The sequence below is a fragment of the Pteronotus mesoamericanus genome, unplaced genomic scaffold (genome assembly GCF_021234165.1).
Source record: "Pteronotus mesoamericanus isolate MK-2021 breed Mesoamerican mustached bat unplaced genomic scaffold, CSHL_Meso_final contig_65, whole genome shotgun sequence".
Taxonomy (NCBI): domain Eukaryota; kingdom Metazoa; phylum Chordata; class Mammalia; order Chiroptera; family Mormoopidae; genus Pteronotus; species Pteronotus mesoamericanus.
In genome coordinates, this window is record NW_026555228.1 from 12,877,115 (window position 1) to 12,949,203 (window position 72,089).

The 72,089-nt window shown below is 38.3% G+C and overlaps 1 protein-coding gene, 1 non-coding gene and 1 pseudogene across 5 annotated transcripts; 1 reads left to right on the forward strand and 2 right to left on the reverse strand.

The window, feature by feature from the left end:
- Positions 1–1,472: 1,472 nt before the first annotated feature.
- On the reverse strand, positions 1,473–1,578 carry LOC129077006 (U6 spliceosomal RNA). The gene has a single exon (XR_008529771.1). It is a non-coding gene; the product is annotated as a U6 spliceosomal RNA (small nuclear RNA).
- A 14,312-nt stretch (positions 1,579–15,890) lies between these two features.
- ZFX (zinc finger protein X-linked) lies at positions 15,891–57,132 on the forward strand. 4 transcript variants are annotated; one of them, XM_054581162.1, is made up of 8 exons: positions 15,891–15,919; positions 32,488–32,576; positions 35,493–36,062; positions 49,162–49,311; positions 49,530–49,673; positions 50,021–50,173; positions 50,710–50,850; positions 51,688–57,132. In XM_054581162.1, the coding sequence occupies exons 2-8, from the start codon at positions 32,516–32,518 to the stop codon at positions 52,869–52,871; spliced, it is 2,403 nt and encodes an 800-aa protein (XP_054437137.1). In that variant the 5' UTR covers positions 15,891–15,919; positions 32,488–32,515; the 3' UTR covers positions 52,872–57,132. The 4 variants fall into 4 exon arrangements, with proteins under 4 accessions (XP_054437137.1, XP_054437135.1, XP_054437138.1 ...); XM_054581160.1 differs by lacking the exon at positions 15,891–15,919 and adding an exon at positions 16,244–16,436; XM_054581163.1 differs by lacking the exons at positions 15,891–15,919; positions 50,710–50,850 and adding an exon at positions 16,244–16,436.
- On the reverse strand, positions 24,455–27,799 carry LOC129076865 (cleavage and polyadenylation specificity factor subunit 5-like; annotated as a pseudogene).
- Positions 57,133–72,089: the final 14,957 nt, after the last annotated feature.

Genomic DNA, 72,089 nt, shown 5'->3' on the forward strand with positions numbered 1-72,089 from the left:
GATTCTGAGTATTTTTTTCTTTTATCAGTATTAATAACATTAAAGTGAACACTTGAAGACATTTAGTTTTTGAGCTGAAATAATAAAAATATAAATGTACTTGTATAATTTTAAAGATTAAATAAATATTTAAAAATAGAAGTGATTGGTTTAAATTAGTGACATCTTTGTTCATCATAAGTGGTTGTCCAGAGCTTGGACTTTGAATTTTTATTTCATATATTTATTAAAAATACAAAGAATTAAACTGTGTATTTAACAGTTAAAAAAACATTTTAAAAGTATAGATGTGCCTTGTTTGGGGAAATAAACATTGTTAGTGAGAAGCAAATAATTTATATGGTAATTTTGCCTAAATCAAATTTCTATTAATTGAAGGCTGTTATAAAACTTATTAGAGAAACTTTTAAACATGAAAAAATTCATTCCCTGGCTGGGTTGCTCAGTGGATTGAGCGTCAGCCTAAGAACCAAAAGGTCACTGGTTGATTCCTGCTCAGGTCACATGCCTGGGTTGTGGGCCAGGTCCCCAGCTGGGGGTATGCGAGAGGCAACCAGTCGATGTTTCTCTCACACATTGATGTTTCTCTCCCTCTCGTTCTCCCTCCTTTCCTCTTTCTTCCTCTCTCTAAAAAAAAAAAATTAACTTAGTCACATCTGCAGAGTTCCTTTTGCCATGTAAAAGGTTCAAGGGATTAGGTCATAGACATCTTTGAGGGGGGCCGTTATTCTGTCTAACACAGCATGTGATGCTTTTTCTTTTTCTTTTTGTGTCTATATTTTGTAATTTTATATAATGTGTATGTATTACTTAGAATGTATAAAAGTAGAAAAATCTTATAGTTTAATACCAAGTGACATGAAATATGGTTATTTTAAAACTCTTTTCTGGCTCCATGTGAAGCTTGAGCTTCACATCCAGTTATTTTCTTGGCTTTTATTTATACTAAAAGAAAAATTCAAATTCACAAGTATGTGTTGCCAGAAATGGCAGCCAATGTTCAGTAATTGGGTCAGAGACTTTAGTATATTGGATTGAACGAGGACCCATAAATTGAGAAGTCTTTTTTTCTGTTTTGTGTTGCCCCCAGACACTAAGTGGATGAAACAGCAAACTCAAATTCTGTAAGGAAGAATTTTTCCCCTTAGGAGAGTGGGTCTCACTGAGGCCAGAGCGACCCAAGGGTGTGCTTGGAAAACACGTTAGGCTCTTTCAGTTGTTACAGCGATTGACAAGAATCCCCTGGCAAGGATTTCCTGGCAGTTAATGGACAGGAGCCAAGAATGTCATATGCTCTTCAATGCATGTGACATTCTTACAAGGACAAAATTTCTTACATCTTACATAATTTTCAAATATCCCCCTAGACATTCACATATATGAAAAACCTACCTGTAATTGTCTGAGCCTAAGCCTAACCTCATTTTGCACATAAACTCCAAGTACTTTCTTTTTTTCTAAAATTGATCTTTAAAAATATGGAATGCTTTCACAAATTTGCGTGTCATTCTAGTACAGGGGCCACACTCATCTTCTCTGTATAATTCCAGTGTTAGTATGTTGCTGCTGAAGTGGGCATACCTCAAAGTATTTTTTTTTTTGCACGATTTTAATTTCCTGGAATTTTCCAGGAACAGAACTACTGTATAAATTGAAAGGAGTGTGTGTTATTTTGTTTGGAACTTTACCAAGAATGGTTTCATGGTTTAGAGAATCACACCAGCGACATCAATGCCATTTATGGGCTGTGCTGGATATCTTCCATTTGCCCTTCCAGATTCACTCCACCCCTCTCTACCTTCCTCTGCACCCTGGGAAGGGACTGAATCAACAGGTTTCTTTGCCCTCCAGCGTCTGGGTGGGTTCACTCAGAAAGCATGGGCAGGAGATCTGGAACGTGAAGATACTACTTGAAATGACTGTCAGACAGTAGGCGTTCAGATAGTAGGCGTTTTTTCTGTTTATTTTTTTTTATCCTCATCCGAGGATATGTTTATTGATTTTAGAGAGAGAAGAAGGCGGGGTGGGGGAGAAAGAGAGAGAGAGAGAAAGAGAGAGAGAAACACAGATCAGATGTGAGAGAGAAACATCGACTGGTCACCTCCCATATATGCCCCGATCAGAGATTGAACCTGCAACCTTTTGGTGCTTGGGACGACACTCCAACCAACTGAACAACCTGGCCAGGGCAGTAGGTGTTTTCTGATTTATGGAAATATAAAATTGTATGTGACAACAGTATTCTATTAGAATATGATAATGCTATGTATGTGATTGAGTCTTAGCTAGTCAGAAGGCACAAGTAAACAGTATAAAGAAGTGTTTTAAACTCCTATGGTCTTAATTATAACAAGCTAAAGAAAAATTTGGGCATCCTTAGAACATTTATCATTTTTGGTGCCACTGCTATGAGATTTGTTTTGCTTATATTAGACTAATGTATTAAAGTCCTATGAAAAGATTTTAGTCGAAAGGGTACCAACCATCTTAGGAAATACATAAGGGACAATACTATTAACAATTTTATATAGAATTTTCATGTGAAAAAACAATTCCTTGTGTAAAATTTCCATTAATAATGGGAAAATAGCCCTGGCTGGTGTGGTTCAGTGGATTAGAGCACCAGCCTGCAATCCAGTGCAAAGGGTCACTGGTTCGATTCCCAGTCAGGGCACATGCCCGGGTTGCGGGCCAGGTCCCTAGTAAAGGGCGTGCAAGAGGCAACCACACATTGATATTTCTCTCCCTCTCTTTCTCCTTTCCTTCCCCTCTGTCTAAAAATAAATTAAAAATCTTTAAAAATAATGGGAAAATAAAGATCAATAAATATTGAAAAAAAACTTGCATGATACTTGCTCTTTCCGATTTTTTTCCTTAACCCACATATATGGCTTTCCAGAGAGTTCTCTATGATTGGTTAACAAAAAAACGCAGGCCTGGTTCATGCAGTTTGCTGGCACTGTGTAAAAGTGGATGGCTACATTTTAGCCCCTGACAGACAGTGGTGAAGGAAAATATTCCTGGGGGCAAAACTTTCAGCAGTTCATCTTATTGTCCACTTCATGTAGAAGTAGGGATAGCCTATTTTCTCTCTAGGTATAAAATGGTTGAGAGGTGCAATCTGTCACAGCCCAGAGGGTCTCTGTTCCGTTTTGTAGGCCAAGAATGCGAGGCCTTGGCCCTCTTTACCTAGGCCATCGTCTCTCAAGGCTGTAGTTGCAGGGAGCTGCCTTGAGGGATGAGGTGCCATTTTCCTGGGAGAGAGCTCAGGCCTGTTATAAAAGATGTGATTTCCCCAAGGCCTCGGCTGTGATGCAGACTTGCACTGGGTACACAGTTTGTCCACCTGGGCCCCTCCACATGGGCCCTGTGGGACTTGCGGAACTGGGGGATCCATACAAATGCTGATGATGCTCATACTGCTCACTGTGCTGCTGGCATCCAAGGAATCAAAACAGGTGAACTTGTTAGCTTGTAAGTAAGAGAAAATCCCATACCTTGACAAGTATTTGTTATACACGTTGCAGGTGGTTTTGCAAGCCTTTTGGATGTTATGTGACCCGTACCTGATTTTGCATTGAGGGTAAAACTTGGAATTATTCCTCTGTAGTTTTGGTCCCTTAGGGGAAATTTTTGCCATTTTTATGTTTGAATGATTTATTTTTTTTCTTTATTCATGAAAAACTCCACTGGCAGAGGTATCATTGCACATCTGTTGGGAAAAACAGATAGGTTTTAATGACTCCATGGAACTATTTGAGAAGTGTCATAGTGAACGATACTAAGGACCCAGGGTGAATGGATTGCCAATATAATAAATCAGAAATTCAAATATTCATTGTTAGTTTTTTTCTATTCACATTATAGATGCATAATATTATATGGTTGCTTTCTATTGTTTATAGTTCTAGTTTGCCTCTTTCCTTTCCACAGTAAGTTTTAATCTTCTTAGAGCTGCCTTTATTTCTCTCAGTTCTAAAGAATAAATGTGAGCATTTGATCTGGAAACCCATAGGCCCTCCTAACTGCTGGTGTAAGAAATCCCAGCAACAGAATAAGATGATTTCCTTGTTTCTTTTTTTTTAATTTAATTTTTATTGTATATTTTTTCCATTACCACTTAGTTCCCTTATACTGCCCTCTCTCCAGCAATCAATCACCATATGATTTTCTTGTTTTTTAAAATGTCCTTGAAAACGTTATGTCTAACAAAGGGGTCTTGTAAGACATCCGGAAATCGGAACTTACGGCTTGTTCTGTGAACATAACCTTGGCCTTAAAAAGCCTGTGATCCTTTTTGTTTGTATTACTTAATAATGTCTTTCCTGGGTAATGATGTTTAAATGGATATTTCCATGTACTAAAAGCTATGACTACCTATGAGTGTTAATAGCTAAGTGAGTTGAAAATTTTGTGCACACAAAAACTTATTTGCAAATGTTTATAGCAGCTTTATTCATCAAAAACTGGAACTGACCAGATGTCCTTCAGCAGGTAAATGATAAACGAACTGGTATATACGTACAATGGAATACTAGACAGTGATAAGAAGGAAAGATCTATTGATTGACTCCAACAACATGAATCAATCTTTTTTTAGTGGTAAAATATACCTAACATAAACATGGGTGAATCTTAAATGCATTTTGCCAAATCAAAGAAGCCAGACTCCAAAGATCCAAAAGTATTGTATGATTTTATCCATGTGCCATTTTTAAAAAGGCAGAACTACAGTGATGTGTATTAGTTTCCTACTGCTGCTGTAAAATATTACCACAAACTTGGTGGCTTATAACAACACAAATGTATTCTCTTACCATTCTGGAAGCCAGAAGTCTGAAGTCAGTTTCGCTAGGCTAAAGTCAAGGTGTCGTAGGGCTGGTTCCTTCTGGAGGCTCTAGGGGAAAATTTGTTCCCTTGACTTTTCTAGCTTCTCGGGGCTGCCTTGTAGGCCTTAGTTTGTAACTCCTTCCTCAAATCGCTCCAAACTCTTGCTTCCACTCTCTTGTCTCCTCATATCTCCTTTGACTTTCTTACAGCTCTCTCTTAAGGATCCTTGTGATTACATTTAAGACCCACCTGGATAATCCAGGATAATCTCCCCATCACTTGATCCTTCGCTTAATCACATCTGCAAAGTCTCTTTTGCCACATGATGTAACATTCCTTGGTTGCGGGGATTAAGACATGGATATCTTTGGGGGTCATTATTCAGTCTACCACAGGGCACAGGATGGAAAGCAGATAGTTGCCAGGGAGCTGGGAAAGAGAAGGGTTGAGTTCAGAATGGGTTGTGCAAGTGTGGTGGTGGATACATGTCTCTACAATTGTCAAAACCCATAGGAAGGTACACCACCGAGAATGAAATTTACTGTGTGCCAATTTAAAAAAGTCATCCTGCTTGTCAGTGATACCAACATGGAATGCAGAGTGTGACACGTGAATCTAATTGTGTTAAAAAATGTACGCCATAAATTCGGTGAAGAGGGAAACTTTGCAAAAGGGTTTTCCAGCTCATAGATACAGAGAACAGATCGGTTGCTGGAGGTGGGGGTTGGGGGTGGATGAAATGGGCGAAGGGGGTCAAAGGTCCAAATTTTCAGATATACAATGTCTTAGGGATGTAATGTACAGCATGGTGACTGTCATAAATGATACTGTATTGCATATTTGAAAGTTGCTAAGAGAGTAGATCTTAAAAGTTCTCATCACAAGAAAAAAATTTCTGTAACTGTACGGTGACGAATGTTAACTAGACTTATCGTGGTGCTAATTCTCACAATATATACAACTATCAAACCATTATGTTGTACACCTAAGACTAATATAATGTTACATGTCAATCCTACCTAAATACAAAAAGAGAGTGCTTTGACTAGATAACGTAAGGCTAGTGATAAAAAGAACTGTACATGAATACTGTACTCTAGTTGATAGATACAGAAATATAGATATGCATGTATACGTGGGGTAGTATACTTAGATGTATCGCCTGGCTCTGACTGCTGAGGTGGCCTAGAAGCAGTGATGCCTCAGCAGCAATGAGCACACATGCAGATCTTTGTCTCTAAATACCACTCTGCAATAAATGGAACCAGGGCTTCTTCAAGAAATGGCTGATTCTAAGGCTGGGGCAGGGAAGAGACAAGGAGCCCGCACTTGGCCGCTCCAGACCCCTGCTGTGCCGTTTGTCCTGATTTTAAGGCTCTTGCTATAGTGTGTCTGCTCCCTGCAATAAACTGCATTTGAAAGCTTTGTTCTTGTGGGTCCTGTGAGTCTTCTTCAGCAGCTGAACCTTGTTGAAGCGTCACTGTTAGGGCAGCTTTCTATTCCATTCTTGTAAATGTTGCACAGGCACTAGGGGAAAAAGGCATATTGTTTAGTAAGCAAGATCTATTAGTCATAGTATTAAATGATTCTCCATCCTTCATGTTTTGGTTTTACAAATTTCAATGCCACCTTTTAATGTCAAATTCTACTAATGTATTTTTCATCTTTGATTTCTCTTAATTTGCATCTGTTTTATATACTTCCCCTTCCTTTACCTTAATCTTTTTGTTTTGTTTTGTGCTTCATTTAAAAAATAGGAAATTGAAATTTTAAAATTTACTTAAACATTTTTTAAGTACAGTTGACATAAAATATTATATTAGTTTCAGGTGTACAACATAGTGATTACATACATACCTTACAGAGTGACCACCACGGTAAGTCTAGTAACCATCTGTCCCTGGGCAGAGTTATTACGCTATTATTGATTCTGTTCCCTGTGCTGTACTTTACACCCCCATAACTTATTTTGTAATCAGAAGTTTGTGCTTCTTTATCCCCTTCCCCTCTTCTGTACAAACGCCCATCTTCCCTCCCCCGGCAGCCATCAGTTTGTTCTCTATATGTATCAGTTTGTTTCTGTCTTGTTTGTTCATTTGTTTTACAAATTGCACATGTCAGTGAAATCATATGGTATTTGCTGTGCTCCATCCGATTTTACTTAACTTAATACTCTCTAGGGCCATCCATGTAGTCCAAAATAGCAAGATCGAATTCTTTTTAAATTTTTAAAAATAAATTTATTGATTTTAAAAGAGAGGAAGCAGGGGAGGGGGCAGAGAAGGAGAGAGAGGGAGAGAAAGAAAGACATCAATGTGAGAAACATCAATTTGGTGTACAAGATAACGCTCCAACCAACTGAGCCACGCCGGCCATGGCGAGATAGAGTTCTTAATCCAATTTGTGAATCTTAATTTTTAATAAGGGAGTAGATTTCACTTATATTGATCATGATCACTAATACATTTGTTTCATTATTTATGTCATATTTTTCTATGCTATTTTTAATGTTTCTTCATCATTTTTGTTTTATGAGTTTTAATGTGTTTTTTTCCCTTTTGACTGCTTTTGAAGGCATATATACTCCTTTCGATCCTGCTAAATGTGACCTGTACATTTTTCTTGGGGGAAGTACTGTACATAGTATTTTATTAGCAAGAAAGCTGTGAATGACTGCCAGGGTCATGTCCAAAGGACTCAGGAGCCAACTTAAAGAAGTTCCCATTAGCCATAGTTAGGATAATTTAAGCACCAATAAATATAATTGCAGTGGATTGAAGCTCATGGAATATGTCTGAATCATGAGTTTAAAATACTACCAAACACACTCATTTTTCACCTAAAAAAAACCCCCCAAAAACGAAAAAACAAAACCTGTCCTGGCTGATGTGGCTCAGTAGATTGAGTGCTGACCTGCAAACCAAAGGGTTACAGGTTCGATTCCCAGTCAGGGCACATGCCTGGGTTGCAGGCCAGGTCCCCAATATGGGGCATGTGAGAGGCAACCGCACATTGATGTTTCTCTCCCTCCCTTCACCTCTCCAAAAATAAGTAAATAAAATCTTTTTTTTAAAAAAACCTGATTGAGGTAGCCGACTTCCAAAATGGTGGAGTGAAGAGGTTAGTAGAGACAACTCTCCCCAGTAAAAGGACCATTTAACTGGTGAAAACTATTTTAAAAAACCCAACCATTTAATGTCTCCGGAATTTGCTCCAAGGACATACAGCAAATAGAAATATTTATTCAAGAAAATCTGCTGCTAAACCTTAGTGAGAACAAGGGGGAATCTGTGGCATTTGAGCCGTGAACTGCTTTCCCGCTCCCCAGCTCAGTGTGATTGAAGCTCTACTCTTGGAAGATGCAGCTAAGAAGATGGGGCTCCCTTTCCTCCAAGCTCCCAGCCTTAGACTATGGTTTCACTCCAGGGAGGACAAGCCAGCAGCATCTCTCATCAGCTCTGTGTTGCGGAAGCTGCATCCAGGCAGATGCATGGCAGAGGCCTGGAGCTCCCTCCCTGCGCGGTCTCCACAGTGGGACAAAAATTCTACTACCCGGGTGGCAGGCTGTGGAACTGGGTTCCGAGCACGCCTGCTCCAGCTTGCTCACAGGGCAGGGGTTCCATGCCGGGAACAGCAAGAGAAGACCCCCGGCGATTACCCCGGCCCAGTTCCCCTCTTGTAAAACAGATGTGTCACTCTGAGAGAATCGGGCACCACCCTCCCCTCCCCCAGGTCGGTGTAGTAGTGCAGAGGTCCTCTTAGAACTTAAAACAGCGCCTGTCACACAGTGCATGTTTAATATTTGTTAGCTCGATTGTGAAAGACAGTTTGGCAGAGTGGAAGAATCTGTGGGTACTATCTTTTTTCTCTAAAACGTCTAGCTGTTGCTCCATTTTCTCCCGAAAGCTGATGTTGCAGAGAAGTCTGAAACCAAACTGACTTCGTAGCCTTAGAGCAGAGTGGTTCAGAGCGCTGGTCGGCCCGCCTGGGTTTGTATCCTGCCTCATCACCTTGTACCGGGGGTATGACCTTGGGCAAGTACTGGACCTCCCTGATCCTCACTGTCCTCGTCTGTACCGGCGGCAACTCATAGACCTTCCCCTCGTGGACCTTTTACATTTGTGGGCCCAACCTCTCTTTGCCTGTTTGCTTTTGCTCACTCCACCTTTTTAATTCTGGTGGGATTTCTCATCGTAGTACCTCAGCCCCTGGCCAGTTATCCTCACTCCATTCCCTTGGCTACTGTGATGGCTCCAAGGGCCAGCACGTGGCATGCACACAACTGGAGACCTTTTACGGTGAAACCAGGAGAGAGACTCCGTCTCTTTCTTCTGGGGTTGCTGAGCCAGGATACGGTGAGCCCAGAGCTGCCTGTGACATGTCTGGAGGAGGCTGTCAACGTGGTTCGAGTTCCCGAATCTGGTCAACTTAAAGGCCAGCACCGCCCTTTATGGGAATGCCGTGAGGTCGAAAGGAGAGAATTCCTGTAAAGCATCAAGTGGCGTGCAGAACAAATGACGGTTTGTTTTCTGCTGTCTTGATGATTGCAGGTGTTTTTCTGTTGTAGCTCAAAATTGGTGCCAAATGCGTTTGTGTGTAGATAGGTAATTCTCCCTGAAATGGGGTGAGTTCTTTCCGTCTACACAGAGGCCTCCCTTAGGCTTAGGAAAGCCTTATTCAGGATCTTGCGCCGGGTGTCTGGTGGCCGGGAACATGACGCACCTGTAATTTGCTGTTCATCGTCTGTTCTGTACCAGTTTCTCCCTCCGCCCCCCGAACACCGAGTTTCTGGGGGCACGGACGTGGGTGACACAGGATCAGTGCCAGGAGCTGCTGACGCCTTGAAGCTCTCTCAGCCGTCCCGGGCCACATCATGCCCACGGGCGGGCTCTCAGCCCCCGGCCGCCGCAGGGCCCAGCCCCTGCCCTGCGTGGAGGGTTTCCGCGGAAATGGGTTTCTGCCTCGTCCCGGTCCCACTGTCTGTCCAGCAGCCGCGCGGGCAGCTGCTTGCGCTGCAGCATTTCTCAGGGACAGACTTCACGCAAAGTCAGCGTGAGGAGCCAAGTCAGCCCTCTGCAGGGTTCCCGAAGGCCCTGGTCCTCAGCGTCGCCCTGGCGCTCGTTAGACATGCAGGCCCTCGGGCCCCATCCTGCCCCAGAGGCAGCATGTTCCCAGCATCCCCTTGACAGTGGGAGCCGCTCGGGGTCAGTTTCAACCCTTTAGTCATCATGCATTTTTGCGGGGAGGGGCTACTCACGAAATCATTCATTGCAGCGAAAACCTTCCCAAACTCCTCACCAGACCAGATCATGCAATGCTCTGACACCTTACTACTGACTTCATTTTCACGTGAGTTTTCCCTCAATATAACGTTATGGCCCCGAAGTGGGGGCTCCCTTGCCAGGGCACCCAGGGGTCACGTGCACTATTCACACTTTATGGAAACCTTAATTTTACTCAGATTCCTGCTGTGTTTTGGCTGGCCTCACCTTTTTGAGAATTATGAAACTTTCCACATTTCTGCCAGCTGCTTCTTCCTGTTTTGCTCTCAGTTTGGGTTGTTTCTGTTTGCTTGATGTCTGTATGCAAAAACAAGTAAAAAACATTTGTGGTTCATGTAAACACAGAGCACAATTAAAATTTATTCCATATGAGATTCTCTGACGAGGAATTCTTATGTCCTGTAATTGGTGAGAATGTTTTCGCTTTAAACTATAATGTTTAATTATTACTCCTTTGAGCATATTTATGTGACTATTTTGGGGTGAAAAGTTATTATAATAATGAAAATAATTACAATAATAATAAGTCATTACAAAGGAGTCTTTATTAAAAATGTGGTCGAATTTTCGAGAGCTGCTTTAATAAATGTTAAGCAAAAGGTCATTCTGTAAGATAGTTATGTTCTTGGCAAAAATTAAAAAGTATGAGCACATCAAGAATTGGCTAAGGAATGGGAGTTGGGAATTCTCTTCTACTGGAGGGAATGTATATTAGTAGAGTCATTTTGGACAGTATTATTTAAAACGTGACCTATCCAGCGATTTTATTTCTTTATACTTCAAGAGAAACTCTTACAAATGTGGACAAAGAGGCATTTACCAGGATGTACTAATATTTCTTTTTTTAAAATGATTGTATTTTATTTTTAGAAGGAGGAGAAAGGATGGAGAAAGAAGGATAGAAAGAAACATCAATGTGTGGTTGCCTCTCACGTGCCCTGTACTGAGGACCTGGCCTGCAACCCAGGAATGTGCCCTGACTGGGAATTGAACTAGCAACCTTTCAGTTTTCAGGCTGGCACTCAATCCACTGAGCCACACCAGCTAGGGCTGTTTTTTATTTAAAACATTTTTTTATTTATTGATTTGAGGTGCGGAGGGAAGAGAGAGAGAGAGAGAGAGAGAGAAGCATCGATTTGTGCGTTCACTAGTTGATTCTTGTATGTGCCCTGACTAGGGGAACCTTGGCATATCGAATGACACTCTAACCAACTGAGCTATCCAGCTAGGCCTGCTGTTTGTTTTTTTTAACTTGCTATGGAAAATTTCAAATATACAACCAGGGGGAAAGTGGGGTGGGGGAATAAATGGTGATGGAAGGAGACTTGACTTGGGGTGGTGAGCACACAATACAAAATGCCGATGATGTATTGTAGAATTGTACGCCTGAAACCTGTATAATTTTATTAGCCAATGTCACCCCAATAGAGTCAATGAAAAGGTAAAAAAAAAAAAGGAACTTTCAAATATACACACACAGAGAATACATCAATCTCTTGCGTGCCCATCATGCAGCTTCAACAATTGTCTGCTCATGGCCAGTCTTGTTCCATTTATATTCCCCACCCACTGCACCCTCAACCCTTCTTCTGTCTTCACTCTCCCTTATTATTTTGAAGACTATATCTGAGTCTTGTCCCTGCCCCACTGTCTCTCTAGCAGCAGTGCTGGCAGGTGTTTGTGCTACAGAATTTTGTCATTTATCTGTATCATTTTATCTGCATATCATTTTATCTGTAAATAGTTTGATAATGCATCTCTAAAAGATAAGGACTCTCTTTAAGATATAATCACACTATGATTACACCTGAACCAATTATCAATAATTGGTTTATATGGGCATGTATCTTGTCAGTGTTGACAATCTCATCAGTGTTCACATTTCTTCAATTGTCTCATCTTTTTTTTTTAACACTTATTTGAATCAAGATTGAGATTAAGTTCATATACAGCAATTGATTGTCTTTTAAGTCTTTTTTCATCTATTGGTTTCCCCTCCAATCTTTTTCTTTTATTTGTTGAAGAAAGCAGGTCCCAGAGTTTCTCACTATTTTGATTTAGTTGATTGCATCCCTGTGGTTTCATTGATATGCTTCTTTGTCCCCTGTATTTCCTGTAAATTGGCAGTTAGAGCTAGAGGGTTGATCAGGTTCAGATTTGATGTCTTTGGCTAGGGGTATTGTGTACTTCCATCTTGAAGCATATGTCTGGTTGTCACTCTGCTTAGCAGCCATTGATGTTCATTGCCTAGGTCCATTGATTCATTAGGGATTGCAAAATGGTGATATTCTAACTCTATCAACCCTTCATATATTAGTTGAGTACTTCTATTAAATGAAAAATCCCTTCATCAACTATGTGTTTAGCCAGAGGAACAGTTCATACAGGATAAGTGCCTGGGCAGTCCCTTTACTAGTTTTCAAAATAATAAGTTGGTTCTCTAGCATTCTCCAAAGGTGATCATTTAAAAAAAATCAAGATATAATTCCCATGTCATAAAATTCACCCTTCTGAAGTATGCACTTGACTAGTTTCTAGTATATTCACAAAGCGGTGCAACCATCACCACTAGTTCATCATTTAAAAAAAATCCCATTATAAACTCACCAACCTACTTGATGTATTTCAATCCATAGCAATTATTCTTTTGACATTCAAATTTTTAAATCTTTAGCCAGCTGGCACCTTTTAAAATTGGCTCCTGAGACATTTTGACACACTCCTAGTAAGCTTTCTGTTATGAGGAGATATTCCTGGTTCATCTTGTACCTTTCGGCTCCAGCACAGGAATCAATCATTTCTTCCGGAACTGTGGTTCCTCTAGTGGAAAATTGTACATAGAGGCAACGATTTGGACACCCAGTGTGCTCATTATTACTGGTCATTGTTTCTAGGCATCACATATTGCTTTTTTACATCTTCAGTGGAGCTAGTTTGTTTGCTGTGTCCTGTGATTTATAATCCATGAAGTGGAATTTGGCTGTTGGTGATTTTCAGGAATTAAACAATGTCTTATTCAACTAATGACTCATGAGCAAAATACTGTTTGAAAATCACCTCATTGTCAGTCATTGTTTATTTTAAAATCATTTCCCTTGGGACTCATATTAAAAATTCTTACTTGGCATTAATTATGGCCAGCTGAATTCCAACATGATGCAACTTGCTCATGTTAAGATAAGTACATAGGAGATGGCTGAAGTATCAAGTATCAGATAAACGGTTAATTTTTATAGGGTGTGCTTAGTTCAGTAAAACTAGAGCATTTGTAGGGGAAAGTATTTTTTAACCTTTGGGATAAAAAACAATTATCACAGCATTTTTCAAGAAGGTCTGTATTTTCTCATAAACCAATAATTTATTGCCTCCTATTTGGATTTCCAGTAGTCAGTGATGTGGAGTGAAAATCAACAGCATTTTTTTCCTTCTTCTCCCCCCCCCCCTTTTTTTTAACAGCTTTTCTGACTAATCTTCCTCTGGAAAAATGATTGAAAGGTCTTGTATTATTTCTGGCTCAAGGACCTATAAACATGTCAGGGATTTTTAGTTAAGTTATTAAAACACTGTCAAAACCTTGAGTGGATGCTTTTAACTATCCGATATACATTAACAGCTCTGAAGGAACAAATAAATTTTAGCACATTACTAAAATCTCCTTGATTGCTTTGAAACCATCTATTTTGTATCCACAGCATATTGCTTTGAAATGTTCTGCTCTCAATCTCCCTAAATCAAATTTCCCTTTATTGTGGTTATTTGAGAAAATGAAAGCACTTAAGAATGTTTTTATTCTGCCACAGGCAACCTCCTTATTCCGAGTTCCCCAAGGGCAAGCGCCACATCTTTCCATTCCCTGTGCTCAGAATTCTATAGGTCTTTAATACCAAAACAATGAACAAAGTAACAATGCAAGACAGGTTGTAGAAGGTCGTGTAAGTGCAAGGTGTCAGGTTAGTCACCCAGTACTTCATTATCAAATGCTTTCAGTGGTCTTAGGTGTCCTCAAGGTCCTATTGTGAATATTTTCATTCACTGCATTTTATATTTTATCGTAACATTGATTTCTAATCTCTGCTGTTCACACTTCCTTTGCGCTTTCATTTATCACAAGTACTTTGCATTAAGGGTATTTCTAGTAAAATGATTTTTATTGTACACTGCTCTTTATAGCCTGTCATAAATGGATTTGAAGAAGTTACTTTCCATTTTTTGAAAACTCAAAAAAAGGTATAGTGGACGTCATCTGTATGATGATCTATAGAGTGATTTTTGTTGGACTTCAATAAAAGTTTATCTAATGTAATTAACAGAAATAGGCTTTCCTTTCCTTGTTTCCTATCAAAGTTAACAGTCTTTATGCATGAAAAGTAATGGCAAAGCGCTCTTTAAAAGTATCAAAAGTACTTCTGGTCTTTTAAGTTGAGGAAATCTTTTTTTTATTTGTGTTCCTTGACACTCTTAAGTGCTTTATTACTGGTGGACTTATTAGTATTTGGTGGTAATTGTGGAAGAACTAACAAGAATGCTGACATTAGGTTTTTGTGTTCATGGATTATGAGATCCCCTTCTTGACATACCATACCATTAAAGAGGCTCTTTTTAAGTACTTAAATGTTTGTAATCAATTTTTTGAAATTATATTAGTGTGAGTATACAAGTTATTTCTCATTTTTTCTCAGTTTTGTTTACCTTTCTGTGAGTAAAGTCTATATCATAGCCCGATGGGGTTTTCTACAAATGATGAAGATATTGTCATTTATCATTTTTGAAAGGAAATTTAATCGCTTGAAGAAAATATCAAAGCTGAAGCCTTGAGGAAAACTACCATCCAGTACATTGTCAGAGATTTCTTATTGTACCTTTGGTTTGTAAGATGTCTGTGGGAAAGGACAGCTTGCATTTGAGAGTTTCAAAAAGTCATGACAGGAGCTAAAATATATGGCTTCTGTATTTAAAGACATTTCACATCAGTATGCTATTTGTTTTAAAACTTTTATGTTCTGTACTGTTTAAAATGTTTTTATCTAACATTTAGTGAACTGAAGAATAAAGCACTCCTTCCTGATTAAAGAAAGACCACACTATTTACCATTTTAACTGGTAACTTTTAAACGTACTTTGAGTCCCAAGTTCAGTATTGAAAGAGCCTAAAAATGTAAACTAATGAAAACGCAAAATACACATTTTGGGGTTGATAAATGCTTTGTTTAATCAAATACATATTTTCCTTTCTCTCCAGTCTTTTTAAACTTTAAGAGGCGTAAGTAGTTTGTAAAAAAACAGCCATATCCACTTCTGCTACTTCTCTGTACTTATGAGAATGTGAAAAATCGATAATTTATGAAACAGTTACACAAGATTTTCATTTCATAGGCTCCCAAATTCTGAAACAGTTACATGGAAGATATACGTTAAAAATTACTGTTCATTGCAATGTGCGAAACTAGTTTCAAAATGTAACCCTTTTCCTCATTTTTTCCCGCCCCCGCAAACTAATAAAATCAGGCTTTCTGGCCGAATGCTTATTTAAAAAAAATAAATAAATAAACGGTTTGGTAGTTGCTCTAGGATCACCCTTCTCCCCCTCCTCTTGCCCACGTACCCACTTAGACTGGCAAGCCTATTTTCATTTTATTTCAAAGATTTTTTTTTTTTTTTAAAGCGAAAGCAGGGGACGGCGGGGGTTGCTAAATTTATCTTCTTCTCCAGCCACGGGGATGAAGAAAACACATTTACTGCAGGCGGGGGTCTGAGGGCCTGCAAACAACTTGAGCAGGCGCCTCGGCCAGGACGGGCGCGGACAGGCGGTAGGTCTCCGGGGAGGGCCCCGGGGGCGGCCGCGGCCCAACGGGAGATGGTGGGGGGCGACCAGGCCGGGTCGGGCCCGGCGCGGGCTTTACGGCCGAGGCGGTGGCAGCCGCGCGTGTGTAGCGGCGGCGGCGACGGGCGGGAGCGCGGAGGTGGAAAGAAGGGGGGCGCTGTCACGGTGACTCCGGCCGCCGGGGACCCCGCCACAGTGAGGCCACTGGGTTCCCCGGTCGCGGGGCTTAAGCGGCGCCGACCCGGGGCTCCAGGGGGACCCACCGGGCGGAGGAGGGGGCCTATCTACCCTTCCGCATTTTCCTGGGTCTCTCTCCCGGGCGGTGACGTGACGTGCTGACGGCGGGCCCGTGCCGGGGAGCTGGGCCGCTTTTTGTCAGCTCCGAGCTCGGCCCCTCCTCCCTCCCTCCGCCCGCCCCACCAGCCGGAGCCCGGCCCAGTGCTCCAGAGAAAGGCCGGCCTGCAGCACCCGCCACCGTCGCCGCCCGCCCGCACGCCCGTCCGGTGAGTTCCGGGTGTCGCCGCGGCCGCGGGGCCTAGCGCGCGTGCAGCGGCCTGGTCCCGGCCTGGTCGGCGGCCCGCGAGGCGCCCTTCCGCGCTAGGCCAGGCGGCGTGGCGCGTGGCGCCGAGCAGGCCCCGAGGAGGCCGCAGTTAGGCCCGGGGAGGAGCCCGGCTGCCCCGAGCGGCGGCGGAGGCGCGCTCAGTGAACGGGCGGGGGTTGGGGGAGGGTCGCCCGGTGGCCCGGGAGGCGATTGAAGGGCCTCGGGTCGACGCCGCGGCCGGCCCAGGGCACTGCGCGGGGGCGAGGCCTGGCCAGGTGGCTAAGGCTGCAGGCGTGAGGTGAAGGCCGCAGGCCGACCGGGCAGATTTTCGCTATGTAAATATCGGCGAGGGGGGGAGGGACGGGGGACAAGATGGCGACGGTTCGGCGCCTGCTGCAGGGGACGATTGAAGGGGTTGCCGGGAGGGGGAGACGCCATCTTGAAGGCGGTGTCGGAAGAGAAAATTCCGCTACAGCCCGTGAGGGGGGGTCGGAGAGCGGACTGCGGCGGCGGCGGCGGCGGCGGCGGCGGCGGCTCCGGTGACGGGCCCCGGAGGCTCGGCACGGCAGCGTGTGCGCGCGGAGGGGGCGTGCTCGCTCCCCACGGCGGCCATTGCCCTTGCCGCCATGATGGGCTCCAGGCGCTCGGCGGCAGCGCCACCTTCCTGCCCTGCCTCTCTCAGCCCCGTGATGGGCTGTTGCTTCCGCTGCATCTTAACTGAGCTGCGGCGGGCGGCCATCATCGCCCGCCGGGCGCTTAGCCATCTCGTTCCTTAGCGCCCGCCCTCAGCCCCGCGCCTTTACCTCGCTGTTTTAGCCACCCGAGGGCGGTCGGGGCGGATGGCAGCCCAAACATCTGGGCTCACCACGGCAAGTGGCACCCCAAGACATTTTATTATCAGTCAAGCAGAATCATACGTGGCTGTTAGGGTGCCCTCGATGCGGTTGTTTTCCACCAATCATTGCCTTCTCCAGTGTCTAAAGCAATAGAAATACAATTTGATAGGAAAGAAGTTCTCACCACCCATTTATCCAATAGGGAAAAAATGCAAATTGCACAGCACAAGAACGAAGGAATAACATTTTGAAGGAGTCGTTTGAGCCCATTTATTTGGAAGCAACTTTCTTGAAAAGCTGCTTTTAAGCTATTAGTGATTCGTTGGTAGTATTTACTTTTTTTGAAGTAAGGAAAGGACAAAGTTATTTCCTTACTGAAGGACAACATAATGTGATGCAGTGTTGTGTTTTTTCCCATGGTATTTAGGATTCTTTATTTGATTTGAAAAACTCTAAGGTTTAATCCCATCCTTAAAGTACTTTTGATTGCATACTGTACAACTCCTGTAAACTCGCAACCCAGTGTTAGCGGTGCATTGTTATGCGTGCAAAGAACGATTAAAACGGTTCTTGTAATGCAGTGTGGCTGCAAGAAGTTCGTTGTTTAGTGGTAGGCGAGATGAAGTGCTGCGAGAAAGGTACAACAAATTACTGAGGTTTCAGAGGAAGGCAAGGTTTCCTTTTGGAGCATCAGGAAAGTGTGTTCCTGACATTTCGAGGTCTGAAGGATGAGTAGGACTTTGTTGGGCAGTGGTGGAGGTGGGGAAAGGGCATTTCAAGGGTGAAGGTTCTTTGGAAAACAGTAAGCATTTACAGTTTGGCTGGAGGAGATGGTATAGGTAGGGGAGGGGTTGGAAATCTGGCCAGAAAAGGTAGATGGTGGAAGAGCTTGCCAGGTTGAAAGGCTTATACTCGATGGGGGAGCCCAGGGAGCCCTCAATTAGCAAGGTCAGGAGACATCTAAGCTGGAATTTATATTTGCTTAGTAGTTCTCTTAGACTGGGAAAAGTTTCAAAGTTGAGAAATAATGAGAGTAATAAGCTGATTAGTGTTTTCACTACTGGAATGATGATGAAGAATGTTCAGAAGTTAGTCAATTTTGCTACTCTTTCAGTGATCCGTATCTACTAACTAGATAGCTGCTCCTTTTTTCTATCCGATCTTCCCATTCCAAATAACCTTTTTTCATTATTATAATTTCTCTAGTAAACAAATAGGGAGGGGTTTCTAACTTTTCATTTACCAGGTGAAAAATAGAGAACTAGTGCTGTGGATTCCTTTACCGAAATGAGGAATGAACTTGTAAGCATTCCCCATGGTAATTTTTTTGAGAAGTAGGTTAGAAGAGCCAGTTACTAAAAAGGCAGCAGCTTTCAGATGGTGCTTTGCAACTTCTGTTCTTCCCCTTGTTGAGAGTAACCAACTTTTTGTTTGAGAGAATAACTAAGGCTGTTTGCTAAGCAAAGCCGTTTCATGTTCTGATTAATATCTGACTTATAGATGCACATGTGGGGAGTATGTGTCCTATAACTTTATGATATAAAACATAAGTATTCACAGTCCATTCCTAGATTGTGATGGGTCACAGCACTGACGCTCCAGGAGAGGACAGGAGGGAACTGGAGATTCTCATGGCTGTCATAAAGGACCATGGTTTAGAGACGTTTAAGAAACAGTGCATTGTAGGAGGCCCACTGGAAGCCATTGCTAAGGCAGACTGGGTTGTGGAGGTGGTAAGAATAAACACACACTTAGAAGAACCAGTTGCTTTCTATCTTGACAGCTGGGAAGGACATAGAAAGGCTCAAAGAAGAGAGAATTGTATTGATGCACACACAGTATAGCATTAGTAGGTGTTTTATTAGTACAGCAAGAGTGGATGTTCAAGATAAAGACTGTTAAATTCAAGTTGTATAACGAAGAAGACAGGGAAGTGCATAGTTTAGAAGGATTTCTGTCCCAAAGAGTTACATATAAAATGTTCTTTGCGTGAAAGGGTGGGCCTTGATCTGGAAAACTGACTGGAGGAAAGCCTTTTTTCCCTATCATCTTGCGTAAATGAGGTGTTAGTTTTTAAGTTAGATGGATGTTTCAGATAAGTGCAGGTTTCCTTTTTAAAAAACATGCTCACAATACAGTAAAACAAATTTTTTTTCACATTGCTTTTTGTAAATGTTTTCTTTCTAACCCCATCTATATTTGTATTGTCACTGATGGCCTTGTTTTGATTATCTGTGTATGCGCGCACTGGCGATTCCAGACTTTTTCCTCTTAAACTCCTCAACCCACCCTTGAAACCCTCAGCCTTGGCAGAGATTACCTACCTAATCTTTTACTTAAGTCTGAAGCATAGATGATCATCTGATCTAAGCATTTGCGTTTTCTTCCTTCCACGTCATGCTCTTCCTCTGTCTCTGCCTCGGCTTTCCTCCCTCCTATTTTTCGCTGCAGGAAGAATTGGCCTCCTTCAGGCCCAGCTGCTCTGCCTGTGTACCCCACCCGTCCCAGAGGACGGAGCTCAGTCAGTGAATCTGCCGATTGCATCATTGCCCTCGATCTCCCTCCGCTGGTGCCTTTCTCTCCCCTCAGCAACATTCCTAGGTTTGCACATTGTGCCGAAAACCTCACCTGTCTTTTTTCTTTAACCAGTACTTTTATTTCTTTTCATCCTACTTATTCCGAAATTGAGTAACTGTTTCACAGCATGTCACCGGGTGTGTCATATAAAAGTGTTCTCTGGTTCAGAAACTCTGTGCCTTCTCTGTCTTCTATCATGAGATTTCCCTCAGGGTCAGCCCTCCATCCTTTTTTCTCACATCTTCTCCCCTGGTTTCGGTGTTTCATAGTCCTCTCTTTTAGTTTCTCCTTTAGCATTTTCAGCCGCCTACTGGCCATCTTCACCCAGGTGTCTGTCTCCACGTGGCCGAAACCAAATTTATCTGACACATAGTAAGTAGATGCCCAATACTAATTGGAAAAATTGTTTTTAACCCACAGCCCCTAAAACACCAGCTGCTTCTAGCTTTCTTTCTCTTAATGGCATCTTATTTTCACAGGCTCATTCTTTCTTCTCTGTCTTATATAGCAATGTAGACAGCTTTAACTTAGCATTTAATCTGTTATATTTTAACTGTGATTATATTTTTGTCATCTTTTCTAAACTCTGAATGTAGAAACAGTTTTATTCTTGTCTCGAAGCAGTGCCTGGCACGTGGTCGTTATCTCTGAAAACAATTATTTCAGTTATTGGGTGCAGAGAGTTTTATGTAGTTGAATAGTTTTTAACTACTCAACCATCTAGTCAGTGTGTCCTTTGACCAAGGGTATATATACCACATGAGTTGAGTAACTCACACCCCACTTCTACCGCTTATCTGTTTGGGGTTAATATAGCCAGTGTATTCTTATTCCTGTGAAATTATTTTTCCAAACAATATTTTATAAAATCTAGGTATCTTATATTTATTCAAAGGGAGGTCCAGTTTAAATTATGAAATATTTCAGAATTACAAGTATCAAGTTACAAATATTTCAAAGAAACATCACCCAGATTTAACAGATCTTAATATTTTATTATATATTTGTTTCATAACATTTTTGTTTTTTTAAAGAAAGAAAATCTCATAAATCCATTTAAAGATTGCCCCTCATTCCATTTTTGTCTTGTTTTTGCCTGAAGTAACTACTGTCTCAATATGTATGTACGAAGTTTTCAAACTTCTTGGTCTCGGGACCGACCCCTTTGCAGTTTTAAGACTGAGATCCCCAAAGAATTTTTGTTTTTGTGGGTTCTACCTATAGATATTTATATTAGAAATTAAATCCAAGACATTTAAAAGTATTTATAAATTCATAAAAAATCATAAGCCCACTGTACGTAACATAAATAACTTATTTTAAAATAACTACTTTTCAAAAAAAATAAGTGAAAAGAGTAGTGTTGTTTTACATTTGCATTTCATGTTTTCCAGTCTGTTGGGTTGGTAGTTATATGGTATCTCATGGATGGTTTCATTTGCGTTTCTTAGATTACGTGAGGTTGAGCTTTTCCCCTTGGTCCATTTTTCTGTTGGATTGTTGCCTTTTTCTCATTGGCTTATGGATATTTTTATCTTCTGAATACTAATGATTTATAATTATATGCACTGAAAATAATCATTTCCTACCTTTGGCTCGTCTTTTAGCTTTGTTTATGGAATATATGTTGTGTGTGTAGGACTTCTCAGTGTGAAGGTAGTCAGTTTTCTCAGTTTTTTTTCATTTATGGCTTTTTTTTCCCCTCTTACACCAAGGTTGTAACAATACTGTGCTTTTTCATATTTAGGTCACTAATTCATTTGGAACTTTTTTTTCTCTATTGTGTGATGTAGGGATCTAATTTTATCTTTTTAATGTGGATTTGCCAAATAGTTCTGCGTTTATCTCCTCTGATTTAAAATGCAACGCCTGAGGTTTATCATATTCTCACATATACATATCTATTTCTAGTTTCTCTTTCCTGGTTTCATTGGCTGACTGTACATACTATACTACTCTGATTTAGTAATGATAACTTTGTAATTAAATCCTAATATATGTTCTAGTTTTAAAAACTCCTTTGTTTATTTTTGGGTCAGTTTGTGAATTTTTATGCAAAATATTGGATTTTTATTGTATTTGCATCAAATTTATAGAATAAATATGTAGATACAGATAGATATATGCTAAGTAGTGGAGCTGGGATTTGAATCTGGGCATACTCTTCTGCTTTTCAGAAAACCTCTTGCACAACTTTTGTTTAATTTTTGCTAGATACTGTGTAATTTTTGTTGTCATGAATAGGATTTTCCTTTGTTACTATTTCTATTTAGTTATCGCTGATGTATAGGGAACAATGTGGATTTACATGTATTGACATTAACCTTGCTGAACTCTCATATTACTGTATTTCATAGATTCTGAGATGTACTTTCCCCCCTTACATTTTAACATCTCTGAAATAAAATAGATCTTGAGTTGATGGTGTCCTATAATCAGTATTGTTCAGGCAGCAGTCATGATATAGTTATCATTGCCTGCACATGCACAAACTTGGTCAAGACTTGTCATTTTGTTATCACTTAAAGTGAGTATGTGCATTGTTCTGTTATTTCATGCCAAACAATAGAACCGAAGGGAGAAGAAATGGCGAAGTGGGTGTTTGACTGGAAAGAAAATCCCGAAGATGATGATGGAGCATTTTGAGAAATGCTGCATCACCAACACTCTTGGCAGAGGGCAGTATTGTTAGGAAAGACTCGATAGCTTTGAGTGGGAAGTAATCCATGGTAGGACCCTGAACGTGAAGTTTTAGGCGTGCCCTACCAATTTCTTTTGCTCCTATTTTCCTTTCTATATATGTACAAGATGTGAAAAATATGTCTAATTAAGTCTAAAAGAATCATCTCTACCTGTAAAATGAAAATTTTAGATGAAGTATGGCATTGCTTTAATTGACAGTTGTTTTCCCTTAGTTTTATCTAAAATAAGGATGCAGCTTACAATTGATGATATCTTTAGAATCAGTGAAATGTGGGAGTAATAATACTTTGTAATTCTGTATTTTCTAAGTAGTGGTGTGTGAATAATAAAGCTTTATTTTCCATTCCTTTTGCCTCCTGTTTTTTTTTTTTTTAAATTGCATTGACTAACATGTAGCACAGTGTTGAATAAAAGCATCGATAACAGGCACCCTTGTTTAGGTATTTTAATGATGTGCTTATAATATTTTGTCATTAAGTATGATATTGTAGTGGGAGTTTTTTGGGGGGAAGTAGATGTCATTTATTAGATTACAGTCTCTTCTGCTTATTTTAGAGTTTTTGTTGTGAACAGGAGTTGATTTTTCAATGCATTTGCTGATTTATTGGTCTAATGAACTGCATAATAGATTCTCTTTTTAAAAACTTTTTAGAAAAAATTAAAATTACAGTTGACATTCAATATTGTATTAGTTTCAGTCTACCATCTTGACTGGAAGCCTCACACTTTGTATTTTAAATTGTCTTTGGATTCCCTGGATATTCGCATTCCTTTGTTATTGCCATGTACTTTTCCTTTTTCATGTAGGCTTTGTATTGTTTTGATAACAAACAAGGTTATGCTAACTTCATAAGATGAGCTGGGGAGTATTCTTTTTGAAAGAAGTTGTATTTAATAGAGATAATCTGTGTCTTGAAAGTTAGAATTCATCTGTGAAACTGCCTGGTGTCTTTTTTGTGAGTTGGTTTTTGATTTATTTTCTTTCACGGTGGTAAGTCTTTTTGGCTTTTACTGATTTTTTTTTTTTGTTATATATATAGAAAATGAATATTTTTGAAAAATATGTTTTCAAATATATTGGTATAAGATAGGTTTCTGTAATGACTTTAAAATATCTAATTTGATTAATTTGTTCCTTTTTTCCTGATCAGGACTGCCAGTAACTTGGGCTATATTATTAAGACTTTTCAAGTAGTTCTATCACCCCTGTCTGTTTCTTTTCATTTGGTAATATTTCTTTCCTCCTACTTTGCATTTATTCTGACATTTAAAAAATTTAAGTTGGAGGTTTACCTTATTAATATTTAATCTCTACTCTTATGTATTATGTGCCTTTTAAAGCTATAAATTTCCCCTGAACTATAACTGGATGTGGTGATTTTGATACAAATTGATTTTTATTTAGCCCTAAATATATTGTGATTTTTTTCATAATTTTCTTTTGCATATTGAATTTTTTAGAATTTTGCTTTAAAATTTATGGTATATTTTTTGTTACCTCTGTGAAATTTATTTCTCATTTTATTGCATTATAGTTGGGGAACATTGCAATGCAAAAGTGAATTGTATTTCTCTATACTAACAACAGTTTAAAAATAAAGTTCATTTTTATTTTTTAGAAGTTTGCTTTCTTTAATCTACAGCAATGTATGAGTGGAAACAAAAGCAAATTAAACATTATGCATTTGTTTACATCACTCTCATTCTTTGTATCAACTTTACTAGCCAAACAATAGAAAGCAGGTGGCAATTTAGGGGTTGGGAAAGATAAAACAAAAAAAAACCCTTTTCTACCACATTTATGCTATACTGTGCAGAGCTGTATTCACAGAGACAGCTTCTTTTACTTCTCACCTGCAGGAATTCAGTTGTATATAAAACTGAACCTGCTCAAAAGCTGAGGGAGACTAGAAATTATGGGTCTATATCCTAGTTCATGTCATACAATTCAAACGATGCTGCGGCTACCGGCTTGTGATTTTTAGGGATTGGAAACATGGCTTTCTCTTGAAGTTGAACCAAAAACAACTACTTATGTTCCATGAGTTTTGTAATATGTGCAGGAATATATGGATACTGAGGAGGTTCAAAATTTTGGTCTCCATCAGTTAGTTACCAATGCAGTCGTCAGTGATGCAGCCTTGCAGGACTCCATCTTGACGACCTAGTATTTCTGTCATTAAGTGTTTTAGTCCTTCAGCTTCATCTCCTGGGTTAGTTCACCACCAGGTAGTTTGGAGAAAGTTGTTCCCAGCTGTTGCAGTTAACACATGGGGTAGCCAGTGCTCTTGTACACTCAGAACCCCTTCTACAGTCCTCCTCATTCCAGTTTTATCAAATTCCTTTCCCATGTGCTGAAATCTGGCTGCAACAGAGCTGTCGTTCTCATAGAGGGGCTCTTTTGTACCAAACGTGTAACTGGTATGAGGGTACAGTTGATGGTGCGCTCCAAGGTGAGGGGCTTAGTCTTAGTCTGCTGCATGTGCTTGTTGCCGAACTGGTCGACCCCTCCTCCCTCCAGAGCCAGCCAGTCTGTGAGCGATTGGGCGACCTGGGACTGCTGGCGAGCACTGACGGCCCCGGAAAGGGGAAGACGCAGGGAGACTTGTGCCGGTGCCTGTGCGGTGCCTGTGCGGTGCCTGTGCGGTGCCTGTGCGGTGCCTGTGCGGTGCCTGTGCGGCAGCGGTTATCTGCATCCCACTCAGCAACTGCAGCCCGCCATTAGCATGACAACGGGAGGGGACTAAAAATCAAGTTTAAAAGCCATTACAGTTTATAATAAAGTCAGAGAACATTCAATATCTTGAACTAAATTCAACAAAATATATTAAGACCTTTAGTAAAAACATAACTAAGAGAAGTGAAAGAGCTAGATTTATGGGGAGAGAGATAGTATTCATGGATTGAAAGTGTTACAATGTTACAAAGGTATCAGTTTTGATATGTAGAGCTTCAGTCCAGTCCCAATCAAAACCCCAACAAGATTTTATTAACCAATGTCACCTCAATAAATTCCATTAAAAAAAAACAGGCCTATTTCTTGGATAGGTGAGTTCTCAAACTTACATGGAAATGCAAAGGGCCAGAAACAGCAAACAAAATCTAGGGAAAAAAAGTTGGAAGATTTATACCACCATATATCAGAGCTTATTCTAAAATTATAGTGATTAAAACTGAACGCAAAGCCAGATTGACCTATGGAACAGAATAGAGTCTGAAGGCAGACCTACATATAACAAAGCCAATTGATTTACAACAAAAGTGTATTGGCATTTTGATTGACTGTAGAGGTTAATTAAGAGAATTGATACTACTGATACAACATATTCAAGAGTAAGACTGATTTCTCTGTATAAACATTTGCCTTTTTAAAAAAATCTCAGTAGTTTTTAAATTAATCTTATCAATGGGATTTTCCATTCTTAAATATTACATAAGAAAGCTTTTGTCTTCAACTATATTAATTTTGTACCAACATACTTTATTAATTCATACTGTAATAATTTTTCAGTTGAGTATCTTGGGTTTCTGAGATTATACTAAGTATAATTTTTTCAAGTAATATATCTTGCATTTCATTATCTTATCTAATTGCATTGACTCTCAGTTTCCATATAGTTTTAAATAATACTGTTGATGGGCATGCTTGTTTTAATTTTTACTTTAGAAGGAATACTTTTAATACATGCCTTTTTGCAGATACTGACATCATTTACCTATTTAAAAACATTTGGAACATGAACCAGTTTAAGATTTGCATATACTGTCCTGGCTGGAACGGCTCAATGGATTGAGCATTAACCTGCGAACCAAAGGGTTGCTGGTTTGATTACCAGTCGATTCCCCAGTTGGGGCACCTGCCTGGGTTGTGGGCCAGGTCCCCAGCGAGGGGCATGCGGGAGGCAACCACACATTGATGCTTCTCTCCCTCTCTCTCTCCCTCCCTTCCCCTCTGTCTAAAAATAAATAAAATCTTTAAAAAAAATGAAGTTAATAAAAGATTTGCATATACCCGTATATTTTAATAGCTTTATTGATAAAACTCATAAAATTCACCCTTTAAAAATGTACAGTTCAGTGGTTTTTAGTAGATTCAGTACTGTGTAACCATCACCACTAATTACAACGTTTTATCGCCCCCAAGAGAAACCCCATACTCATTAGCAGTTATCCCCATCATCACATTTATTTCCCTTAACCCCTTCCAGCAGCCATTAATCTACTCTGTTTTTATGGACATGTCTATTCTTGACATTTCATATAAATGAAATCTTACAATTTGTGGTCTTTTTCATTTGGCTTCTTTCACTTAGCATAATGTTTTCAAGGATCATTCTTTTTGTAACATGTATTAGTATTTCATGTTTTTTTAACTGTTAAGAAAATATCTATTTCAATTTGACTAAATAGTTTGCTTAAATAAAATAGACATTGAATTTCAGCTTTTCATCAGCTATTGAGAAAAATCAGGATTTTACTTTTTTGACCTGTTAACTTGGCCATTATTTGGCTCCATCCTTGAATTCTAGAATAACCATACTTTGTCAAGGTGTGTGTGTTTTTTACATGATGAATTATATTTGTAAATTCTTAATTTCGGATTCATAATCAAGTTTGTAGTTTGGTTACGTGATTTTTGTTAGGTTTTTAAAAAATGGTAAATTAGCCCTGGCTGGTATGGCTCAGTGGATTAAGCGCCGGCCTGCAAACCAAAAATCGTAAATTAGTTTTGTAAAAGGAATTGAGAAAACTTCCTTCCTCTGTGTCTGGCATAATTCAGATAGCTTTGGGGAAAATCTGGAGCTTTTTGAATGGGTAACAGGTAACTTTCTCCCCACCCACCCCCATCTTATGGTGATTGGGTTTTCTGTCTCTTATTGAGTTAATGCTGGTAACTTACATTTTCCCTCAATGCGCTAGCATAGAATTATGGACTATTTTCTTACCAGATTTTAATTTTTCCTGTATCCATTTTTTTCATTTCCGAGTATGTATATTTGTGTCCCCCCACCCCCTTTTAGGTTATTATTTAGTAGTATATTACTGTTTCACCAAATGCCTGAAAAAGGCAGGTTTGGATTTATGTATGTATCTATGGATGTGTAGATTAGCTGTCTCCCTGACTTTGCTCCAGAGAATGATCATGGGATGAATGCCGCCGATACTCAGTGGAGCTGATACTCAGTGGAGCATGCCCGTTGTTGGTCATGTAAGAAGCAGGTGTACTGCAGTCCAGCCCCCTACTTTGTCCAGTCTGTTATTTCTTTTAAATGATTAAAGGATTTATTGTTATAGGTATAAAACAAAACTGTATTAGCAAAAGATCAATGTATAAACACTCCATAATTTTGCAGTTTTCTTTTTATTTTATTGATTTGAAAGAGAGAGACACACACAGACATCGATTTGTTCTACTCATTTGCTTGTATGTGCCCTTGATGTATAGGGATGATGCCCTAACCAACTGAGCTACTTGGCCAGGGCTCTGCAGTTTTCAATTTAAAAATTTTATAGTTGTTGAAAAGCTTGAGATTATATTCTTGCAGGTATTCAAGATGTGCAGAGAACATTGTTAATGTCAGCACTGAGTTTGTAGAACCATATAGACTCAAAGTAATGTATTTAGGAAAAACAATAATAAGCAGCCTGTGTTGTTTATGTAGGTGAGGGCAAGAGTAGGGTCAGTATTAGTCACATTACAATGTTTGTGATCTGGCAAGACAGTGATTTAAAGAAGTTTCATAGTTTAAGAATATTTAAAAGTTTAAAAACTGTAAATGTTGCAATACATGATTTTTACAACTAGTTACTAGAAAACTAAGGAAAGTACTTATTAGCTTGAATGAAGTAACTGAAAGCGAGAATGCTTTAATCTAAAAAAAAAAAAACACCCTATAATTCTAATGCATTATGAGAAAGGTTTTCTAATACAGGGAGACATATTGCTCATTAAGGAGTTCAATAAGATAATACCAACCTTTCTCCATCATGTACTGCATTTGCCAGAAATTACCCTTTTAAAAAGTTTTCCCCTGACAGTTTTATTTAGTTTATTTCAGGTACAATGTAGTCTAAATTAATCTTCACTTCATACTATGTCAAAACACTGTCTTCATCCTTTGATCACATCAAGTGCTTCAAACACTCCACTCTATTACACCTGCAACTAAAGGCAGAATGCTTCTTTAGAGGAAACTTAAGAATAGGATTTGTTCACAATCTCTACAAAAGCTATTAAAGCATTTTTTTAATTCACTACAAAATAAAAGTGTGATCCAAAGAGATAAGTTATACCTTATGATATATGCGGAATGTTACACAATGAACGTGGATCAATAAATTTGAGAACATTGATTTCATTCTGATTGTCAGAGGAATTACTTCGAACCCCACAGAGGTTACAAAGTTGAAGTACAGTCACCTCTGTTTGGAAGTACAAAATATGGTTTTTCCTGACTGAGTTTTTATAGTGACAAAACAGAAGAAACATTAACCAGTGAAAGCTGTTGAACAGTTACCGATCACCTAAGTCAAAATAAGGTGAGGAAACACCCTCCATTTGGGTCATAGCATCTGTTAGGAAATAGAATGTACAATGATGGGAATAATCACAAGTAAGTCTGTTATGGAGCTTGCATAAGTTTTTTAGGGTACACTGAATATTGGAATTGCTGGAACTTTCTAATCGGGAGTGCTGTGATCAAAGCAGTGCTTGGGAAGTTTTAGTCTGTCTCAGTACATCGCACCAGCCCTTACTTGTAGTAAGATTCTTAGTCATTTGTTGTAGGCATGGCAGAGAGGAGTGAAAAGCCAGTTGAGAGGTTATTTTTGTCCCCCTGGGATCAGGTAATAGTAAGCTGAGAGTAAATGATGACAGTGGGAATAAAAAGAAAGGGACAGATTCCTGGGAAGTTGTGGACAAAGAGTGGACAAGGTCTGACAACCTGACTGAATAAAAGCAGAGAAGGAAAAGGCCATAGTGGTCATGTCAGGTGAAGCAGGACTTTATCCCGATGAAAATATTCAGCAGTCTGGTGGGAGAGTTAGGTGCTAGCCTGAGTATGTGAATTCGGGGAATCATCTTTGTGTAAATGGTAGTTGAAACCATGGAATAAAGAAAAAGCAGAAAAGAAAAGGGCTGAGTGTACCACCTGGGCAAAGCTGCAATAATGGGTGTGGGGAGGCAGAGTAAACAGCAGTTGGGAAGGTGGGAAAAGAATAGAATTCAGTTTAAAGAAACTAAGGAGAGAATTTCAAAATTGAGGGGATTGATTATCTGTCAGCCCCCAATAGGAAAGCTAAGGGGGGATGAATGGCAACAAAAGGAGCTGATGTGCAGGTTGAGAATTCCTTGACCTGATGGGCTTGGGTTTATGTAGGGAAATTGAGGAGAGGGACCTTTAAAACCTTAATGAATCGCATTTATTGCCTCCTTAATTGGCTTAATTTCATGTTAGTAGTATGCCATTATACTCAGAAGCTTAATTCACGTCTATCATTTTGTAATTACATTTTTTAAAGGTGAAAAAGAATTATGGCCAGAGGTGATTTTGGTGGGGAGAGAGCAGTGACAAGTTACTCATGTACCCTTTTCATTTTTCATAGTTAAATTTTTTTCCTTTATTGATCCTTTTAATTTGAAGCTGTTTGAATAAATAACATGCAACGTGCTCTTGAAAATGAACAGAACATGTCTCAGAGTTGACATGTTGAAAATCCATGTATTACCCTGGCTGGTGTGACTCAGTGGATTGAGCACTGGCCTGCAAACCAAAGGGTTGCCGGTTCAATTCCCAGCCAGGGCACATGCCTGGGTTGCAGGCCAGGTCCCCAGTAGCAGGTACACAAGAGGCAACCACACATTGATGTTTCTCTCCCTCTTTCTCCTCCCTTCCCCTCTCTAAAAGTAAATAAATAAAATCTTGGGAAAAAAAGAAAAATCAATTTATTAATGTTAATTGAGTTTCTTGTGGATATTTCTTTAAGGAATATATATACACACAAAAACATATGTGTAGCATCTGAAAATAAGCATGTATAAATAACCATGATTTATGTGAACAGGTACAATCATAAAAAAGGAAAAAGGATAAATTGCTGTGGAAATTCAGAGGAGGGAGAGAGAGATTTTCAGCTTTTTCTTTCTGGTGGGGAATAGGATTTTGGGGAAAGGTTGAAGCAGCATGATAGGGGAGAGGTGTTCCAGGTAGAAGAAAACCTGAGCCAAATACAGATTTGAGGTCTTATGGGGGCATTGGGCAATTTTGTTTGGCTGAAGTATGTCATGTGGTGGTGGAAGAAGGTGCTTGAAAGAAAGTTAGGGGAGATGATGGAAAGATAGTTTGGGGCCTGCACTTAGAAGATAGCAGGAGTTTGAACTTTATTTGGAGGCAGCAGGGAGCCATTAAACATTTTTAAACAGATATGATATCACCTAGCTGATGCATTAGAAAAAACAGCTTTTGTTATTTGAAAGATTAGTAAGAAGCATGCAGTGCTTACATCATCAACAAAAATGATAAAGGTGAAAGAAAGATGTGTCTAATAGTACCATTTAGGTTGGATTAAAAAGTGAAAAAGATAAGGAAACCAATGAGGGAGGAGGTTTATGCAATACTTATAACATGAATAAACCACAATCCTTGATGTCTGCTCTTTTGAAAGTCATTAGTATTAAGTAGTATATTATTTTATGATCTAAGTTCTTTTTGTTGTAAGTTTTTGGCTTAAGTAGAAAAGGGAGCTTTAAGACATTGGAATGTCTTACAAAGACTGAAGGCAGATAAGGTTCTGTAGCTGGACCTCAGAAAAGTCTAGAACCAGGAGCTAAAAAACTATTAGTAAGCCTCCCTTCCCTGCTCCCTTTACTCTATTTCTCAGGGCACTCACTGGATTCTTTTTATTTTTAATGTGTAAACTTGATCTCACTGGTCGAAGCCGAAGTTGGAAAATGGCCTTCCTCAGCTCCTATATTCCAGCCACCAGGGGAGAGACTGAGTGACCCTTGCTCATGGTTTCAGTTCTCAGAGGCAGGACTTTGATTTTATTGTGCTCAAAGATGAACTTATGTTATAACTGATGCCAATCAACTACATGGCCAGGAGAGTGTAAATATGCTATGGGAATTTACTTCTTTAGATTGGAGAGTTAGTTAAGAGATATCATTATAAGTTAGACAGTTATCCCAAAGGGTGTTTACTGTTACTGTGCACTTTGAATTTTTACTGATGTTTAATGTATTGGTTGAAAGAAGACTACATTAAATTTAGAGAAGTAATATGAAAGCCGGGCAGCAGTTTACCCCCAGTATAGAGTGTGTTTAAGTTGGATCATGATAAAACAAGTTAACTTTGCGGGAGCGTGGGGTATGTGCACTGAGAGGAGACGAGTGGTGGGTGCTGGAAATGTTCTGTATCTTGATCTAGGTAGTGTAATGATTACACAGGTTTATGCATGTGTCAGAATTCATCAAGATGCGTGCACTTAATGTATGCAAGCACTATCTCAGTTAAACAAAACGTCTACCAGGGGCGTCCAGCCCGCAGCCCATGGACCACATGCAGTCCAGGATGGCTGTGAATGTGGCCCAACACAAAATCGTAAATTTAGTTAAAACATGATGAGATTTGTTTGTGATTATGTGTTGCAATGTATTTAACGTGTGGCCCAAGACAACTCTTCTTCCAGTGTGGCCCAGAGATGCCAAAAGGTTGGACACCCTGGTAGGCAAAGCTGACTTGTTTGATTTATCTGCCTTTCCTTGCCATATAGATGCTCATATATCATTGGAAATCAATTAAGTTCCATTTTATTTTAGATAGCGTTTTGAAATTATGTGACATTTTAAATACATGAAACAAAAAAAGTAAGACTTTGTTTACTTTTTTCCTAATTTAGGAGCTCTGACTGATGAAAATTAAAGGCCATGGATGAAGATGGACTTGAATTACAGCCACAAGAATCAAACTCATTTTTTGGTGCAACAGGTATAACTACTTGGGTTGTTCCATTTTCCAACTACCAGATTTGGAGTTGGTTATCAAGTGGACAAATTGGTAGACTCTCACATTGATATTCACTCTTAGGTATCTTGTTACCTTGTCAAGCCTGCAAATGTTAAAGTGGGCACACTGTTCCCCTCCTTAAAAATTTGGCTCCCTCACAACCGACTCTGAATTCTTGTCAGTAACAGCAGCAGTATCAAAACCTCTGTGTTATATCTTCAGTTATTCTCATCTTGCCTAGTTATAGAACTAAGTCTTGTTAGTTCTTTCTTTGAAACGTTCCTTCCTTACATCTACTTCCTACTACATAGACAGGCTCTATCAGCTCATTCCTAGTCTGCAATAACTTTTAAATTATTTTCATTATCCTTAGTCTCTTTTATATAGCCCACCAACTGGAGTACTTGTTGTAAAGTAACATGTGGATCATGTCATTTCTGTTTTCTGTTACCTAGTAGGTAAAATATAAATCTAAGGCCATCTACATTCTGACCCCCTCCTGCTTTTACAACCCTGTCTCTTTCTCAGGTTGACAAGAGGAGCCTTTTGCTTCAGGAAAATAGTCTTATCTCACCCCCAAACTGTACAGGAAAATTAAATTCATGAAGTTATAAAAATAGAAAAAAAACTATTCACAGCTTTAGATTATCCATGTTTCCAATTATGTAACATTGTAAAGTATAGGCTAGGTTTTATGGTATAAGATAGTTTTATATCACACTAGCTAGCTACTCTTATAAATAAAATATTAATGAGTTTTCCATTGGACTTAAAATGATCATATTGCAGTATATTAAAGATGTAGCAAGTAACTATATCAGGAAATTAAATATTAGTGGTTTTTAATTTTAACTTTTTTTAAAATCTTGAAATCCAATGTATATGTAGGGGGGTGGTATGTATATTTTTCTTAACGATTTGAGCTAGCTTTTCGACTCAAGTTTGGGAATTTCCTTTTGATGATAAGTGCAAAATTATAATAATTCTTCATTAGAACATGAAGTATAATTAATGTGCTTGAAAGATAGGTGAAGCTCTTTGAGGAAAAATGTACAGTATTTGCTAGCTTAATCGAGCCACAAGCAAGCCAGGGTTATGGGCTAAGTGTTAGATTGAAGGGCTGTTTCATTTTAGCCCTGATTGTTAACACCTATGGTGTTTATCTTTGAGCAAGTCACTTAATCTTCCAGGGCCTCCATTTTCATTTGTCCTAATAATAATGAAACCTCTCATTACAGTTTTTCAGAACACTTCCTATACATTTCCCATTTGATCATCACAACAGTCCTGTGAGGTATGCATGGCAGAAACTACTGTCCTCATTTTACTGATGAGGAACCCGAAACTCAGAGGTTAAATGACTTGCCCAATGTCACAAAACTAATGTGTCCAAACCCTGTTCTCTGGTTTAGATTTTTTAACTATATCTCTTGCCACTAAATGCTTTTCATCTTTATATCTGCAAAATGGAGATCATAGTGTTCTGTTGCTTGGTGTTAGTATTAAGAATATTGAAAACAAAAGCAAAAGTATAAAGCATTTAGTAGAAGTTCTATAGAAATTAAAGCAATCATACTTTTTATTATTTATAAACATAGATATAGACATGAAATAGATACTAATTGGCTTTAAGATTCCCTACATTTTTAGTGATTCTTTGGCCTTTGGTTAGCATTTGTATTCATTAAACAAAGCCACGTGTCCCTCTGAGGGCCTGGCCAGTGATAAACAGTCATTGAGTTAGGCAGCTGCTTAGACTCACCCTGGTCCGGGTCACATCCAGAAACACTAATTGAGTGAATTGGTTTTTAGGTAAGATTTTTATAAAACTTTGTTTGCTTTTCTCTGGACCAGGAGCCAAGATACCAGATTTGTTTTATTTTGTCTTACGTTTTTTGGCAAAGATAGCTGATTTGGAGCCCCATTTGTGGCATTTATTCAGAGTAATATTTACTCTGTACCATAATCTGTACAAACTGTGTGATCTTGGTGAAGTCATTTAATCTCACTGGGCTTTAATTGATTCAACCCTCTACCTTCATTCTTATCTGCAGAGTGGACTAGGGTAGGGTTGCTTATACTCTGAGGAACTGCCTGGGGCATTGGGTTATGAGGCGATGCAAGAAGGCTGGGTGGAAGCAGATACTCTGGTGAAGTTGGGGCAGACCCTGCTCCAACTAACATCGCCTTCCATTGCTTCAGAGCAGCTGCACTTTTATTCATCTTATCTGTCCACAGAGGCTCTCAGTTGGCTTTCCTCTCTAACTGTGGCCTTCCAGCCCTCTTCTATTTATGCCCCAATCCTTTTATATCCTAGATTCAGAGGATAATATCTAAATTTCCATAGTCATAAATGGAGGATATTCATGGGATATTGTACCAGAACAAAGAGCGGGGAGAGGAGAAAAATGGAAAGGAAATAAATACATGGGGGAGATGGAAAGAAGAAAAAGTATGAGTTGAGGAGAGAGAGATGGAGCAAGATGAAAGAGAAATGAAAAACATATAATGAAGGAAAATGGTATATTTGTCACCTGAACTTGCTTTACTTACAAATTTTTATAATAGTCCCTTAAGTAACTATGCTTATGGGTTTGATTTTAGTGAACCTAGGATTTTACTTTCATGAATATTTTTCTTTTGTGACTACCTCAGTTGCTTGGTTTTCCTGTTTCCTTATCTGTTAATTGATCTGGGATGAGTTTAAAAGTTCTTGTATTAAAACTTTCATTTCTGGTATGATTCAAAATAGATTCCCTCTTTATTTCTTTAACTGAATGTTTGAGAAAACTGAGAAGCTTGTCTGTTTTCCTGGTAGAAAGTAAATAGCGTTTATGTTAATTGATGTAGTCATGCATGCCTACCTGGAATTGTGATTTTAATTTTTTTTTTTTAAAGGAGCTGATACAGCACACATGGATGGTGATCAAATTGTTGTGGAAGTGCAAGAAACCGTTTTTGTTTCAGATGTTGTGGATTCAGACATAACTGTGCATAACTTTGTTCCTGATGACCCAGACTCGGTTGTAATCCAAGATGTTATCGAGGACGTTGTTATAGAAGATGTTCAGTGCCCAGATATCATGGAAGAAGCAGATGTATCTGAAACGGTCATCATTCCTGAGCAAGTGCTGGACTCAGATGTAACTGAAGAAGTTTCTTTAGAACATTGCACAGTCCCAGATGATGTTTTAGCTTCCGATATTACTTCAGCATCAATGTCTATACCAGAACATGTCTTGACAAGTGACTCTATACATGTGTCTGATGTTGGACACGTTGAGCACGTGGTTCATGATAGTGTAGTTGAGGCAGAAATCGTCACTGATCCCCTGACAACTGACGTAGTTTCAGAAGAAGTACTGGTAGCAGATTGTGCCTCTGAAGCAGTCATAGATGCCAACGGGATCCCTGTGGACCAGCAAGATGATGACAAGAGCAACTGTGAGGACTACCTTATGATTTCCTGTAAGTCTTGGGGTACAGTGATTGCCAAAGGTATTTTTGAAGGCTCTCTTTCCTAGCTTACATCAGGGGTGAAATTTTCTTGACTTCTATAAAAGTAAATTTCATAGACATTCCTACGTTGTTGTTTCAGCTTGGAGCCTATAAGATAACTCACAATTAAGAAAAGCAAAGTTGTACAGAATAAAGAGTCATTTCTCTATAAGGACGCAATAGAAAGATGAGATTTCTTCAGTCTAGAAAGACAAAGACGGAAAGGAATAGAACTGAACTTTGTGAAATCATGAAGGATGTGATCAGGCTGTTACCAGCCTTTATTAGGATAGAAACCCTATTGGAACGTAAAAGGAGTTCAAATTGGAAAAAATGTATAGCCAAACTACTTACGTTCTTGTATGTTCATGTACTACTTATGTAATACTTATGCGCTTATGTAAAATACTGTACAACAGATAGCATGGAGAAGAGCCCTGGCACAGCACTGACATATAAGTGATTCTAAAACATGATTTCAAGTATGATGGACTCATCTTAGGTTATTGGAGAAAAGTAAGGTTTCTTGGACATATCTCTAAGTGTTTAACTTAACGTCTGGAAGGATAGCTGTGTCTTCTTACATGTATTCCTTGGTACCATTTTCAGACATAAAGTCCTCAGTTTGGATAGACCACAGTTCTGACCCAGTATGGAAATTCTTAGGTCTTTAAGAACTAAACATCAAACAAATGAAGACCCACTGACTTTGCTTATATAAATTCACAAGACTTTCTTTGCTTGAATACCTAATATAATACAGGAATTTAATAGAATTGGAGTCCAGCATTTTAGGAAATACCTTTTAAAAGTTCGTAAGATTTTAGAAATCACAGAATTCTTTGTGTAAAGAAGAAAACACCATCATTCAACATGTTTATTGGGCCCCTACTGTATGTCAGACGTTGTAAGTAGTACAGGTATGGATATGTGCTACATAAAAAATACATAAAACCATTTTCCTTGGAGAGATTATAGTCTACTATGGGAGAGAATGATAGGTTGCACTGTGATGCAGAAATTTGACTAAATTGCTGTGGAGACTGGATGAGTTGCTGACCTTTAAACTCAAGGACGAGTTCTAGTTTTACAAGATGAAGAAAGACATGAGTGGGAGGGAGACATTCTAGGCAAATGGTGTAGTATGTAAAAAGGTCCTGGCCTTTGCTGGGAATGACGGGAAGTTTACGATGTACTTGTATATCTTTGTGCACTTTCCGTTTAATTCCTTAGAATAAATTTCTAGAAATAGAATTGCTGGATCAAAGGGTATACACATTTATAAATCTGGTTATATTGCCTCAGTATTTTGCTCACTATAACTTTCCCTACCAAGTTTATGAGAATGTCCATTTCCCTACATTCTGATCAACACAAGGTATTATTTTCCTTTTTAGTTTTTGCCAATTTGACAGGGGAAAGTATGGTACCCTGTTTCAAGTTTGAATTTATTTTAGGAAGATAATCCTGGTGGTAATAGGAAATAAGAACGGGTGAAGGAGAGATGGGTGGTAGAGAATAGTTCAAATGGTTCATGTAGGAAATAGAGAAGATCCTAAGTACCTTCACAGTAATGGGGACAGAGAAAGGGAGCTGGGTTGAAGAGAGATTAATTAGGAAGTAAAGTGGATGAGATTTAGTGACAGAGTAGGGGTGAGTAGTGAGGGAGAAAGAATTCAAGAAGGACCCCGAGGTTTCTACCTTGGGAAATGGGGAACCTGGTCATGCTATCACCTGAGAGGAGGAAATTAGAGAGCTAGGGACAGAAAGTAAAAGGACTATTTGAATGTAGGGGGCTATTTTCTATGCAGCAAATTCACCTGCTAATATAGAAGGATATGTAGATGTTGGGTGGAGGGCCCTAGATTTCTGCTAATTTATATAGATTTTAACATTCCTGAAAAAATAACAGAAGGGCACAAACTGCTGTTGTAGTGTATAAAAGTTTTAAATTTTGGATGTTGTCCAATTTACCTTAATTTTTTTTGTTGCTTGTGCTTTTGGTGTCATACTAAGAAATTGTTGCTTAATCTAAGGTTTTATTGCTTTAGCTCTTACATTTAGACCTTTGATCCATTGAGTTTATCTTTGTATATGGTGTGAGGTCAGGAGCTAACCTCACTTTTTAAAAAAAAATTTATTGATTGATTAGAGAGAGAAGTAGAAACATTGATTTGTTGAGAGAGAGAGAGAGATTGATTTGTTGTTCTACCTTATTTATGCATTTATTGGTTGCTTCTTGTATGTGCCCTGGCTGGGGATCGAATGTGCAACCTTAGTGTATTGGGACAATGCTCTGACTAACTGAGCTCCCCGGCCAGGGCTGACTTCACTCTTTGGCACATGGATATTCAGTTGTCTCAGGACTTTTTGTTGAAAGGACTATTCTTTACCTGTTGAAGGTTCTTGGCACCTTTATTGAAAATAGTTGACTATAAATGAGGGGGGGGGGGTTTCTGAACTCTGAATTTTATTCCACAGATCTAAATGTCTGTCCTTACACTAGTTTCATGCTGTCAGGAGTGGGTAGTGAATTTGTGAAATTTATTACCCTAAATATTAAAGTCTAAAATTTAAAGTCTAGGCAAAAATGCATGATTCAGTTTTTTAAAGGATTAGCAAGATTAATAAGTGGTGGCAACATAATGTATTCTTATGGAAGACAAGGGTACTTGGGTATGTATGCCTACCTTTTATAGTAACATCAAAAGAAACAACTACTGTGCCTCTAGGTGTGGGGTAACCTTCTGGTAAAAGCCTCGGCCAGAGAGCCTCTATTCTAATATAAACCAATGTGATGCTTCATTTCTAATACACATTTTAATAAAATATTGCTTTCAGTTTTAAAGTTTTTTAAAAACAACAAAAATTATAGCAAATAATTTAAGCTTAGAAACCTTTAAAATAGTTTGGTTAAGTGAAAGCATGCCACCATTTTTAATATGTTAATTATAAAATTGGAAATTTTACTTTGTACAGACCATAACTTTAATAAAACTCCTTGATGACAGTAATATAGCTGTGTTCTTGCCATTTAGTTGTGTTTATATTCTAAGGCCAGTGACTTTTTCATTAGGATAAAATTGTATTCATAACACTATTTTCTACAATATAGAACTGCTTTTGTAAAGGCTGAATGTTAATCATTAGATTCATTAGTTCTTAACTAATGCTTATTAAACTTTTGGTCTGGTGGCGCGCATATATATATATATAATCTTTAAGTCCATTTGAATGAATATTTCAGAGGAAGAGCTCAGGTGCTAATGCGTGCAGGGTGCTTTCAGACTCATCAGACCCATCCTCTGACGACCCTTGAGTCAGTTGGCATTTCTATCAGAAGACATAATTGTGTTTGGTGAGGTTTGTTGTTAATAAAGCACCCTTTTCAGGGAAAAAACATTTAGAATTGTTACAAGTCAATTTGATTGTCATCAAGTCAGTATGGACAATTAAAAAACATTTTTTAAACTGAAGCTTTTTTATCCCAAGAAAGTTTAGTTGAAGATTTGTAACAAGTTGGTAATAATAAAAATAGGTAATAGTACGCCTTTAATAAATAGTATCTGTGTGCCAGACTTATTTCTTACAACAATCCTGTAATGTTGGTGTAATTACCATTTTACAGATTGGGTAACTGAGGCTCAGTTTAAGTAACTTGTCTAATGTTACACATCCCGCTAGCATTAGGGTGAAGATTTGAAACCATATATGTGTGATTCCAAAGTGTCTACTCCAATAATAAAAAAAGAAAACAAAAAAAAAAAACAAGGAAAAAAATTAGAAAGAAAAAACAAAGTGTCTACTCCACTGTCATAATTGCCTTTATTCATGTGTGGGTGTGTATGTTTGTGTATGTGTATAAAGTTAATACTACAAAGCAGTAGAGTTTGGGATAAATAGTGATTATTGGATGGAGGAGGCAAATAGAATTTCAGTGATTACTAAAATTTATAATATTGAATACTCAGTTTCAATAATTTAGGAAGTAATTTAGGGTGGCTGTAAACATTTTCTTACTCATTATAGCAGAAGCCACCCACATCCTATTTTATTGTTTTTCTTCCTAAAAAAAATGTTATGTTTATATGAGAAAAAGGAATCATATCTAAACTATTATTTTTACTCTTGCCAATGTTTGGTTTTCTTACGTCTTTATTCAAAAGCATTTATTAGTCAGCCATGGTAAGCTAGGAACCTTGCTAGCTGTTAGAGATAAACAGTGAAAGTCTCTGGCTTTTTAAAAGTTCAGTCACGGAGAGAAAACAAATAGAAACAGGTAATTTACATTGAGTGTGAAAAGCTATGTAACTGAATATACAAAATATTTTGGAAGCACTGAGGAAATAGTGGGAAATTTTTGGTATATTTGAGTGAGTTAGCTAAATGCTATGAAATGTAAACCAAAGTTCTGTGGGAGCTTGGTTGAAGATATAACGAAATTTATTTCATATCTCCTCCTATTCATTTTCCTCCTGTATTTTGAAGCAAATCCCACATATTATTTCATTCATAAGTATTTCTCAAAGACGGGGATTTTTAAAATAATAATACCATCATTACATGTTTAAAAAAGAATTTGGGCCTTGGCTGAGTTACTTAGCTCAGTTGGGTATAGTGTAATTTGGGGTGAACTCAATTTGGAGGATGAATAAAATGTTCTCAGTGGGTGGCTGAGGAGGGAGGAGTGGCAGAGAGGAGAGCGTATTTAAAGGTAGGGAGATGTGGAAGGTCTTTGAGTGTTCAGAGACTTTATTTGGGGTGCACATAATGTCTTTGGTGAGGAGAATAGAGGAAACAATGAGAAGTAAGAATGGCAAAATAGGACACAAATCATAAAGGCCCTTGAATACACGAAGAGGCCTGCTTTACTTTCTTATGTGGGGAGCTGTTAGGGTTATAAGCAGATTAATGATAACATGTTTACATTTATAGATTAGAAAGGCAGCCTTAGTGGCAATATTGAAAGCAGCAAGGAAAGAGTAAAATCAGAAACAAAAAGTATGCTATGGTAGGTGGTTGTAGTAGGCCAGGTAAGAAACAGATGATAGTTTGAAATAAGGTTCTATCTGTGGAGTTTGGCAGAAACTACTTTATCACATATTTAGGAAGAAGAATTCGGATTAAATGGAGGGTGGAGGGAGCTTGATCGAACCTCCCTCTCTGGTTTCTGGCTTGTGCATCTGGTCAGATGGCAAACCCATTACTAGAGGAGGAGCACATTAAGACATGCTGGAGATCTTTCACCAGGGTTGCTGCACCAGCTGTCACCTGTCCAGCTACAGTGTGAATGGCACCTCTGCAGATCTCAAGTGTGATGGCCCTGTCCTTCTAGTTTAGGTGTTTTGACCAGTTGGTCTGATGTTAGCTCCTAATTAAGCACAACTTTGGCCATAGTAGACATCCAGTAAAAAGTGGTTTGGGCAATGAATGAATAAATAAATCCAAACTTCTATGTTTACTGCATGAACTCTGAGCATCGATATAGTCTAATGGTTTAGAATCTAATGCTTTTACAGGTTATTATTAGCACAGGAGACATGGTAAAATATTTGTTTATTCCTTTGTTCTGCAGGCTGTGATTGTTGTGTATATATCTCATTATTTTTGTATATGCACTCTTATCAATTTCATTTTGTATCTTAAACCATTTAGTAAGCCACAGAATAAAATTTTAGAATTTTAAAAATACATATCTACATGAGAATATTTCTGAAATGTGAGAAAAGTCTTAATTTAGTGAACTAAGAATATTTTAGAGAAGATGTGTTAAACAAACTTTAAGCTCGTGATAAAATTCAAAAGGTTTCTGTTAATCCATCTAAAGTTATTGCATCTTTACTGTAGGCACTCAGATTTATTTAGAAATCAGTACTAAAATTAATGAGTTAAGAGTTTTCAGTTTAATGTTCAATCTGAATGGCAGTTAGGCTTATACAAAGAATAAAGTGCTCGAATAGGACAAAGATGTGTAGTCCGCCCCTCTCCTCCCTGTAAAAAAGATTGGGTAAAAGGTCTGTCTATGTCTTGAAACCTTAAAAGCAACTGGTGCTTCAAATTGGTCTTGTGACTCCTTTACTACTGTTGATCTGCTTGAGACCTAGACAAAATCATTGGACAGCCTGCCCTTTGAACAGATCCGTGATTACTTTGTGGGATGATGGGGATTGTGGAGGAAAAGGAGCAGGGAGGAGAGAGAGAACTTGCCTCTCCTCTCAGTACCTTGAAGAAGTAGCATGGTGTGCGCCAGCCGTGTTTGAAGTGCTCAATAGTCATATGTAGCTATTGCAGATACAGATATAAAACATTTCCATCATTACAGAAAGTTTTATTGATTAGTACTGGTCTGTAGTCTCAGTGAAATTGTAAAACAATGTAATTGCGTTTTTACAACCCAAAGAAGAAACACAAAGGTTCAAAGACTATATTATAAGACAAGAGAGGCTGATAGTAAACTGACAGACTTCAGAAAGAAGCGGAAGAGAAAAATAAAAATATCAAGATAAAATCCACCATAGAAGCAACTAACAATAAATATGCCTCAATATATAACCAGGGACAGAAGGACTGGGCTTTATGAAATTATAAAAATGACATGGTTAAAAAAACAAAGATAAAAAAATGATTACGGAGAAGATGGAGAAATAAAGGAGACAAACACATGTAAGTGAAATTCCAGAAGAAGCGAGCAACCAATGAACTAGAAAATATTTATAATGGAAGAAATTATTCTGAAATGAAGATATCAGCTCTTTCTTGTTTCAAGAAATTGACACAATGATAAAACCACCCAGTGATAATCATAGTGATGTTTAGTGAATTTTAAAACATTATAGGCATATCCACACAAATACTCAGTGCTAGAAGACAGGGGAACAATATCTACAAAATTCTAAGAGAATGTAACCTAGGAATTTTATACACAGCCAAAACTTCATGGTTTTGACATTTTTAAGTATTTAGGAACTCGGAGACTGTGGTGTCCATTTGCCCTTTCTGACAACCCTATGTGATAATGCATTTAGCAAACCAAAGGATCAATTAATAAAAAACTCTAGAATGGAGAAATTGTGATAAAAGGATTTGTAGTGAGTGTTGAATTAATATAAAACTATAAAATTTTTGGGAAGAAGAGATTGTGAATGTGTTAATTTCCATGTCTTTCATAGTAAGGTGAGAATAGATGCTTTAAAATTCATGTATTATAAGCGAAGTATGACTCAATGTTTTTATATCATCTTTGGAGAGTTAGGAACTAACAACTAAACACTTCAAGATCAGCATTCATATATTTAATAAATGAACGTCTTGTGCTTTTACTATACGTCAGACAGTATTGTAGGCACTTGGGATACGTTAGTGAACAAAACATTGCCGTGCCTTTCCCTCATGGAGGTAATATTCTAGCAGAGGTACACTGACAGAAATAAGTGATATCCTATGAGTGATACGTGCTCGGGAAGAAAAAAAGTATAAAAACGGTTTTGGGTTACAAATGTGGTCAGGGTTTGCTGAGAAGGTAACATTTGAGCAGAGACTTAATTGTGAGATGTTTGGTAGACATCAAAGATGTAGAAACCTGAATTTGGGAAACAAGACTACAATGGAGATGCAGAATTGGGAGTAGTTGGCATATAGGTGAAATTTAAGCTGTAAGACAGAATGAGATTGATCACTAGAGGAGTGATTGTAGATAAACCAAGACCAAGGACTAAGCCCTGGGGTTTGCAACATTCAGAGATAGGCTCCTGCATAGACTGAGGAGACATGGCCAGTGAGGGAGGAGGAAACCAAGAGTTTGGGTCCTGGAAGCCAAGTGGGGAAAGTTCTGCTGGGACAATTCAGATGACCGCTGAGAACGGATGACCTTGGTGAACAACTTTGGTGAAGTGGCCTGACTGAAGTGAGTTTAGGGGATGTGAAATGACAAGAATCGGAGAAAAGGAGGTGGCAGAAAAATGGGAGCAAGAGTTTTTGTTTTAAAGCGAAGAAAGAATAGCGTGTTTGTTATGCTGAGGAAAATGATCCAGTGGAGGGGGTAGGGCAAGTAAGGAGGAGGCTTTAGTTCGGAGTGCAGATGGTTTTCACTATGGTTACAGGCCCCTTTAGTTGTTGATAGGTGGGTAGGCGGTAATCTCTTCTGTTTCAGTTGTTTCTTGTGAAGTAAGATCATCAACAATCCCTGACTGGATGTTCAGTTGGTTAGAGCATCGGCCCATACACCAAGGTTATGGGTTTGATCCCCAGTCAGGGCACATACAAGAATCAACCAATGAAAGTACAAATAAATGGAACAACCAATTGTTTCCCTCTTGTCAATAAATAATTTAAAAAAAAGATCAGAGAGTGAAGATGGTGAGGTGAGAGTAGAGAATGTAGAAAATAGGAGAGGGGAAAGTAGAAAAAGTCTACTGCAGGTTCAGGGTCATGAATCTGAAGTGAAGCCATCAGAGGGAGTGTGTGTGTGTATGTGTGTATTTCCAACCTGATTTAGCCACACAGGTACTAGCTCGGAGGCAAAGAGAAAAATTGCATTTAGCCAAGTTCATGGTTCAGCTAGGGAGTGTGATGAAATGAAGAGAGGTGGGCAAGGGGTTGGAGAGCCAGGGAATGGGATTGGTCATGGAATTAAAGTTTGAGTAAATTCTAATGTCATAATTTTTATTTAAAAATAGCATGTTACATTATCCAGTTTTTCACTTAAAAAAAAATCTCTGTTCATTCTGTCTTCCATTCTTCTAAATATGCATAGAAATGTCTGAATAATGATCTATAAATTCTGTTGATAATTCCATGTGGTGGGATTTTGAGCATATTTTAATTTCTTTTTATACTTTTAAAATACTTCAATAATAAGCTGTATAATTTCCACACTAAACAATACATATATTTTAAAGCAAAGCTGCAGAAACATGAATGGAAATAAAGCACATTAAGTTCAGGGTACATGGGGTAGTCTGGGGGCTGCTGGGAGAGACAGGACTATGAAGGCAGAAGGCAGTGTGCTCAGAGTGTGGGTGCTAGACTGCAGTTTGTATTTTTCTTAGTAGGAAGTAGGGCACCATTCCCTGCTGCAGAGTAAGGTGATTGCATGTCTTAAGGAATCTGACTGAGGTCAGTATCTAAGGGATTTTGGTGTGATGTCTTTTTCATGATGTTAAGGTACACAAAATGCAATTCCATTGCAGTCCAATGCCATATACACTTTTCTATCTTGGCAAAAATTATGATGAAATTGGTCTTGAAACTTAGGTGAGAATAACCTGTTTTATAAAGTTGCTGTGAGGAGTAAATGGTGTGTTTTTTAGGGCTTAGTATTATGCTTGGCATGTGGTATGTGGTGGGTAAGCGTTTGGTGTTAACCATTATTTATCACAACCACTGTCATTTCTTATTATGTAGATTCTTCATGAAATATTCTCCATATCAGCGTACTTTTGCTTATTTTTAAATTAGATCAGTGTTCCTTTAACAAGCAATTTGTTTGAAGTGGTATATCCCCCCCACCCCGCCCTCCAGTAATTTTTCTTTTCCAGGAACTACTGGATTTTCTGAAGTCTTAATGAACTATATTTTAGACTCCATAGCATCTATTAGCATTGCAAATAACCATCCCTTAATTTTTCGTCTTCAGGGGATGCTACTGAAGCTCCTTTGAAGCATTATAAAGTATGCCTATATTTTGCTGTAGTTCTGCTATTAATAGTAAAATCGGTGCTAAGTCAAATATTTCTTCAGTTTTGAGGTTTAAAATGCTAGATGAGATATAAAGATTATTATTCCATAGGGCTTGAGGAAACTAATGCCAATTTTATTTTTTAAAAAGTAAAAAAATCTCGGAAGGAAATTTACTAACATAATGATGGGATCTCTGCTTGGTGGGACTATCGGGGTTTTTTTTTTTTTTCAATACTAAATTATATACAGTAAGCATACATTTCTTTAAAAAAAATCAGAAGATGAAAATAAAGGTCTGGGTTGTAAAGATGGGGACCTCCTTGCCCTGTCTCCCACTTTACACTTACTAGTTCACTGACTTTGGGCAAGTCATATACCATCTCAGAGCCTTTATTTATCTGGAAAAGATGAGAATCAAATAAATAGAAGTACATAGAAATACTAAGGAAATTTTGAAATGCCATACAAATGGTAGTTATTATTAGAAGTAGTCTTAATTTTCAGAAATTATGTGCTTCTATTTTGGAGACATCGTATTCTAAAGCTCTAGTTCTTCATTACTGCATTAGAAGAAGACACATACAGAAATCATGTACAGTGGCTCAATTTTATTGAAGCCTTCTTTGTCTTTTTTTAGAAGTTCATTTTTAATGCTAGCTTTAAAACCACAGTGAAATTTTGAGTAATAGGATCACCCAAGTATTTTTTTTAAAACAAATCACTTCTATGATATTTCACATTTGGAATAATTTCATAAGTTGAGTTATGGGGCAGATCCTCAAGGTGAAAATGTGAAGGTGAATACTACCTTTGTCAAATGATAGAATAGCTTTGTTCAGCTCAGGTAAGCCAGTATATTTGAAATGTGTTTCCCACACATTTATGAAAACAAACAGAAAAGTCTTTTACTTGAGGTTACAGGTAAACACATGACATTTTGCCAGCTCAAAAATGATTAGATTTTCCAGTCATCAAAGGTTTATCTTATGAGTACCAACAAACTAATGTACACATAAACAGCTAGCCTGACCTTGTTCTTTGTAAACACAAGGGCACTTGATCTTCTAGTACTTTTTAGAATCAGTTTGGAGAGGCCTTGCCAAAAGAGGCCAAGCTTCATCAACAATATCAGCTGTCAGAGGTGAATTTTCTGAAGACATAACAAATTTACTTAGGACTTTCCTGCTAGTTTGGTGAGATCATCCTTCAAATCCGATCTCAGCCTGAAACTCCAAAGCCACCTTTAAGAAAATAACATTGGTCTGGGTGGCTCAGTTAGTTGGAGTGTCGTATCACAAAAAGGTTGTGGGTTTGATTCCCGGTCAGGGCACACATACCTAGGTTGTGGGTTCGATCCCCAGTCAGGGCGCATGCAGGAGGCAACCAACCGATGGATGTTTCTCTCTCTTTCTCCTCCCCTCCCTTCCCCCTCCTTTCTCTAAACATATCCTCGGGGGAAGACTAAAAAGAAAGAAAATAACATTGTCTTAGTCAGCTTGGGTATGTCATAAAAATATTTAGCTTTGGAAAAAGGCAGGTACACATCGGGCCAGAAATAAGGACAATGCTGATCTTTACCCCTGCAAACCATATTTATTTAATTATTCTTTTTTACAAACTATTTTTATAAAACATAGTCAAGAGACTTGAATTTTGGTAGTTATCTTCAGAGTTCAGAGAATTTATCTTTGACCCTTCATCTCATTAAGCTTGTCTTGGACCAGCTCAATTTCTCTAGCTGCTGCTTTTTTTTTTTTTTTTTTAAGATTTTATTTTATTATTTTTACAGAGAGGGGAAGGGAGGGAAAAAGGGAGAGAAACATCTATGTGTGGTTGCCTTTCACGTGCCCCCAACTGGGGACATGGCCCGCAACCCAGGCATGTGCCCTTACTGGAAATTGAACTGGCAACTCTTGGGTTCACAGGCCGGCACTCAATCCACTGAGCCACATCAGCCAGTACAATGGCTCTAGCTTCTTAAGCTCTTAACCCAGTCTACCATTCTCTCACTGGTAACCAAGTCCTTTCTTCCTATTTTCTATCCGCGGTTGAAGCCGCAAGCCATGAGCTCCTCCAACTTTCTGCATTACAACCTCCCCGCTTTCCCTATACACAATGTGCTATGTCTCATCCAGGTTACCTTCTCACGCCTCGGAAGGATAGCATATTCCTCCTCCTATTTCAGGATAATTCCTTTATCTTTGTACCTAGTTTCATCTCTTTTCCTCTGAGATCTTGATCCAGAAATTTCACTGTGTTGCTTCAGCCTTCACTTTCTATTACAGTTTCTCGCACAGATTGAGCATGCATGAGTATTTTAATCAGGTAAACAGGAAAGTCCTTGACCCTGCAACCCATTCTAGTTACTGCCCCTTGTTTCACTTTATTTTTATTTTTAAAATTTTAAAATTTTATTTCTTCCATCACCATTAACCCCTGCCCCATACCCTCTTCTACCTCCACCTCCCCTCAGCAATCACCACACAGTTTTGTTCACTTTAAAATTAGACTTATTGAAGAAAGTCACACGTTCCATTGAATCCTCAGCCCACATCCGATTCCATACAATCACAGGGTGCCGTGCGCACAGAGGAATAGGGACAGGCACCAGCTCTGAGAGCTTTTAAAGATGTTACCCATTGGATTGCAATAAAACACGCAGGAAGAGAGATCCTTTTCCTCATTTCTCTTACCATTTCTTCCCCCAGTCACTCAGTGACTGAAGTCACAAATCCCATAGTTTTCCTGGGCTTCTTTGTCAAGTCCAGCCCTCTTCCACATCTGTCCTGTCTTTGTCCTGATTCAAGGCCTCAGCCTCTGTCACCTGCGTTATTGCAGTAGATTCACAAGTGGTATCCCTGCTTTATATCTTAACCCCTTTGGATCCATCTTTCTCAAGGCCAGCATGGCATAGCAAAAATGACGATCTCACCTTATCACTGCTTGGCTTAAAAGTGTCCCATAACCTACAGTAGAGGTGGTCAAAATTCTGATCAGAATCCCTAGGGCAAGCTACCTCTAAATCTGTCTGTATATCAGGCCCCAACCTTGCAGATTGTGATTTTGTAGAACTGCTGGGCGCTGGCTTATGCTTTTAAGTTCCCTAAAAGAATTTGACACCTGACCAGATTGAGGAACTTCTAGGTTGCCAGGATCAGGTCAGAGCTGCTGTGCCTGGTTACACAGGTTACACAGGTTACACAAGGCCCTCCATGACCAGGCTTTGGCTGAGCCATTGGCCACACTTCCCACCATGCCCCACATGTCTACCTGTCTAGGTAAAATCATTCAATTTTATGTGACTCAGTTAAAGATTGTATTGGTAAAAAAGGTTTTGAAAATGGTAACATTTAAATACCTAATATTTGTAATGTGTTTCCTCTCTTTTTAGTGGATGATGCTGGCAAAATAGAACACGATGGTTCCTCTGGAATGACCTTGGATGCAGAGTCGGAAATTGATCCTTGTAAAGTGGATGGCACTTGCCCTGAAGTCATCAAGGTGTACATTTTTAAAGCTGACCCTGGAGAGGATGACTTAGGTAAGAGGACACCTTCAGCATGTTACACATCCTGACCCAAACACTTCAACTTGATTGCTTTTGGGTGGGTTATATTGAGAACATTGGAAAACTTTTCTGAAGATAACTTAAGCAAGGATTCCAGTGTAGCAGTAGGAAAGTATGTGAAATGTGCTAAGTGAAATAGGTGGAAATGAAATTTTCACGTAAATTCTTGGAGCTGTCATCTTCCCTGATAGGTGGCACTGTAGACATTGTGGAGAGTGAGCCTGAGAATGACCATGGAGTGGAACTGCTTGATCAGAATAGCGGTATTCGTGTGCCAAGGGAAAAGATGGTTTATATGACTGTCAATGATTCTCAACAAGAAGATGAAGATTTAAGTAAGTAGGTGGCCTTTTGTGGGAGAAAATTTGATCTCTGTATGGCCAGTGTTTAAAGGAAACAAGTAGCATTATTGTAGAAATTATTATGCTGCCGTATTCCAAGGAAACCATCAGTGACTTACTATGTATGCTTAGAATGTTGCTTTAAAAAAAATTATGGCGAAAACCAAGAAATGAATGATTCATTTAAATATTTGAGTGCTTACTACGTGAAAGTTATGTTCTAGGTATGTAACATTTGAGCCTTTTTTCTGCTTGTCCATTAAATGAATTCAAATGACAGTATCTTCTTTCCTATGATCTATGTGAGCCTGTCATAAAAGTTTATATAATTTTCTACTTAGATGTTGCAGAAATTGCGGATGAAGTTTATATGGAAGTGATTGTAGGAGAAGAGGATGCTGCTGCAGCAGCGGCGGCAGCTGCCGCACACGAACAGCAAATCGATGACAGTGAAATCAAAACCTTCATGCCAATAGCGTGGGCAGCAGCTTACGGTAAGTCGCACAGCAGCTCCTAAGATTGAGTTGGTGTTTGAGCGTGAATTCATGATTGAAAAACAGTTTCTGTGGTCTTAGAATTCCAAAACCTGAAATGCCAGTAACCCGTAAGGGTTGTTTGATTTGAACAGGAGTAGAGGAAGATTATAAAGTCTACTTTTTGTCTTTATTTTTAACAGGACTTTCCTTCATATGTCTAACACATAGAAGGAAGTGTTGCAAGAAGTACACAGGCTTTCAAGCTGAAACTTTTCATCTTGATTTTATCTGGCCCGTACCTTTTCAGTTTTGGGAGACGGCAAGGGAGTCCATGGGGCAAAATGCTTTCGTGTGCTTTTTAGATTTCGAAGCTAGGCCATTTCTTCCGGTCTCGCTATAATGAATGTGGTCATGAAACCCATTACCTGGAATGGGGAATTTCTGTCATTCATGAGTATCATGGCTTACTTTTCATTGTTGTAGTTAATAAAGAATCCCTAATTCTTTATAATTTATAATACAGTATAATTTTGTTTTTTAATGCACATCGTTAGGTAATAATTCTGATGGAATTGAAAACCGGAATGGCACTGCAAGTGCCCTCTTGCACATAGATGAGTCTGCTGGGCTCGGCAGACTGGCTAAACAAAAACCAAAGAAAAGGAGAAGACCTGATTCCAGGCAGTACCAAACAGGTGAGGGCACACGAGTTCCACAGCGCAGCTTGCTTTGCGAGCTCTCAGATGAAACTACTATGTATCCACAGAGGTGTTGTGATGGCATTTTAGCTGCTAGACCACATGTAGCTTTTGTGTATTGAAGTTGAAAATATAATTTTAAGAATTCAGTGATATTCATGAATGATTTTCTTGGATAAAAAGAAATAGGGAATGTATTAAGCATGAATGAAAAATTTCAAAACTTGGGTGATTTTATGTGGAAATGAAAAGAAATCCCTAAAATATGTTACAAGCATTAAAAACTAATATTTTTTAAGTAATCTGATTATGTCAGTGTAAAGGAGGCATGATTTACAGAGCAGCAGGACAGGTCCTTCCGTTCATGTGACATACTCCTATCTATTCTTGTATGCTCATTTGCATCTCAAAAATTTTATAGCGTATTTAAGCTTTACTCTAAATTGACATAAATTATGTTTTTTTGGAATAACCAAAGCAGAAATTGCGATTACGAAACTTTATTTCTATGAATAATTTCCCACTGATTTCTCAATCGATAATTGCTTTAATCACTAGTTGATGGAAGTTCCATATTTATTCATTGATTTTTTTTTTTAAACTGGAGGGAGTGAGGCTGGTATAGTCATAATGAAGTGTCCAGGCCAGGTTCCTCTTTATGACAAGGTTGCTGTGTCTCTTAGGCTGAAAAATGGTAAAAGCAAGGTTAAGGAGCAAATAGCTCGACTTAGGAGTACTTTCCCAATAATGTTCTGAACACACCCTTTAAATTCTTGAAGAAACCAAAACAGAACTTGGTTTGATCACTCATGCCCCTTTCTTTTCCTTTCTTAGCAATAATAATTGGCCCTGATGGACATCCCTTGACTGTCTATCCTTGCATGATCTGTGGGAAAAAGTTTAAGTCAAGAGGTTTTTTGAAAAGGCACATGAAAAACCACCCTGAACACCTTGCCAAGAAGAAGTACCGCTGTACTGACTGTGATTACACTACCAACAAGAAGATAAGTTTACACAACCACCTGGAGAGCCACAAGCTCACCAGCAAGACGGAGAAGGCCATCGAATGCGATGAGTGCGGGAAGCATTTCTCTCATGCTGGGGCTTTGTTTACTCACAAAATGGTGCATAAGGAAAAAGGAGCCAATAAAATGTACAAGTGTAAATTTTGTGAATATGAAACAGCTGAACAAGGATTATTGAATCGCCACCTTTTGGCCGTCCACAGCAAGAACTTTCCTCATATTTGCGTGGAGTGCGGTAAAGGTTTTCGTCACCCGTCAGAGCTCAAAAAGCACATGCGAATCCATACCGGTGAGAAGCCCTACCAATGCCAGTACTGCGAATATAGGTCTGCAGACTCTTCTAACTTGAAAACACACGTAAAAACTAAGCATAGCAAAGAGATGCCATTTAAGTGTGACATTTGTCTTCTGACTTTCTCAGATACCAAAGAGGTGCAGCAACATGCTCTTATCCACCAAGAAAGCAAAACACACCAGTGTGTGCATTGCGACCACAAGAGTTCGAACTCAAGTGATTTGAAACGACACATAATTTCAGTTCACACAAAGGACTACCCCCATAAGTGTGACATGTGTGACAAAGGCTTTCACAGGCCTTCAGAACTCAAGAAACACGTGGCTGCCCACAAGGGTAAAAAAATGCACCAGTGTAGACATTGTGACTTTAAGATTGCAGATCCATTTGTTCTGAGTCGCCATATTCTCTCGGTTCACACGAAAGATCTTCCCTTTAGGTGTAAGAGATGTAGAAAGGGATTTAGGCAACAGAATGAGCTTAAAAAGCATATGAAGACACACAGTGGCAGGAAAGTGTATCAGTGTGAATACTGTGAGTATAGCACGACAGATGCCTCGGGCTTTAAACGACATGTTATTTCCATTCATACGAAAGACTACCCTCACCGTTGTGAGTACTGCAAGAAAGGGTTCCGGAGACCTTCAGAGAAGAACCAGCACATAATGCGGCATCATAAAGAAGTGGGCCTGCCCTAATAATACTTCTACAGACATTTGTGGAGATGTTGGCCTTGAAGCAGAAAATTCATTGTAAAGCCAATCAGTCTCATTCACATACAATACTGTATATTGATTTATGCTGTGTACAAATAGAATATTGCTTCTAGTTGACTTTTTTTTTTTTTTTTTTTACGTTTTGTTCAATAGTGTGTTCTGAATTCTATTCAGTTTGTTTAATCAATGGGGAAGAGCAGCAACAAGCAAGTTGCTTTTAATGAAGTAAACCTTGCTTCTGTACTAAAATTTCCTATCTTATTAGTTTTGTATTTATTTAAATATTTACCTTGCTTACCTTGATGGTACTCTTCTAAGAGCATTTAACTTAAAGTTAGGGTAACTTTAGATTGAGTCAACATGATTACTTTCAGAGTAACTATTTTTTCCCCCATGAATTTCTCACAATAAAATTTTCAGAGACATCTACTAACATAAATGGGAGATTTAGCAGTCAGGTCTAATTAGGCTAACATGGAAGTCATTTACTTGTCTTGCTTAGTCTTTTCAGACCACATGACAATGAAAGTTTCCGTTTGAGCTTTTGCATCCCTGGCATTGCTGAGTAAAGAACAGTGGCTGGGTTTGTGTTTACTTTTCATTTTGTTCAGCGGACAAAATATACTTTGGGGGGGCTTTCTTTGGAGTATTTACATCTTTTGTCAGCATAGCAAAGTTTTAGAAAACTGAAAAATTTTGCTTGATCCTGTTGTATTTTGATTATTTTGTCTGTGCTGCTTTGTCTTGGAATGGTTGTGTGCTACAAATGAGACTTATTGGGGACTGCATTTTGGAATCTCCTAGAGGTAATTCGTGGCTCTTAGGATCTTTTGCAACTTTATATATGTAAATGTACCCTGAATTATGTATATGCACATATATATATATAACATGTATCTGTGTGTATTGCTTATTTTACATATTTATACACACAACCCCAAGTAGTAGTTGTTTAAAATCTATAATGAAAAGTATTAAATTTACAATAACATGAAAGATGCAGGGATGTATGAGAGCATTTTGTAAATCATGCTCTTCAGAGAGACTACTCAGGTGAAGAATTAGAAGGAAAATAAGGACACTAGTATTTTTAAAGAGTAAAGGTATTTTCTTTTAAATATCTTTGGTAATTGAAAAAATAGATGTTAAGATGTTTCTAGATAGAATGTTTTCATACAATTTCAGCTCCATGCCTTTATATTTTTCTGAAAAGCTAATGAGTATCCAGACAGACCTTCCTCAGTTCTCTCTGAGAGGCCCCTGCGAGGACTCTGTGTCACCAAGCAAGGGAGACTCAGGAAGCTGCGGCTCCACGTACCAGAGACTGGGTGCTAATTAGGATTTACACTTTTCAAGTTCAGCCTACTCTGTTATTTCTTAGTTATAGCTAGGAAACTTTCAAAAACTTAACGCTCAAGTTGGCTTTGAGTAGAACATAAGATAAAGGTATGTTTTAAGTGCATGAGGAAAATCTGAGGCCTTATTTGGAATGTCACCAAGTCTTTCACTGTTTTGTTCTTCTTTGAGGGTTGACTTTTTTTTTAAGCAAATACTTCTGACTCATAAAATGAACGCAGTTAATGAGAATTTGGTTATGTTCAGATACACTTTGGGGAACAGAAGACAGTTTTGGGGTCCTTAAATTGGCTGTCAGCACATACGAGTACCTGGCACATCGTGGGAGATTGAGGACTTTTCTTCCCACTTGATAGCTGCCTTGCCTCTTCATTATGGTGCTCCATCCTCTTTCTCTTTCATCTTTCTCTTTGTCGTTGATAACTGTATTCAAGAGTTTGTAGGGTTAGAAATCTAAGCATTAGGTGTTTGGCAAGCCTTTGAAGTGCTGGGTTGGTTTAGTCCAGTTCTAAATCCAGCCCTTTAAGCTGGTATGAACTCCAGCCTGCATGCCAGTCAGAACCAAGGCCTGGGCCTGTCCGAGTGGGGACTCCTGTGTCCTCTTGGCCTCTATAACGTGCTTTTTAAAAAAAAGTAACTTAAAATTGTGTGATTTCATTGCCCTGTAGCAGTTCTATTCTTGAAAGCTCTGTCTGTTTTTTTGTGAGAACCTTTACAATCTCCCTTACTTTTCGTTTTTCCCAGATTAATGTAAAACACTTATATGAAACCAGAAATTCATTAATTTTAAAACATTCTGTAAAATTAATACAGAAAATATAAATAATTGGTCATCTATATTTTTTTAAATAAACTGAAAGATAAAGAACACAGCATTTTACACACTTTATATTTCTCTTACATAGTCTGGAATCATACACAGTTCTTTTCTTTTTAAAGCACAATATTGAAACCTTTAAAAGGTATTTAAGGGTTTGGTCAAGTGAATATTATAAAATGTATTTGTCTGTATAAAGAGAAAATGAAATTGTAGTCACTTATGTATTGACATTAGTTACAACCTAGTTTTAATTCTTAAAACAATTTTGATTAGCAAAGCTAAAAAAAATGGTTGTTTCAGTTAAATGTTTTAAAGAGGTACAGATTTTTACAAGGACATAATATAAGTTATTGTTCTGTAGAAATATCCTATTAAATATTGTATGTCCCTCCCTCTGTACACTTTGTAAAAAAAGTAAAATACATAAAAAGAAAATCATATAGGGATGTGTGACATTATTGTAATTGTGTACTTGAGAATAACGTGCAAAAATAAAAATCAGAATATTTTCCTGTTACTGAATGTTTAGTCTATTTGATACCAGTACTAAGTTAATGCTTTTTCTTAAGGAAAAAAATGTACAGTTTTTGTAAACCTAATAAACATCAAAAGCAGTGGCTTATTTTCATTTCCCCATTTCTTAATTCCCTTTATGCAGCAGTGGAATTCAAAATTGATTGCTTTGAATTTTGTAAGTTGAATGCAAATGCTGATAATATTTCAGCCCTGCGAATTTGCAAGTAATATTTCAGAGAAGTTAAGAGGTGATTGGTGAGTCCTTTGATGAGCAAATCCTTGAAATTCTTTTTTTCTTTTATCTTCATGAAGGATTTGTTTTATTAGCATCTCCAATTCCTGAGATAACTTCCCTTGCATAAAGTGGGTTTTGAGAGCACTTAAAGTTCATTTCAGTATCAATCTGTAGCACATCGAATCAGTGGGGACTGTCACCGCCTCCACAGCAGTAGCCCTGCCCTAAGGTGACCCCTTGGTCCCCAGTTGGAGGGCCCTGGCAGACACTAACATACTAGAGAATGGTCATTGTCATAATAAAAATCAGGAAGTAGGTGAAAGTGATCAGGATTCAAAAAAGGATGAGATAGAGTTGAGTCATTGATTTTTAAAGATGAGATACTGCTGATCTTGAACTGTAGGAATAAGTGTGTGCCTAATAGTTGAGACAGTAAATGATCAAAACTGGAGTTAAATTATCCAGAGGACATGGTGAATGTCACTGTCCAGAGCCATAAATCAGAAAAATCATAGCATGCTCAGAAACTTCGGTGCAATACAATGCCTGACAGATAGCATCATACCAGCCTGCGATCTCCAGGCGGTCAGAACAGGTATTGCTCTGTTTTCTGGGAGTCTCAGTATTAATTTCCTGTATTTCCCACAAATTCTAAGATTCATATAAAGAAAAGCATGCCCAGTCAAAATCTTAAAAGGGTGCTGTTTCAGAACAGTGGTTTTCAATGCTGCCAAATTCTCAGTCCCACCCCAGACTCACTGAGTCGGAAAACTAGGCTCGAGACCCAGTGATCTTGTGTCTTAACATGTCCTTCAAAGTGATTCTGATTCATGTTCAAGTTTTGGAAACACTGTTTTAGAGCACTTGAAGAACTTCAAAGATTAGAAACGACACACATACACACAAAAGCCAGAAATGAGCAGTTGAAGGTGAAATGGGACTCACATTTTATTCCTTGGGTCTACCCCTTAAAGTGTGAGCCTGCCAGTCAATAAGTAAATCCTTTAGTTCACAAGTAAATAGCCTGGGTTTCATAAATCTTGTATGACCTCCCTAAGTTACACTCCTCAAAGGCAATAGAACTCAGAGGAAGATGAAGTAGAAGGGCTGAAAAGTGTGTATGTGTTTAATTAATTGGCCCAGCGTTACTTAAGTAATTCATATTTGAAAACCCGTTTTGCCACTTTCTGTAACTTTCGATAAGGTCAAAATTAAGTTTGCCCTTCTGGGTTTTGTTTTGTCTTGTGTATATATTGTTTGCCTTTTTCATAAAATAATTCTTGGATTTGTTATATATTGTTCTTGTTATTTTTGACATCTGCTATTGTTGTAAATAAATTCCTATTTTGTTTTACGTTACCCTAGTGGAGTGTTGGCTATAGACAAAGGCACACACACCGCACCGTGGAAATGCGGAAACTTAAATCACACAGCTAATAAATTCCCAGCACAGTGTAAGCTGGAAGTGACGGGACCCCTCAGTAGTCCCGCACTTCTAGCACCAATGAAGGTATTGCTGTTCCATATAGGTGTAGGATCTGTACCTGCTCAGACTTTAAAATCACTTTCATGACCTCTAAGATGAAAAAAATTCTTAGCCTGTTTGAGGTGAAACTCAAGAATGATTCTCCTTCATTTTTCCTGTTCACATGGTCCCACATCACGTATATTGCTGGTATCTGCGAACACAAGGGATTTTGCATCGTAGTGACCTGCTGATACTCTAAAGTCATTAGGATACTTTGCTACAGAAAACCTGTAGATGACATTTATTCATTCATGGTGTGAATTACCACAGAGATACCTAAACGCATTGACAAAAATGCAGAGTAGTTAACTAGAACTATACTACAATATTTTGCTTTCCAAGAGAGGCCAGTTTCTGCTTTTCCTTCATACTTGTGTTTGGCTTTAAAAGCGGAACCCATTTCCTTTTGCCTGGGCTGCTTTGAAATAAGGGGAGGTCTTGCAAAGCCATCTGTTGGGGTTTTGGAGGTTCTAATTATACCCGTCCCTCTGGGTTCTAACCACATTGGAAATAGATGCAAAAAACCATCAGTTGAGTGATTTCATTTAGTAAAGCTGGCATGGGAGATTCAGAGACCGAATCTCTCCTCCATTGTAGGCCTTGACCGATAGACCTAGTCATTTGAAGATGTGGGGCCCACCCTCTCCTCTGTGAGCTGTAGGGAGACGGCTTGGTTTCCCACCGAAGAAATAGAGCAAGCGGGCGAGGCTGGCTACGGCATTGTCCCCAGGGCTCCCCGGCCGGGACTGGGAAGGCAGAGAACAGTTCCCTTATGCCATGCTCATGAAATTATAGGGGTTAGTCCTGCTCTGAATGGCCCTCTGGCATTAGCCCATTAGCAAAGTGTGAGGTTGCGTATCTTTCATCTTGCAAGTTACATGTTCATTTTCCCCTGTTGACTTTTACTGGCCCCTCTTGGGGTAGTTCTTGTGACAGGATTTCAAAGCTTTAGTTCCTGTTTCTCCCAGGGCAGTATGCTTTGATTTTTCTTCAGAAAAGTAACTTCTAAAGGACAAATTTATTTAACTATACAAAGATGGAAATCTTGCAGGTTATTTTTATTGCATGATTTCATAACAAGAGTTGGAAAAACGATCACCCATGAAGACACTTGCTATATTAAAGGGCTTGTTCGTCTTTGTTCTTTTCCAGTCTGAGCCCATACACACAAATCTTTGATTTGTCTTGTAGCCACAGCATTGATTTTACTGTGTCCAGCAATCTTCTTTTCAAATATCAAGTATTTTGGTATGTATTGGTTGCCTTAGAATTTTTTAAAAGATTTTATTCATTTATTTTTAGAGAAGAGGGAAGGGAGGGAGAAACAGAGGGAAACAAACATCGGTGTTGGAGAGAGACATCCATTGGTTGCCTCTCACACACTCCCAACTGGGGACCTGGCCTGCAACCCAGGCAACTGGGAATTGAACAAGCGACCCTTTGGCTGGCAGGCTGGCACTCAATCCACTGAGGCACACTAGCCAGAGTGCCTTAGAATTTTTTTAATGCACTTTCTTTTTGAGAGAATATGAAAAGTTCAGAATGATAAAAAGAAGAAAATAAAAGGCCTCCCCCCTCCCCAATCCCATTATCTGGAACATTATTATCCTTTTAAAAATGGCTTTAGTGAGGTTTAACTTTACAGATTTCTCAATTGTGAAATACATGTTGTAACAAATGTTGTACAACACAAAATAAGTATAAAGACAAACAATGATCTCATCCGCACACTTCCTCCAAGCCGATCTCTTTGAGGTAATCATAGTTAACAGGTGGCACCTTTCCTCCGCATGCTCACACAAAACCTCTATAAAAGCTTTTTAAAAATTCTAAGGCAAACAATACATACCCAAATACTTGATATTTGAAGAGAAGATTGCTGGACACAGTAAAATCAATGCTGTGGTTACAAGACAAATCAAAGATTTATGTGTATGGGCTCAGACTGGAAAAGAACAAAGACGAACAAGCCCTTTAATATAGCAAGTGTCTTCATGGGTGATCGTTTTTCCATGATGAATAGAGAAGGAGAGCAACAGCCAGCGGGGGGCGGGGAGGGGGGAGTACATTTTTTTTTTTTTTTACTAAAATGAGATTATTCATCTTGGCAAGTCACTTAATACACCCATCACTCTGGGACAGTAGACCGAGCTCCGTATCATTCTCTTTACTAGTTCAAGAGCTTTTCAGAGACTGGACCCGTCATTTAGTCCACCATTCCCCTTCTGATGGACATTTAGGTTGTTTCCAGTTTTCTGCTACTGTACCAATACTAGAATAACTGTCCTTGTGCCTATAATCCTACATACTTGGGCTTCGATTTCTGCAGGATAGATTCTCCCAAGATGTGATTGCCGGGGGAAAGAATATGTGCTATTTTAAAAATGTTACCAGACATCAGCAGATTATTTTTTGTTAGAATGTGAATTCCACGAGTGCAGGGATTTTTGTATGTTTTATTCATTGCTGTTCGCCTAGAACATGGTGCACAGCGGGTGCTGAGGAAGCACTTGGTGGATGCGGAGGTTTCCAGGGCTGTAGTAATTCACACTTCCACAGCAGTCCATGGGGGTGGGGGGCGTTCCCCTCAGGCTTACAAACAGTGGGCGTTAGAGCCAATATCACAGGTAAGAAGACCTCTCTCTCCCCCTTGCCATCATTGTTTCAATTTGCTTTGACTTGGCTCCTAGTGGAGTTAAGTAAAGCTTTCATATGTCTAATAGCCCTTTGACTTTTCTCTTTGATGAATCACCTGTTCGAATCCTGCACCCCATTTTGCCTTTAGAGTCTTTTGTACATTTGGCCTGTTAGCTTTCTAATACATTTGGTGTACATTTTTCTAGTCTACGATTTATCTTGTTATTGTTTATGTTGCCGTTGAGATATAAAAATCTTTAATATTTGTACAATCAAATTTGTGTCCTTTTTTTCCCCACTCTATAATGTCTGGACTTTCTTGTCCTACTTAAAAAGGTCTTTTCTACCCCAAGGCTTTACAGATATATGCCTCGACTTTCTTCGGATATTTGTATTGTTTTCATTTGTTTGTATTTTTATACAATTAAAATTATTTTGTTAATGTTACTTGGTAGGAGGTTTAGTTCCTTTTTTCTCTTGGACGGAGAGCGGATTATTGCAGTGCTGTTTATTAAGTCATCCTGTGCCCCTGGAACTGAAATGGGACTTTGTTATGTGTCAGTTCATATATAACTTTGTATTTATTTCTGAAGTCTATTTTGTTTTGCTGATCTATTTGTTATTTTTGTGCCGATACATTGTTTTACTCACAGTGCTGTATGGTGAACTCTGATATCTAGAAGGCAAGTTCTTTTCTTTTTTTTATAGTTTTCTTGACATTTATTCTTCCATGGGAACATTAAGATCATTTCATCCAGTTTCCTTTAGAAAGGCCCATTGGGATTTTTGATTCAAATTGCATGAATTTTCAATATTAAATTGAACCTGACATTTTAAACACATTGTCTTCATATCCATCGATGTTCCTCCATTTATTCTGGTCTTATTTTATATTCTTTAATAAAATGTTCTAGCTTTCTTCATATATAGGCCTTATACTTTTCAGAAGTCCATTATAATTTCTAGCCACCTAGATACTGCTAGAGTATAAAGAAAAGCTATTAGAGTTTTATATATTTTTTCACGTACTGAGCTGCATTTCCACGTTATCTTCCCAATTCTAAATGCGAATTTCTATGTGTGCAGTCATATGGCAAAAAGGTGTCTGTTATTTCCTTTCTCTGTCTTATGTTAGCTAGAACTTCTAAAACAATGCTGAATAATACATATTATAGCAGGCATTTCTGTGGTCTGTCTGCTTTTCATGGGAATACTTCAGTAATTAACCACTTAGTATAATGTTGGTTTTGGAAAATAGCATTTTTCAAGGTTAGATAGTTTCCTTTCATTATTATTTTACTTAGAGATTTTATTAGCAGTGACTAATTAATATTATCAAATGTCTTTTAGACACCCATTAAGATAATTACTTGATTTTCTCTTTTTATTTGTTGATGTAATGAAGAATATTGAATTTCAGTGCTGGATTTTCTAAAGTTAAATCATATTCGTATTTCTAGGGTAGAAGTACCCTACTTAGTCAATTTTTATTGTTCTTTCAAAATACTGAAGCTTAAATTGGCTAGTATTTGATTTAGAATTTTTGTATCTATGTCCATGATTCTGAGGTTTTCTTGTTTTTTACAATTATGATCAGGTTTGAGTATTAATGTAGCTCTAGCTCCATAAAGTAAGCTTGGGAACTTTTCTATAATCGGGAATGGTTTAAAAACCAGAGGCATTGTCTGATTTTTAAGGATTAGGCAGAACTCAGTTGTGAAATCATTTGGGTTGGACGCCTCTTTATAAATAGTAGGTCTTTACTTTACTCATCTCTTCTACATAACTGGTCCATCAGCTTTTCTTCCTAAGAAAATTTTGGTATCTGTATTTCCCTTGGAAATTGTCCATTTACTCTAGGTCAGTACATCTCACATATTGACGTGTACACAGATCACCTGGGGAATGTTGTGAAAGTGCTCATTCAGATTCAGTGGGTCCGGGGGGACCCTGTGATTCTGCATTTCTTGCAAGCGCCCTGGAGATGCTGATGCTACTGGTCCATGGACTGCCCGTCCCAAGCCCTCTAAGAATTCAGTGGTTCTGAAATGTCAGGATCACATGGGGCAGCTTTGAACATCCCAGTGCCTAGATTAGTTAAATTAGAATCTCTGGGGGCGAGGTTCAGGCCTCAGTAATTTTCCAAGCTCTTCAGGTGATAGCAATGTGTAGCCAAGGTTGAGAACCACTCTTCTAGATTTTCAATTTATTGCCATAAAGATGAACACAATATTCTCTTATAATAATTTTGATCTCTTATATTTCTGTTTATATCTCCTTCCTTATCCTGAATGTCTTTCTTTTATCTTTCATTTTCCTTTAAATAGGCTTTCAGAGGTTTAGGTGTTTCATAGATACTATCAAAGAAATAGCTCTCAATTTTGTTTATTTTTTTTGGTTTTCTATTTAATTAATTTCCTCATGCATTGTCATTAATTTTGTTTTCATATATTTTCTGGTTTATTTTGTTAATTTATTTAAAATGTCTCATGTTTCATACATCATTTACTTTAATTTCTTTTAAAATGAACTCCTTGAAATTCATGCATTTCCTTTGTTATATAACTAATTTTAGCTGGGTCCCATGGCATATTAATTGCTCTTTTCATAACTTTCTAGATAGTTCTACATATCAGTTTAAATTTTTTTTTAATTTTTAAAATTACAGTTGACATACAATATTAAATTAGTTTCCAGTGTACACATAGTGATTAACATGTATATACCTTATGAAGTGATCACCACGTCAACATATCAGTTTTGATTTCCTCTTTATAATAGTGTTTAGCTTCCAAGTAGTAAAAGTTTTATTAATTTGCCCTCGCTGGGCAACTCAGTTGGTTGGAGTGTCATTCTATACACCAAAAGTTTGCGGGTTCGATTCCCGGTGAGGGTGCACATCTAGGTTGCAGCCAGGGTGCATATGGGAGACAATTACTCGCTGTTTGTCTCTCTCTCTCCCCACCTCCTCTCTCACTATATCAATAAACGTATCCTCAGGTGAGGATTAAAAAATAAAAATTTCAAAAAGATTTTATTGATCTCTTCAGGGTTGATCTCTAATTTTTTTAAGATTTTAGTTACTCAGTTTTAGAGAGAGGGGAAGGGAGAGAAAAAGAGAGGGAGAGAAACATCCATGTGAGAGAGAAACATCAGTTGGTTGCCTCTCCCACATGCGGACCAAACCTGCAGCCCAGGCATGTGCCCTGACGAGGAATCCAACCAGCGACCTTTTGCTTTTCGGGACAACGCCCAAACCACTGAGCCACAGCGGTCAGGGCTTGAGCTCCAGTTTTGTATAAGCTTGTTGATTTTATTTTCAAATCCTCTCTATCCTTGTTAATTTTTGACTACTTACTTTTTTATTTTTGAAAAACTATTAAAATCTTCCACCATAAGGGTGTTTTATGCAATTTCCTTGTATTTCAAGTCTTGCTTTAGTAATTTGACTTCTATAGATATTTGACATATCTTCCCAAGTGTACAGACCACCTGTTTATGTTCTCTTTAACATTTGATCTCGAATTCTGCTTTGTCTGATATGTCTTCTATTTCGATGATTCTTACCTTGTACACTACAAATATCAGTCATGTTATAATCTATTTAGCCATAAGTGTACATTGCAACATTTATTGCTACTGCTGTTTCTTATTCACTTATTCTTTCCCCATTTGATATCCCTGTGCTGAATAAATTATCGTTTGATTAACATATACTTCATGTTTGTGCCTTCAGGTCTGGTATATGGCTGTGTATTCTTTCTGAGGCCTTGACTACTCAAAATACCTACTTTTGCCTTGACAAATTACATCTTAGTTGGGAGGTAGAAACTTTTGGCCACAACCCCTTTTCTCTCACAGTTTATAGATGTTCCATTGTTTTCCAGCTTCAGTGTCATGAGAGTCTGACTTTAACCTGGTCCTCTTTTGTGTACGTTGCCTCTTACTTTGTTTCCTGAAGTTTGTATGATTTTTTCTTCATCTTTGGAATTCAGATAGTTCACTAGGCTCTATCTAGGCATGTGTGTGTGTGCGCACGCGCGTGCACATGTGTGTTTTATTTTAATCATATCTGGGATTTGTTATTTGTTGAACCCTTTCTTCCTAAGGAGCCAAGTCTCTCTTCAGCTGAAGGAAATTTTCTTACGTGCGTAATTACTACTTCTTTGGCTGGCATTTTGCTTCTTTGGGCATTCCTATCATTCACATGTAAGATCTTGATTTGTCTTGTCGTCATAAAATGGTATGGACAAGGAAGAATCCCTTTAATCCCACACCCCAGTGTGTGATCCTTATCATGCTGAAAAATGGAAATGTTTGAAACAGACGTCACTTGAAGAAAACAGCAAGAGGGTGGTAATGTTTGTAAATGCGTAGCTTGTCCTGATGGAGAAACAGTGCCCTGAATTATTTTTCTCTGGCAGAAGGAACTTCAGCCAGAAGTTTCCCATCATAGAATAACAGCATTCTGGGTATCCCTTTGGCCTCAACTTTAAATAAAAAAGTGCGTGAAAAAGTCCTAACTTAATGCTCAGCACATAGCTTGTGCTTGACATGAGTTCCCCATATTTTGTATTATAAATCTTGTCAAGCTAGGAAGAATGAGAACATTATTGTAGCAGACAACACCATTGTCCCCGAATATATTTTCTCACCTTGCTCAAATTGAACATGCAATATGCAATGCCAAGCTTTGTTTCAAAATGGACTAATTTACACCCCCCCCCCCCCAGTAAAATCTGAAAATAGTAAGTTTTGGTGAGGATGTGCAGCAGTATATGAGAATTCCCATGGTTACACATTCTCATCTAATCGTATTTTTGTTTTTCAGTATTGCCAGTTTTGTGCATGTAAAAAAATTACATTGAGGTTTTAGTTAATGTATCCATAATTGTGAAAGCTATTGAGCATCTCTTCACATTTATTGATTATGTTTATTGATTATTTGTGAATCCTCTTTTATGACATACCTGTATAGTTTTTTGGGGAGCCCATTTTCTGTTGGATTGTCTTTGTTGATCCATACATATTTTTACATATTCTTAATATTAGTTCTTTGTCAGTTAAAGGAAATTTAACAATTTCTATAGATATCTTCTTTGTGGCTTGTCATTTTACTCTTTCTATTGTTTCTTTTGATGAACAGAAATTCTTCATTTTAAAGTAGTAAAACTGAAATATTTTCACTATGATTAGTACTTTACACGTCTTAAGAAAACCCTCCCTTCCCTACAGTAGTGAAGATATTCTCCGATGTTATCTTCTAAAAGCTCTATAATTTGACTTTAATCCACAGAGCTGGTTTTAGGATCCATGAGTTAGTCATCCAATTTCAGTTTTTTCAAGTTAAAATTGATACAAATCCGACTCTTTTAAAAACATTTATTTATTTGTAGAGAGAGGGGAAGGGAGGGAGAGAAAGAGGGAGAAAAACATCAATGTGCAGTTGCCTCTTATGTGCCCCCGACTGGGGACCTGGCCCACAACCCAGACTTGTGCCCTGACTGGGAATCAAACCAGCGACCCTTTGGTTCGCAGGCTGGCACTCAAACCACTGAGTCACACCAGCCAAATTCAACTCTTTATCAAAAACCAATACTTTTCCCTACTGATTTGCAGGGCCAGCTCTGCAGTATGTAAAATACTCCTACATATCGTATGTGGGTCTGCTTCTAGGTTCTCTGTTTTGCTCAATTTGTCATGTCTTTTTCTGCAAATATACCACACTGTTTGAATTACTATAGTTTTTTAAAAAAAAGTCTTTATTGAGATATAATTTATACACCATAAAATCCACCCATTTAAGTTGTACAATTCAGTGCTTTCAGTATATCAAAGACTTGTGCAACCATCTCCATAATCTGAGTTTAGACTATTTCATCACCCCAAAAGAAATCCCATACCCTGCCCTGGCCGGTGTGGCTCAGTGGGTTGGGTGTCGTCCTGCAAACCGAAAGGTCACTGGTTCCATTCCTGGTCGGGCACATGCCTGGGTTGCAGGTTTGGTCCTCAGTCGGGAAATGTGCAAGATGCAGCTGATTGATGCTGATGGGTGTTTCTCACATCAATGTTTCTCTCCCTCTTCCTATCCCTCCTTTCCCTTCTCTCTAAAATAAAAAATAAAAATAAAATTCATTTTAAAAAGAGAAATGCCATACCCACTAGGAGTCATTCCCTAGTCCTCCCACCTCCTCCCAGCCTCTGACAAACATTAGTCCACTTTCAGTCTCTATAGATTTGCTATTCTGGTCATTTCAAATAAATGTAAACATTCAGTACTCTTACATGCTCTTTTTGCTGTTTTCTTTCACTTAGTATAATGTTTCAAGGGTCATCCATGTTGTATCATGTGTCTATACTTTGTTCCTTTTTTTGATAGAATAATATTCCATTGTATGGATGTATCACATTTTCTTTATCCACTCATCAGTTGATGGACATTTGAGTTGTTCCACTTTTTGGCAGTTATGAACAATGCTACTTTAAGCATTTGCGTACAAGTTTTTGCATGTATGTACATGAGTTTTTATTTCTCTTGGGTATGCCTAGGAGTAGAATTGCTGGGTCATATGGTCACTCTATGTTTAACATTTTGAGATACTTCCAGACTATCTTCCAAAGCAGCTGCATGATTTTATATTCCCATTAGTAGTGTACAAGGGTACAATTTCTCTACATTCTTGTTAACACTTGCTATTGTTTCTTTTTGATTATAGTCTTCCTAGTTGTATCTCATTGTGGTTTTAATTTGCATTTCCCTAGTGATTAAGGATGTTGACCATTTTTCATGTGCTTGCTGGCCATTTGTATATCTTCTTTGGAGAAATGTCTATTAAATACTTTGCCCATTTTTAATTGTGGGAGTGGAGAGAGAGAGAGAGAGAGAGAGAGAGAGAGAGAGAGAGAGAGAGAGAGATTGATGTTCCACTTACGTATACATTCATACTTCTTGTATGTGCCCTGACCTGTGATTGAACCCACAACCTTAGCATATTGCTCCAATCTCAGTGCTCCAACCAACTGAGCTACCCAGCCAGGGCCTGTCTTTTTATTATTGAGTTGAAAGGGTTCTTTATGTATTTTGGATATAAGTGCCATGACTCACTATAATTTAAAAATAATTCTTACATTTCTTGAGGCAAGTTCTACCCATTTTGTTTTTCAAAGGACTGGTTTTCTCAGTCCTTTGCAATGTCAACATACTGTATATTTGGAGGACTTCCCACATGCTTACAAGTATGACATTTTCCTTCAATTTTTTTTCTTTTAACCTTATGGTTTCATCATGTCTTAGATTAGTTTTTTGTAAGCAGTCTACAAGCAACTTTTAAAAATTCAAAACTACAATCTTAGTCTTTTAATTGTAATTGTTTTATTCAGTGATGTTTTATATTTATCCAACCTGCTGTATATTTTTTACATTTATTATCAAAAATTTCAATCAAACAAACAAAATAAACAAAAGCAGAATAGGATAATGGACCCCTGTTTACCCCTTATCCAGGTTCAATAATTATCAACATTTTGCCAATTCCCTTTCACCCATCTCTCCCACCCTATTTTATGCAAGAGTGCTTTGAAAGAAAATCCTAGACATGTAGTTTCATTGATAAATACCCAGTGTGCTTCTCAGACAGATGGCATTTAAATGAAATATAACTACCACGCCATCATCACATGTAGAAACATTTACAATAATTACCAGGGCACATACAAGTATCAACCAATGAATGCATAAATAAGTGGAACAACAAATCAACGTTCCTCTCTCTCTCTCCCTCTCTCTCTCCCTCTGTCTCTCTCAAATCAATTTTTTAAAAAAGAGTATTCTTCAGGGAGAACAAAAATGATAACAGAAAAGATCAGAGATGCAGAAAAGAAGAGCAACAAAAGCAGTATGTATGTGGGTGCAAATGAACATATGTATGTGCTGTTATATAGTATTCAATCCATATCCAAATTTCCATAGTTGAGTCTTTTCTCTATAACAGCAATTTTCAACTTTTTTATTTCATGGCGCATATAAACTAACTACTAAAATTCTGCGGCACACTAAAAAATGCATTTTTTGCTGATCTGACAAAAAAAATAGGTATAATATTGATTCATTCACACTGGATAGCTATTGTTGTGTTGACTGTTGTCACTTTTTCATTTGACAATCTAAGGGAAAAGTGGTCAGTACCCCTGACTAAATAGTCAGGTATTGCATGTTTTAAAAATTTTCACAGCACACCGGTGCGCAACAGCACATAGGTTGAAAATCGCTGCTCTATAAGAGTTTTTCACTTACCCACCCTTTTTTTATGAAATTGACTTTTCAGAGGAACGAGGTTATTTGTAATATGGAATGTTTCACTGATTGCATTTGTCTGGTTGCTTCCTTTGATGTCATTGAACTTGTTCTTCTGTCGCTCGTATTTCTTGTAAAGGGATAGTTAGATATCAGGCCTTGACTAGATTCATATTCAGTTCTTTTGGCAAGAAGACTTCAGAGGCAGAGCTGTCTGCTTCATATTGCATCACAGTATTAGGCACAGAAGATCTGGTTTTCCCTCTTTTGGCGATGCCAAGATTATTGAGTAAATTTAGATGTGTATTTCATCTACTCACTTACTTTATTTTGTATTTATTTTTTTTTATTACTCCATTTCCCGCTTTATGTTAGTCTGCGGATTAAGAGAAATTTCCTTTAGTATTTGAATAATGGCTACCCTGGACATTACACCTTGGTCCCTTAACCTATCAAAGTCAAAGTTAACTGGTACTTTCACACTTCTCTGAGGAAATGTAAGGACTACAGAACACTTCAATCACATTAGTTCTTCCAACTTCAATGCTACTATTGTCATATATTTTAATTCTCTGTGTGTTTTAAACCTTCTAAGACATTGTTATTTTTAGTATATAAGTCATAAAAGTATGTAAGTATAAAAGCAGTATGTATGTGGGTGTTCATTTTCACCCGCATACATACTGCTTTTGTTGCTCTTCTTTTCTGCATCTCTGATCTTTTTTCTGTTTTCATTTTTGTTCTGCCTGAAGAAAACTCTTTTAAAAAATTGATTTGAGAGAGACAGAGGGAGAGAGAAACACTGATTTGTTGTTCCACTTACATATGTATTCGTTGGTTGATACTTGTTTGTGCCTGACCAGGGATCAAACATACAACCTTGGTATATTGGGGCGGGAGGATGCGCTACCCAGCTGAGCTGCCTGGCCAGGGCTGAATACTCTTTACAGTTTTCTTCACTACAGGTCTATTGGTGGCAAATTTGCTCAGTTCTCTAAAAATGTCTTTATGTCGTATTTGATCTTGAATGATGTGTTTGTTACATACAGAATTCTAGGTTAGCGGTTATTTACATCTAAATTGACAATCTTCCTTTATATATAGTATTTGCTTAATCTGTTCACCCATTATGGACACTTAGATTGTTTGCATGTCTTGGCTATTGTGGAAAAATGCTTCAATGACCCTGGGAGTGCAGATATCTCTTTGAGATACTGATTTCATTTCCTTTAGCTATTTATCTAGAAGTGGGATTGCTGGGTCATATGGTAATTCTGTTTTTAATTTTGTTGGAGAAACCTCCTTACTCTTTTCCTTAATGGCTGTACTAATTTACATTCCTACCAAGAATGTACAAGGATTACCTTTTCTCCACATTCTCACCAACCCATGCTATCTTTTATTGTTTTGATAATAGCCATTCTAACATGTGAGGTGAGAGTTCATTGTGATTTTGATTTGAATTTCCCTGATGATATGTGATGTTGAGCACCTCTTCATAAATCTGTTGGCCATTTGCGTGTCTTCTTTGGAAAAAATGTCTATTCAGCTTTATGCCCATTTTTACATTGGGTTATTTGTTGTTTTGCTATTGAGTCATATGAGTTCCCTATATATGTTGGCTCTTAACCCCTTATCAGATATGTGGTTTGCAAAGATTTTCCCCTATTCCATAGGTAACAACATTTTGTTGATTGTCTCCTTTGGCTTTACAGAAGCTTTTTAGGTTGATGTAGTCTCACTTGGTTATTTTTGCTCTTTTTTTGCTTGTGCTTTTGGTGTCATATCCAAAAAACCATTGCCAAGACCAATGTTGAAGAGCTTTTCCCTTTGTTTCCTTCGAGGAGTTTTATGGTTTTGGTCTTACACTTAAGTCTTTAATCCATGTTGAGTTAATTTTTGTATTTGGTATAAGAAAAAGGTCCAGTTTCATTCTTTTGCATATGGATATTCAGTTTTTCCAACACCATTTGTTGAAGACACTATCTTTCGTACATTGTGTGATGACTTCTTTCAGCTTTAGTAAATTTGAAAGTCTTTATTTCCCTTCACTTTTAAAATTTCCCTTCATTTTTGGAAGGCATTTTCACTTGGTATAGAATTCTAGGTTGATTTCTTTTAATACTCCAAATATGTTTCTTCTGTTGTCTTGCTTGTATTGTTCCAAGGAGAAATGGGCTGTTTTTCGGTTGCATAATATTTTTTATTGTCTGACTGCTTTTAAGATTTTCTCTGGATCACTGGTTTTGAGCAATATGAATGTGATGTGCCTTGGTATCTTTTTTTTCATGCTTTTGTACTTGGAATTCATTAAGTTTCTTGGATCTGTGAGTTTATAGTTTTCATCATATTTGGAAAAATTATAGCCATCATTAATCTGCTATTAATCCTATTCAGTGTAATTTCATCTCATACATTGCAATTTCATCCCTTGCAGCTCAGTTTGGGTCTTTTAAAAAATATCTTCCATGTCTTAACTTTTTGAGTATATGGAATACTCTTATTATTTTTAAAATGTTCTTGTCTACAAATTCTAACATCTGTGTCATTTGGGGGTTGGTTTGATTGATTGATTCCCCCCTCAGTTTGGGTTATACATTCCTGATTCTTTGCACGCCTAGTGATTTTTAATTGGACGCCAGACGTTGTGAATTTTACCTTGTCAAGTGATGGATAAGTCTGTATTTCTATAAACATTCTTTTTAATTGAATTTATTGGGGTGACATTGGTTAATCAAATTAGACGGGTTTCAGGTATGCACTTCTACATCATCTGTACATTGTATTGTGTGTTCACCACCCCGAGTCAAGTCTCCTTCCATCATCTATAAACATTCTTGAGTTTTATTCTGTGACACAGTTACATTACTTGGAAAACAATCTAATCCTTTCAGGTCTTGCTTTTAAGATTTGTTAGACAGAACCAGAACGCTGTTTAGTCTAGGGTTAATTATCTCCACAACTGACCCAAGATTCTTCTGATTACTTTGCTGAATTCCCTGAGAATTTTGAGGTTGTGCAGTCTGTTTGGTGAGAACAGGCAGTATTCTCAGCGCTCTGTAAACTCTGAGTACCGTTGCCTCTAATCTCTTCGCTTGGCTCTCTCTCTGGCCTTGGTCACTTTGTAACGTGCTGGTGCTGATGAACACTCTGCTGAATACTCAAGGGGGACCCTCTGCAGATAGCTGGAGCTCTCCCCTGCTGGCAGCTCTCTCCTCTCTGGAACTCATCCCTGCATAGTCTAACTATTTTGATCTCCCCAGATTTTCAGCTGTCTCCTCTTTTTGGGGGAGGTTGCCAATATATGCCTGGGTTCCCTTCCCTGCACTGTGATCTCGAAACCCAAGGCAGTAATTTGGGGTGATCCTAGGGCTCGCCTTGTTTGTTTCCCCTCAATGTCATTTGTTGCCTAACTCCAGTGTCTTGTAACCCCGTGTTTCAGAGGTTTTTTTCATCTTTTGGTTGTTTCGATGGGAGGGTAAATTTGATCCTTTTACTCCGTTTTGGCCACAAGCCTCTTAATAATTTATGATGGAATGTTTGACACTGTGTATGAAAAACTACAGAGATAATTTGATTCTCTGTAAAGCATTATTTTCTCGTAGAATAGTTTTCCTTTAGCTTCAGCCTGGCAGTTGAGAGGCTGTTCTCCGTAACATCAGGGATTAAACTGATTTGAAGCTGGGAGTAAGTCTTTTTGAGGGCTTATTCCTTTCTGATTCATCCTTATTCCTAATATATGGCTCTTCTGAGATTCCAGTTGAAAATATGGAGTGTTTATCAGGGCCTCTTCTCCTTGGTGGACCCTAAACTTT

What these genes read in the sequence shown, in the direction of transcription:
- ZFX (XM_054581162.1), top strand. Translation starts at nt 32,516, where the DNA reads ATGGATGAAGATGGACTTGAATTACAGCCACAAGAATCAAACTCATTT. An exon ending in GGACTACCTTATGATTTCCT is followed by an intron (nt 36,063 to 49,161) that starts GTAAGTCTTGGG and finishes CTCTCTTTTTAG; the next exon opens with TGGATGATGCTGGCAAAATA. An exon ending in CCCTGGAGAGGATGACTTAG is followed by an intron (nt 49,312 to 49,529) that starts GTAAGAGGACAC and finishes CTTCCCTGATAG; the next exon opens with GTGGCACTGTAGACATTGTG.